At 34.2% G+C, this 72089-nt stretch overlaps 3 protein-coding genes and 2 long non-coding RNA genes across 6 annotated transcripts; 3 read left to right on the plus strand and 2 right to left on the minus strand.

Moving 5' to 3' along the window:
* Window positions 1-7248: 7248 nt before the first annotated feature.
* LOC131647176 (uncharacterized) lies at window positions 7249-9830 on the minus strand. 2 transcript variants are annotated; one of them, XR_009297754.1, is made up of 4 exons: window positions 9405-9830; window positions 9119-9192; window positions 7892-8209; window positions 7249-7680 (listed from the first exon to the last, which is right to left on the minus strand). It is a non-coding gene; the product is annotated as an uncharacterized LOC131647176 (long non-coding RNA). The 2 variants fall into 2 exon arrangements; XR_009297753.1 differs by having other exon boundaries at window positions 7892-9192.
* A 7200-nt stretch (window positions 9831-17030) lies between these two features.
* LOC131647178 (mitotic checkpoint protein BUB3.1-like) lies at window positions 17031-21319 on the plus strand. Its single transcript, XM_058917090.1, has 8 exons — window positions 17031-17345; window positions 17439-17569; window positions 17653-17735; window positions 19178-19444; window positions 19755-19830; window positions 19941-20021; window positions 20656-20835; window positions 20918-21319. Exons 1-8 carry the CDS (start codon window positions 17229-17231, stop codon window positions 21003-21005), a joined length of 1023 nt encoding a protein of 340 aa, XP_058773073.1. The 5' UTR covers window positions 17031-17228; the 3' UTR covers window positions 21006-21319.
* Window positions 21320-29323: 8004 nt separating this feature from the next.
* Window positions 29324-30562, minus strand: LOC131647179 (small ribosomal subunit protein uS14z/uS14y/uS14x). Its single transcript, XM_058917091.1, has 3 exons — window positions 30403-30562; window positions 29675-29774; window positions 29324-29559 (listed from the first exon to the last, which is right to left on the minus strand). Exons 1-3 carry the CDS (start codon window positions 30462-30464, stop codon window positions 29551-29553), a joined length of 171 nt encoding a protein of 56 aa, XP_058773074.1. The 5' UTR covers window positions 30465-30562; the 3' UTR covers window positions 29324-29550.
* A 4831-nt stretch (window positions 30563-35393) lies between these two features.
* LOC131647180 (uncharacterized) lies at window positions 35394-36412 on the plus strand. Its single transcript, XM_058917092.1, has 4 exons — window positions 35394-35499; window positions 35615-35754; window positions 35915-36040; window positions 36143-36412. The coding sequence occupies exons 1-4, from the start codon at window positions 35476-35478 to the stop codon at window positions 36270-36272; spliced, it is 420 nt and encodes a 139-aa protein (XP_058773075.1). The 5' UTR covers window positions 35394-35475; the 3' UTR covers window positions 36273-36412.
* A 26352-nt stretch (window positions 36413-62764) lies between these two features.
* Window positions 62765-63764, plus strand: LOC131647181 (uncharacterized). Its single transcript, XR_009297755.1, has 2 exons — window positions 62765-63252; window positions 63361-63764. It is a non-coding gene; the product is annotated as an uncharacterized LOC131647181 (long non-coding RNA).
* Window positions 63765-72089: the final 8325 nt, after the last annotated feature.

The following is a 72089-nucleotide window of genomic DNA, read 5'->3' on the forward strand; positions in this document are numbered from 1 at the left end:
TCATTTTTTCTTTATGGAAGATCTTTGACTTGATAAGATCAGGGCAAGCTTCTTTTTCCCTTGGGTAAACTCACATATGGTTTCACGTAAATCAGTTACTTCTTTTATAAGGGGACATATCACTTACATTCTTATCTTGAGTTTATAATTTTGGTTATTTCTATCTAGAACTAGAATGATTCAATGATTCCTTTAAGATATCTTAGTGATTCATTAAAACCTGGGATACTTTCTCTCAATTAATCATTTTCTTCCACTTATTGATTACTCATTCTAAATAGTTATGCATAAAATGGTTTAGAACCTGGAATAGTATCTGTCTCATAGGATGCCTTTAAGCATATTTCATCTTCTTCCTTGGAAAAAGAATATTTCATGTATGTTCCTCAGGTTGATGTCTTCCTTCCTAACAACGGATCGAAGCGGTTAGTCTCCTTTTTACAAGAATCTTGGAGCGGTTAGTCATCAAGCTTCTAAATCAACATTGTGAACTTTTAACACGGTTTGAGCTCACGAACCTTAAATATTGGTTTTTCCATGGGCTAACCAATATCCTAAGAGATTTTAATACCAGGCTAATCTCAAACCTAAACAAGGGCTTGATCACACAATCCCTTAACCAAAACTTTTGCGAGTTTAGCTTCAAACCCAAACAAACAATCCCTAAATGAAAAGATTCAACCAAGGTGTAAATAAAATTTATTTAATAAACTTACAAATCTACCCTTCTAAAATTACAGCTTATCCTCACTCACAAAAGAATTTACTCGAAAAATAACTTCGGCTAAAATATTAGTGAAAGAAAGTAAAAGAAAAATTTTAAAGAGAGAAGCAGTGAGAGTGAGAAGTGTGAAACACGATTCTAAATGATTTGAAATGAGGGAATGAACCTCTATTTATTTACTAGAGGTTTGGCTCCAAAAGAAAATTGATTTTAATGCATTTTAATACTTGCTAATCGATTGAGTTAATGTGACAATCATTGACAAAGACAAAACTTTACCTAGAGATATTCTCACAGCTTCCAATTCATATGCCACAATTTCGAGATATTTTTGAAAAAAAAAATCGCTTAAATAACACTCTATCAAGAGTAGAGATGTTTCGTAAACAAATTTTTAGTTTTACTTATTTATTGTTTATTTCACTTTTACTCTTTCTTTACATAATTAAGTCTATATTCTTCCCATTTATAACTTATAATTTTTAGTTTTTTTTTTCATATATATAAAAATAGAAAAAAAATCAAAGTATTATTGAAGTTTTGTAATTACTTTTAATGTATGTTGATAAGAAAAGGTAATGCTAGTAGTTAAAGAAAATATATGCATTGAAACATCTAGATTGTATAGATATCTCCATACCATAAAGGCCCCGCATAAGGCACCTGAGGCCTCGCAGAAGGCACCCGAGCCCCTACAAGTATTAGGAGGAGGCCTGTCCGACTTATCACTGTTGGCTCTATACCCGGACCATAATGCCATACATGTTTGGGACGGAGATGTTGATCGGAAAATAGCAAGTGTACTACTTTCTACCGATGTAGTTATTAAAGTGGAGATTATCCAAGTATCGATCTCGAGGACTGCTGTGGCGATATAAGTGAGAATTATAATTCAAGTGAATAAAAGATCATCAGGTGTGGGTTTTGTTGGTTTGATTTAGTTAAAAAGACTATCTTTAAAAGTAATAATAAATAAAAGTTGACTTGGTACAAATATGAGAAGATATGCTAAGGTAGATGTATGAACCGCCTTGTAATTCACGTAACCGCTATCTTACGAAAGAGTTGTCTATATGATTTAGTATCAATTCTCAATGTTAATTTTCCCTAATTCCTTAGCGTAAAATCTATTTGGCACTAAAATTCAGTTTCAATTCCTTAACAATTAAATTGTTGCACCAAGAACCTTGTAAAAAAACCAAGAATAGATGATCAATACCGTCAAATCCTTATTCCTAAGCGGTTTACCGGTAGTGTTATTATTCAAAAAGCGTTAAGGTGGTTTTTCCGACCTAACCTTAACCGTAAATCAACATAATATTTTCCAATAAAATGAAGCATGAGATACTTTGAAAATAAACTAAATTCATAGAAACTTCAAATTCGTAAAACAACGGTACTCAATTCATTACATAAAAGCGATTCAGGGACATCCCCTTAACATAAATATATTTAGATACTCATAGTAATTAAGAAATTAACAAAGGTAATTGTAAACATTACAAGAGATGAGGATTGCTTCAATCTTCAATTGCTTCCGCTCTTGAAGATCTCCCTTTTCCAAACCCTTGATTGCTCTTCTCTCCTTCGTAGAAATCTCCAATATGATCCAAGATAATCCTAATGCTTTCCAAAAACTAGGTCTAAATAGTGTTAGGTTGTTCTTTTGTGATGCAGAATGTCAAAAACGCCCTTAATGAATCAAAAATTGCAAAAACTGCAAAAGCTGAAAATCTGTCCGGAACTGGTGACACGGCCGTGTCAATTGACACGGGCGCCCGTGTCAGCTTCTGCCTCACACGCCCTTTCATCTCTTTTTGCCCAGCCAGATTGACACGGGCGTGTCAATTAACACGGGTGCCCGTGTCAGCTTCTGTCCATTCTTTTTGTTTCCATTTTTCCATCAGCAACATTGACACGGCCGTGTCAATTGGGCGCCCGTGTCATTTATTTTTTCTTCTTTTTCTTCATTTTTTCATCTCTTCTTGACACGGGATGACTTGGAAAACCACGGCTATATGGAATTTTTCCGTCGACTTCTTTTGTTGCGCCTCAATTGCATCTGAAATCACAAACAACTACCAAACCAATGTATCAAAAGCATCTAATTATAAATAAAAATCAAACAAGTACGAATTTGCAAAAACGAAATAACTAAGTTAAAACGATAAAAACTAAACTAAAGTGTTACCAAAATGAGAGGTTTTTCATCAAATAATTAACGGAAAGTATGTAGAATTGGTGACCGATCAGATGTAAACTATGAAAATAAAATGAAAAAGATCTATTCTTCATCTTACTTTGAAAATACATGTCTAACGATGATTTATTTTTGTTTCATGATTGTGATGCTTTAAAATTCATTAACCATTACCGGAAGAATACGAATCTACAGGTGCCTAATCATCAATGCTTTATGGATGCATTGCAGTAATACGGGATAAGAAATTTGAGCAAGACCTGTTATGCTACGGTTAACCATAGTATGTTGTCTGCGTTTGTAGAGAGATTACATTCGAAGACTTTGTCATTTCATCTCTCACATGTTGATATTTCTATCACACTAGAAGATGTTTCGTGCCTTCTACATATGCCACATGTTATGGCATTCACCCCACTCTGGTAGTAGAGGATACACAATTCAACGCGTATGTCCTTCACCTTGAGACACATACCTTGGATGGAATTGCCTTCTACTCTAGTTGGTGGGCTTGCGGTTCCCGTTTAATGTATCCCCATATGCCTGAGCGCGTCATGAGGTAGTTCGACTACATGCAACTTGTTTCCAAAGACCCTTCATAGTCTGCTCCTTCGGTTATGAGACGCCGAGATATGGATACCATATTTCATGATTATATTTTTCATATGGTACCAAATGAAACACGAATACCCAATCTTCAAGTGTCATGAGTGTTGTATACGACTATATTCTAATGTACTTTAGGGTGTCACATCTTTATATGGCACCAGATGTCTTGGGTGATCTACCTAGGCCAGCTCATTAGGAGATACTAGAGGAGGAGCAGGCTATTGTTGATCATGTTGTTGATGTCCTGCCTATATGTCGTCGTATCTTCCAGATTGGGCATGTGGGTATAAACATCAGACTATTTCTGGATGGCTTTGCAGTGAGGGACGTTATTGATGCCATGATGGGGGAGGCAATGCAGTACATGAGGCAATGTAGAAATAAGGGATCACAGTCGGTCATACGCAATAGTTTATAGTTTTTGTATTACAAGCACTATTTTGTTATATTGGAGTATTATGTATTATGGATTTTGACTTTATTGTGTACTATGAATTTATTAACTTTTATATATATATATATATATATATATATATATATATATATATATATATATATATATATATATATATATATATATATATATATATGTCTGTCATTTCATACTATTCCAAAAGTGTCTGGTTTAAATTATACAAAATGTCATATATCATCAAAAGTCATCAAATCATCTATAAATCAAATACAAAAAATGCTATCTAGTGTGGTTACGGAGATGCGTCTCTAGAATTTGTTTAGTATGATCACAAAGATGCATCTCCGAATCAAATATTGTCAACATAAGACGTTTTAGTGGGGAATGTATGTGGTGTACATTGAATTGTTATGGACATGCATCTCCGCAACAAATTTTAAAAAACATTGGGGTGCTACTGAATTTGACTACGTTTGAAAAATACATATGATGCATCTGGAGATGCATCTCCAATTTTTAGAGGATATTTTTCCAACATATAGGATGAGGTTAGCGATTCCCAAATAACTTTTTATATAAATGATCTACGAGAAAAAACTGATTACATAATACTTGGTCTAGGATAAAAACAATTTCGTAAACATAGATTTTTACTTTTACTTATTTATGTTTTATTATACTTTTATTGCTTCTCTTTTAGATTAAGCTTACATCCTTTCAACTTAAAATTTATAATTTTTTAATATTTTTTAGTTTCAAAATATTAAATATTTATACTTAAAAGTTAAATTTAAAAAATTGTTTTTGGGAATTTCTCACAAATATATAAAAATAGAAAAGAAATTTAAAACATTATTGAAGTTTTGTAATTATTTTTAACAATATTATATAAGAAATAAAAATTTGTAAACTATACTTAGTTTCTAAAAGGTAATAATACTTCAAATGAGAGAGACTATAGAGAATAATACTAGTGGGTAAAGAAAATATTTGCATTGAAATAGTAGTGATTGTTTTAGTTTGGACACAAGTCTATTGTCTTCTATGGCGTCGTCTATGCTGCGCGGCCATCATAGGTCTCTCATGTGAGAGACTTTTTTTTCTTTTTTTTTTTGGTTTTAAGTCAGTCACAGCCATTGGATATAAGATGCACCATTATTATCCTGAATCTCTCCACATCTAATAAATCAATCATTAATATTTATCAATTTCTTCTCATTTATTTCATTTATCATTTATTTCATTTATTTATTATTTAATTCATTTATTATTTTCCCTTTTAATTTCTTCCTCCTTTCTTCTCCTTCTTCTTTAATCTTCTTCCTTACGGTGATCTCTGGAAAAAAAATCTGAATCCAAATAAATCACTTATTAATATTTATCACAATTATTAATTTTTGTTTCATCTTCCCCAGTTTCTTTCGTATATGCCTAGTTTCCTTTGTATATGCGAGAGTAATTATCGACAATCCTCTCAATTTCTCTTTGACAATCTTCTCAATTTCTCAAAACAATCTTCCCTGGTTCTTCATTCCTTTTCTTTTCTTACCAATTCCTCATTTTCCATTTTTATTTTTTTAGCTTATCATTTAGGGTTGTTTAGCTTTTGATATCTTTCCAATTCATTTTTCGAAGCTCGATTCGAAGATGGATGGCGGTGATGTTGATGGACATGGAGTAATGCGAGTTTATCATGTAAGTGAATTTTTTAGCATTCTTATTTTGTGGTTGTAACCCATTTGGTTGATACTTTGTTGATTTAGTTATTTATATCTTTTTCCAGGAAGCTCTCTTGATGTTGGTGCTATTTTGGAGATGTTAAGGAGAAAAAGGGTTGTTTTTGTTGGGGATTCTATGAGTAGGACTCAATGGGAGTTTCGAGACTTAAGTTGATGGAAAATGCAAAGTTGATATCAAATGCTATAACTACGATATATGTCGATAGTTTTATAGGTTCTGAGGAGGATCATATTGGTGACAATATGGACGATGAATTTGGTGTTTCGGCAGTCGCACCACCTTTGCGTGGGAGAGAAAGAGAAATTCTTTTGTTGAATATGATATCTCAAGCTAGAGTTGAACTTTTAGTCCCAGAATTTGATGAGGATGAATCGTTGTCATTAGAAGGAGATCTGATTATTTACAGCACTCTACGGATAGCCAAAAGAATAGCAGTGTTTGTGGAGATGAGTTCTTCAACTCGGAAGATAACTCAGATTTTAGGACAAGGACTCGATGGACTCGATGGACATAGATAATAATATATTTTCTGTCGAAGTTATTGTTAGGGTTGCTGTTTTGACGATTCAAATGTGGAGGCAAGATATTATGAGTGAACCCATTGTTGTCCCAATACCTGCTACAACTATTCTTCATACAGTTAGCGGATTGGAATACTACACCGATGATTATGGGATAGTTTCGGGGGAAAGTTCATCAACACAGTCACATTCATGCAGATTAGCCAAACTCAAGGGATGAATTTCTCAACAGGATGTAAATTTCATACAACTTTGTTTGCAAAGGAAGTGAAATCAACATTTACTACATTATAGAATAGAAATCTTGAGAAATATTGATTTCAGTGAGGTTTTGTGCAATATCATACTTTATGTTCTTCATGTCCAAGTCCTATACTACATAGGAATGACTAGTTGGGTGTATAATGTTGTAGCTTGGATTAAAGATTTTTATAAACAAAGGTCTTGTTTACAATAATTGAATCTACAAGTAGTGAAAGTTTTGTATTCAAAAAAAGATTTCAACATTTTCCTTTTCTTTTATTCTTTCTGAGGAGTGTATCAATGATTACTAATCAATACAAATACATTAGACCTACAAAATTTCATTTATAAATGATTAAGGATTTCATTTATAAATGATTAAGGAAAAATGCTAAGATGATTACATTACAGACTAGTATAAAAGTGTGATGTGTTTGCATATACTACTCGATTCATATATTTGTGCATGTGTATAGCAAAAAGTCCCTTGTTTGTGCTGCGACACATTTATGAAAAATGAAAATATGGAGCTAAAAATCATCAAATTTAATCCATTAAAAACAAAGTTAACCCTAAGTCTTTCTATTTGTACCATTTCATGTCAGGCCTAAGGTAGGAAAACATAAAACTAAAAGTTCTTTTCATGAAGAAATTGTCAATAATTTCACAGAAATATGCATGTCAAAACTCTTGTATCAATTTTTTGCATTCCTGGAGGTTAAATTCTTCAGTTCACCGCAACCGTAGATGAAAGTAAATTCGATCAGTAAAGCACCAACACCAAGTAACAAAAGGCTAAACATAAGATTAAACCCATAATTCAATAGTTTTCCAGATTCATAATCAATTAAAAAGTACAAATGAATACTATAAACTACAATAGATAGGAGCTCTTGTGGCAAAGACATAATGAAATTAAACCCACCACAAAATTGAGAAGATTACAATGCTATAGGGATCATCAACTTGACAAGTAATAACACAAGCGGAACAGTCAAAGTGGGTAATGGTTTCACCAATGGGCATGCGGCAGAAGCACCAGAAGATATTCCACTAACAGGGCCATTAGCCAGGGACGGGGTAAATCCGTTTGAAGGCACCACAGAGGGTTTGGGTGATTTCCCATCAGTTCCATTGAACAACGATGATAGCGACGGTGCTGGAGCAAATAGTGATTCTCTTGCAACAATTGTAGGCAGGGCGATAAGAGGAGGAAATTCCTGTGTCCCTGCAGCATCATTTAAAATATATTTAGCACTTCAAGCGCGTCTCAGAAAATACATATATTTAGCATCATTTTAAAATATATTTAGCACTTCGCCTACATTTTCAAGCTTTTGCCACAAACCAAACGATCCTACAAAAGTATCTAAATTTATCTACAAGAAGAGCAAGGTATGAATTGCAAACAGAAAAAAGAAAAGATGCTTAGTAATTACTTTAAGTTTCAGGGTCCACAGCTACATTGCTCACAATGGCCTACTGTAATGGCATAACTTCCATTAGGGACAAGCAAGCCAAAATCAGAAGCATATTTCAGAAAATTTGAAGCACGTGTTGTAAAATGAATAACAATAGTCAGCAATCAAAAGGCAGTTTATATACACCATACACCGTAAACAGAGCCAGCAATGGTGGAGAGAGTATCAGAGGGACGGATTTTGTAGTTTGTGGAAACAGATTTGTGAATCCCGTCGACACATGAGTATGCACCATCAGAAGACAACTTCAGGTCCATGATGTCCTTGTTATGATATCTAATTCACACAAAAATATCAATCATAACCAGTATATTGAATCAATAAAAGGATAAAGAATATAGACCATTTTTTGAAGTATCATGAAGCAAACTCATGAAAGCACCCATTGCAATGTTGAACAGATATACTAAATCACTATTATAAATCCTGCTATCATACTATCATCAATAAATACAAAACTTCCAATTGCAAGTTACGTTGGAACAGAGAATATCCAAATGCAAAACACCAATTTTATGTAATTGGAGTTTTCTCTCTTTTTCCTTTTCGTATCTCAATCCTCAGCGTGTTCTATTACTTTGTGATTCTCCTATTCAATCAATTAAGTAACCAATTGGCATAAAGTATGGTTGTCCTGACTGTTGAGAGAATTCTGTTTGTCTTCTTCACATCATACTTTCTATATTTTTTCAACCACTGCATAGCTATATATACTGTTTACTATAGTTGTTAAACAGCTTGAGATCACTTATGGTAGCGCCAACATTCCAAGCCTTAACTTTAGTAGTATTGAAACTAATTTCTGCAAATTTGATACCTGATTAGAAAGAAAAAAGTGGCAATTGACAACCAATAAATATGATAAATTACAAAAATAATACCTCTAAATAGCTCAAATAAACTGCAGTGCCAACAGAAGACATCACATAAGAAACAGAACATGAACAAAAGGTCAATGGCAGTTTATACAAAATGCCAAAATGTGACAAAATCAAGTGCTATGTACAACTATGACCTCACATGACTATTAAGTGTTTTAAATTATTGTGGTCCACAACCACAATAGTAGATTTGTATCTTCAATATTGAAGTTTGAGAGATCACCATAATTTCACAACAGTCACAATTACACTTGGAGTTTTGGTATTTGCAAGCAACATATTGAAGTTTGAGAGTGAGACTTACTAGAGCAGCAGCCCCCATATCCAGGCCGATTTTTTCCAAGGAATTGGTTAGTTCTCCCATCACATCTCACCAACCTACAAGAAAGCCATAAGGGAGCAACTAATCAATGAGGGAATATCTAAAAACAAAGAGAAAACTAGTAGACGAAAATTCTTTCTTTGAACAGAGTTTATTTGTGATTTAAACAGTTATTATGAGGTTGACACCATGATATATGACAATAAGAGTCACAAAATAATCAAGATATATGACCATAAGAAAGAACTATCCGGGTAAAAAGAATTACCATATCATCAATACTGAAACCCTTAGTCCACTTTATTAGAGTCTCATATGAAATGGATGTTTCCTTCACTGGGAACTAGAACGTAAGACTGAATTCTCTTTGTCTTCCAGGTGGAGGAACTCTCCAATTGCTAAAAATGTTAAGCCGTAGTCCATGAGAAACAGCTGTTGGGACACCTTCGCGAAGACTAAATGGATATCTGTGGTGAATGCATACCAAGGTGAATCGGAGTCGCAGGTGAATCGCAGAAAGAGTAAAGTAGAAGGGTGAAAACCCTTAATCGCAGAAAGAGTAAAGTAGAAGGGTGAAAACCCTTAATCGCAGATGCGGGTAAACAAAGAAAAGGAATCATTGAACTTGACGGTTTTTTAAGAACAAGGTAGATGAATTGTTGAACTTGTAGGAAGCGGGAGAATTTCACAGAAAATGAATTGGGAGGGAAACGAAATGATTTACGAGGGAAAGAAAATTTTCCAAATTTGTTCTTGATGAAATGTGCTCAAAGTATATTTACAAAAATAAAAGTTTGAATAAAAAATAGAATAATAAAAGGGAATTTACTAATAAAGGTTCTAAAAAATAAATATAATAAATGAGAATTTATTATTAAAAGTTGAGTTAAAAAATAATGAAATTAGATCCATGTCCTCATTGTATTATGTGGTATCTGAATACTCATAGGAGTTCGTCATCTTAGTATGTAAGCTCTGAATATTCTCAGGAGTTCATAATCTTAGTCTTTAGTATCTAAATACTCATATGAGTTCCTCTTCTTAGTGTGTGGTGTTTGAATATTCATAGAAGTTCCTCACCTTAGTTTGTGGCATCTGAATTCTCATAAGAGTTCTCATCTTAGTCTAAGGTATCTGAATACTTTCGAGAGTTCCTCGTATTAAAAGATGATCAACTATTAAAAAACTGTGGAAGAGATGCTAAGAAGATATAGTCAATTATGTGTAAACTATGTAGGAGATGCATATAAGATGGTCAACAATGTGTAAACTATGTAGTTCACACATAGTTTACCATCGTCCTATGGATCTATGACACAGTTCACACATAGTTAACCATCTTCAATGCATCTTTGACATAGTTCACACATAGTTGATTATCTTCACCAAATCTCTAACATAGTTCATCTGTCACATGGTTTACACATAGTTGACCATCATTTGTTGGATGCCTGACATGGTTCACACATAGTCGGACATCAGCAGTCAATTGTTTGACATGGTTCACACATAGTTGACCATCATAAGTGCATCACGAACATGGTTCACACATAGTATGACATCATCAGTTGACTGTCTGACATGTTCCACACATAGTTTACCATCATCAGTTGAATCCTTGACATGTTCCACACATAGTTCACCATCATCAGTTGAATCCCTGACATGTTCCACACATAGTTTACCATCATCAGTTGAATCCATGACATGGTAGACACATAGTTTACCATCATCAGTTAAATCCATGACATGTTCCACACATAGTTCGACATCATCAGTTGAATCCCTGACATGGTAGACACATAGTTTACCATCATCAGTTGAATCCCTGACATGTTCCACACATAGTTTATCATCATCAGTTGAATCCCTAACATGGTAGACACATAGTTTACCATCATCAGTTGAATCCCTGACATCTTCCACGCATAGTTTACCATCATCAGTTGAATCCCTGACATGTTCCACACATAGTTCAACATCATCAGTTGAATCCCTGACATGGTAGACACATAGTTTACCATCATTAGTTGAATCCCTGACATGTTCCACACATAGTTTACTATCATCAGTTGAATCCCTGACATGTTCCACACATAGTTTACCATCATCAGTTGAATCCCTGACATGTTCCACACACAGTTTACCATCATCAGTTGAATCGCTGACATGGTAGACACATAGTTTACCATCATCAGTTGAATCCCTGACATGTTCCACACATAGTTTACCATCATCAGTTGAATCCCTGACATGGTAGACACATAGTTTACCATCATCAGTTGAATCCCTGACATGTTCCACACATAGTTCAACATCATCAGTTGAATCCCTGACATGGTAGACACATAGTTTACCATCATTAGTTGAATCCCTGACATGTTCCACACATAGTTTACCATCATCAGTTGAATCCCTGACATGTTCCACACATAGTTTACCATCATCAGTTGAATCCCTGACATGTTCCACACATAGTTTACCACCATCAGTTGAATCGCTGACATGGTAGACACATAGTTTACCATCATCAGTTGAATCCCTGACATGGTAGACACATAGTTTACCATCATCAGTTGAATCCCTGACATGGTAGACACATAGTTTACCATCATCAGTTGAATCCCTGACATGTTCCACACATAGTTTACCATCATCAGTTGAATCCTTGACATGGTACCATCATCAGTTGAATCCCTGACATGGATCACTAGTTTACCATCATCAGTTGAATCACTGACATGGTAGACACATAGTTTACCATCATCAGTTGAATCGCTGACATGGTAGACACATAGTTTACCATCATCAGTTGAATCCCTGACATGGTAGACACATAGTTTACCATCATCAGTTGAATCCCTGACATGGTAGACACATAGTTTACCATCATCAGTTGAATCCCTGACATGTTCCACACATAGTTTACCATCATCAGTTGAATCCTTGACATGGTAGACACATAGTTTACCATCATCAGTTGAATCCCTGACATGAATTACTAGGTTACCATCATCAGTTGAATCACTGACATGGTAGACACATAGTTTACCATCATCAGTTGAATACCTGACATGGTAGACACATAGTTTACCATCATCAGTTGAATCCCTGGCATGTTCCGCACATAGTTTACCATCATCAGTTGAATCCCTGACATACTTCACACATAGTTCGACATCATCAGTTGAATCCCTGACATGGTAGACACATAGTTCGACATCATCAGTTGAATCCCTGACATGGTAGTCACGTAGTTTACCATCATCAGTTGAATCTCTGACATGTTCCACACATAGTTTACCATCATCAGTGCATCCCTGACATGGTTCACACATAGTTTGACATCATCAGTTGAATCACTGTCATGGTTAACACATTATTATGGTTATTATAACTATGTGTTGTTATCATTATTACTATTATTACAATTATTTTGGTAATTATTATTATTCTTATTATTATTATGGTTACTATAGTTGACCATCATCAGTTGACTCCCTAACATGGTTCACACATAGTCGACCATCATCAGTGCATCACTGACATGGTTCACACATAGTCGACCATAATCACTGCATCCCTGACATGGTTCACACATAGTCGACCATCATCAGTTCATCTCTGACATTGTTCACACATAGTCGACCATCATCAGTGCATCCCGGACATGGTTCACACATAATCAACCATCACCAGTGCATCCTTGACATAGTTCAAACATAGTCGACTATCATCAGTTAACTATCTTTCATGGTTCACACATAGTTGACCATCTTCAATGCATCCCTGACATGTATCACACATAGTTGACCATCATCAGTTGTCTATTTTTCGTGGTTCACACATAGTTAACCATCATCGGTTGACTGTCTCACATTATTCACACACAGTCGACCGTCATCGGTTGACTCCCTGACATGGTTCACATATAGTTGACCATCATCAGTGTATCTCTGACATGGTTCACACATAGTCGAACATCGTTAGTTAACTCCCTAACATGGTTCACACACATTTGATTTTCTTCAATGCATCCTTGACATAGTTCACACATAGTTAACCATCATCATATGCATCTCTAACATGATTCACACATAGTTTATCCTCATTTTATTCATCTCTTACATGGTTTACACATAGTTGACTATCATCCTATGGATCTTTGACATAGTTCACAAATAGTCAACTATCTTAAATTCATTCCTGATATGGATCAAACATAGTTGACCATCATCAATTGATTCATTCCTGATATGGATCACACTTAGTCGAACATCAGCAGTTGTCAGCCTAACATGGTTCACACGTAGCCGACCCTCTTCAATGCATCCATGACATGGTTCACACATAGTCGGACATCATCAGTTAACTGTCTGACATGGTTCACACATAGTTGACCATGTTCAGTGGATCCCTAACATGTTTCACACATAGTCGACCATATTCAATTTATCCCTGACATGGATCACACATAGTTGACCATCATCAATTGATTATATTTCAAGGTTAACACATAGTCGGACATCTTCAATGCATCCCTGACATGATTCACACATAAGTTACCATCATCCGTTGACTATCTTCTAAGGTTAACACATAATCGACCATCTTCAATGCATCCTTGAAATAGTTCAAACATAGTTGACCATCATCAATTGATTATCCTTCCAAGGTTAACACATAGTTGAACATCTTCAATGCATACCTGACATGGTACACACATAGTTGACCATCATTAGTTGACTATCTTCCAAGGTTAACACATAGTCGACCATCTTCAATGTATCCTTGACATAGTTTAAACATAGTCGACTATCATCACCTGACTGTCTTTCATGGTTCACACATAGTTGGCCATCTTCAATGTATCCCTGCCATATATCACACATATTTGACCATCATTAGTTGAATATCTTCTAAGGTTAACACATAGTCGACCATCTTGAATGCATCCCTAACATGGTTCACACATAGTTGACAATCATCTATCGACTATCTTCCATGCTTCACACATAGTTGACCATATTTAACGTATCCCTGACATTGTTCACATATAGTCGACCATCATCAATGCATCCTTGACATGGTTCAACATAGTCGACCATCGTCAGTGGATTATCTAACATGGTTCGCACATAGTTGACCATCTACAATGCATCCCTGACATGGTTCACACGTAGTCGCACATCGTCAGTGCGTATCTGACATGGTTCACACATAGTCTGATGATGTTTAATGCATCCCTGAAATGGTTCACACATAGTCGGACATCATCTGTTGAAAATTTGACATGGTTCACATATAGTTTACTATCATCAGTGCATCCCTGACATGATTCACACATAGTTGACCATCATCAGTGCATCCATGACATGGTTCACTCATAGTCGAGCATCATCAATTAACTGTATGAAATAGTTCACACATAGTTGACCGTCATCAGTGCATTCCTGACATGGTTCACACATAGTTGACCATCATCAGTGCATTATTGACATGGTTCACACATAGTCGGACATCATCAATTGACAATTTGACATGGTTCACACATAATCGACCATCATTAAAACATCCCTGACATTGTTCACACATAGTAGAACATCATCAGTTGACTGTCTGACATTGTTCACACGTAGTTTGACATCATCAGTTGACTGTCTGACATGGTTCACACATAGTTGGACAAAATTAGATGACTGTCTAACATGGTTCACACTTAGTTGACCATCATCAGTGCATCCCTGACTTGGTTCGCACATAGTTGACCATCACCAGTGCATCCTTGACATGGTTCACCCATAGTCGGACATCTTCAGTTGACTGTCTGACATGATTCACACATAGTCGACCATCATTAAAGCATCCCTGATATTGTTCACACATAGTTGGACATCATTAGTTGACTGTCTGACATGGTTCACACATAGTTGGGCATAATCAGTTGACTGCCTGACATGGTTAACACATAGTTAAACCATCATCAATGCATCCCTAACATGGTTCACACATAGTCGGACATCATCAGTCGACTGTCTGACATGGTTCACACATAGTTGGACATAATCAGTTGACTGCCTGACATGGTTCACACATAGTTAAATCATCATGAATGCATCCCTAACATGGTTCACACATAGTCGGACATCATCAGTCGACTATCTGACATGGTTCACAAATAGTTGACCATCATCAGTGTATCTCTGATGTAGTTCACACATAATCGAACATCATCAGTCGGCTGTCTGACACGGTTCACACATAGTTGACCATCATCAGTGCATCCCTAATATTTGTTTTTAAAACATTTTTTTAAAATTAAAAAAAAGTGACATTTTTAATTTAATTAATAAATTACGTAAAATTTTAATTTTTTTATTGTAAAACAAACTGCATAATTAAGAGAAAGTAAAAATAAATAATTATTATTTTAAAAATAAATAAATGTTATTTTTTAAATTTTAGAAAATTATTTTTTAAATTAAAAAAATATGTGATATTAATATTATTCAAAATAAATGTTAATTTTTAAATTTCAATTATTTTTAATGTAGCATTTAAAAATTGTTTTTCAATTTCACGTTAAAATGTCCTTAATATTACATATTTTGTTAATGAAAATGCAGTATATGTCATTGACATTAATATTATTACTGTAGCAAACACATATCATTGTTTTAATGAAAAAGCAGTATATATGTCATATTAAATTGAAATAGATTATGTGTGTGTGATGCATGATACTATGGTGTACTTGATATTAAATCCAATGGCTCTTATAGATTTTGGACCAAAAATTAAATAAAAAATGAGGTCTCTCACGGTGAGAGACCTAAACAGGTCTCTCACCCTAGCCTGAGCCGTCTTTTATTATGGCTTGTGAAACCCTTAGTTGACTGGATCATCAATGAAAAAAAGGATGTAGTTTGAGTTATTGAGTGTAAAATATTTAAAACGGAGAGTACGAATAAGAAAAGGTGAGTGAGTATAGTAGATCGGCCCCAAAAATAAGCCTCACTAAGTTATTACTTTTCAGAAAATTTTACTTTATACCCCTACAATTATACCAATACCCCTACACGAAAAAAATTTGGACCAAAACACCCTCTTATAAATAATATATATTTTAAAAATTTTCACTTTTTTCTTACATTTAAAAAAAAAATCAAAACATCCAAAAATATATAAACCGGAACACTTTTTCAAAGTCTTCCGGTTTAAAAAAAACATACCGGAACACTTAGAAAAAGAGTTCCGGTAGTTGTTTAAAATGGTGGTTGTAGCTACATTCCGGAACACTTATTTAAAGTGTTCCAGTGGTTTAATTTTTTTTAAAAAAATTCTGGTCTTCAGACCACGGTTATAAAGTGTTGCCTAATGCTACTTGCCAATAGAGAGAAAATGTTGCCTAAAGTGATTTTTAAATCCTAACGCTACACTTTTTAAAAACTATACTTTAGGCAACGGTTTTACTTATTTTCCATTCATTTTAGGCAACGGTTTTAAACTGTTGCGTAAAGTCTAGAATTATTTTTAAAAAAAACCACCGGAACACTTTAAATAAGTGTTCCGGTATGCAACTTGAAAACTACCGGAACTCTTTTTCCAAGTGTTCCGGTATGTTTTTTTCTAAACCAGAAGACTTTGGAAAAGTGTTCCGGTTTATATATTTTTGGGTGTTTCAAATTTTTTTCTGAAATGTGAGGAAAAAATAAATATTTTTAAAATATGTATTATTTATACAAGGGTATTTCGGTCCAAATTTTTTTCATGTAGGGGTATGGGTATAGTTGTAGGGGTACAGAGTAAAATTTTATACTTTTCACCAAAACGGGCCGGGTTGGTCCTCGAGGGTTGTGTTCATTTTGAATTTGAAATGACATTAATTAGCAAAGCAAGAAAATGAATGAAAAACCGAAGAATGCATCATCATCAAGTTCAATTGTAGCGTCCCTCGCGTGAATTTTGAAATTTCGAATCCAAACAGAAAAATAACAAAAAAACAAACGAACTACCTCACCTCTTTATTCAAAATTAAATAAAAGGAAATTCAAAAAGAAAGTTCCGTTTGGAAACCCTAGCTAGCAGAACCATGGCCACAACACCAGTAGTGTCCGGTCGAGAGTTGACCAACCCTCCCTCAGACGGAATCTCCAACATTCGTTTCTCTAATCACAGTGATCATCTTCTCGTTTCCTCATGGGACAAGGTAACCATCTTCGTCTTCATCTTCCTTTTTCGAATCATTCTTCACTTTCGCATTTGAATTTCATTTTGAATTTGAATTTGAATTTGGTTGTAGACTGTGCGTTTGTATGACGCAAGCGCAAATGTGCTTAGAGGAGAGTTTCTCCACGGCGGACCCGTTCTTGACTGTTGCTTCCATGATGACTCTTCTGGATTTAGTGCCTCCTCCGATAACACTGTCAGACGGTCAGTTCGTTATTCCGTTCACGTTTTTAATTGTCAGATCCATTTTTAGTTTCACTCATTTCCTCTTTTGGATTTCTTTACAGGCTCGTTTTCGCCACAGGGAAAGAGGATATTCTCGGAAAGCATGATGCTCCGGTTCGTTGTGTTGAGTATTCTTATGCCGCAGGTTTCAGTTTATCCTTTTTAATCTTCTTTTTTTGTTATGCATTATACATTTATTTAGAACATGTAACCAGTATGGAAATTCCGGAAACAATTTCAGTTATGCAATTAATCTAGATGTTTTAAAACATATCCAGATTTGTTTGCACTCGCATTAGTGTAGACGAACATATGTGTTGTATTAGTTTACTTGATAGTATGTGTTTTTCCGATTCTATCAAAGAATGCTTTAGGCTCTCAAGTTGATTATCCACTCGCGTGCAGCTTTGTTTGAGGCCATGTTGTTAATCCCATAAACCGTCAAGTAGTACCTATCTCCTTAGATTTTATAGCTGAGAGGGGTAGCCACTATTACAAAGACTACAAACCAATTTACAAAGTAAACATAAATACTAAAAAATAGAAAATAATCAAGATTAAAGAGATCATCATACTTAATAATTAAATAGCCTAAAGTACAAAGCAATAAAACTATTGATTGTGTGACCATTGACCAAGAACATATCAGAATGAATTACAGAACATTATCCCTCAGATGGTTTGAGCTGACATTTATATACCCATATAAAAAAGACAACGGTTTCTAAATTAAGTATTTGAAGAATTTTGCCCTAAAATCCATATAACAGATGCAGTAGTGGTTTGGTGCTGCAATTAGCAGACGCAGTAACCACTATTGCTTACAGCGGGCTGCAGGCCGAAAGCATCACACCCGATCCTACCTCCTCTGTAATATTCCGCTATGGCAGTTCTATTGAAAGCATAGGTTTGGGCTACCCTTGTCTTTCTACATTATGCCTTTTGTAAACATGTTTGTGTATTACTTTCTAGGTAGCAAAAACTGATTTCACTTTTGTAATGAAAACTCAATTGTGTTTGCTTCTAGTTACTATACGTTCATCCTTTTAAAAGAAATAGGGAAGGAGGGAAATATTATTAATTTAAGTGACACCAACCAATGATCATTTTAGAATCATTTTGGGAGGGAAATTGAACTTTGTTCCTTGAGGTCACTAGTCAACTATTACCATGGGGTTAGCATAGATAGATTTTGTTCTTACAGTGAAAATTCCAATGGGTTGACTTCTAGTAACTATATGTTCATTTCATGACATAAACATTGCAATTACAAAAATACATGTCTCAGATATATGAAATGGTAAGTAAGGATTGTAGATGTAGTGTACTAGATGCAGTTTGTGATGTGTCTTTTTCGTAAAATGTGCCTTGAGAATAAAATTTAAAACCAAGAATAGTAACTTATCTGGTTTTATATGTTGATTATCATTCTCTATTAACATAAATTTCTGTTGAATAATGTTATTTTCATTCAAAGGAGTCATCATTCATTCTTAACTTATCCATGACAAGGACAAGGCTTTCCCTTGTTTGGTCAAAGTTTGATTATTTGCAATCAGCTTCCTTTTAACTTATCCATCATTATAGGGCAATTGATCACTGGTAGTTGGGACAAAACCCTAAAATGTTGGGACCCTAGAGGTGCAGGCGGACAGGAGCGTACTCTTGTTGGGACATATCCACAGCCTGAGCGTGTTTACTCTCTATCTCTTGTTGGACATCGGCTTGTTGTAGCAACAGCTGGAAGACATGTTAATGTTTATGACTTGAGGAACATGTCTCTGCCTGAACAACGGAGGGAATCTTCATTGAAATATCAAACCAGATGTGTACGCAGCTACCCAAATGGAACAGGTAAACTTTAGTGTATGTGTAACTGGAATAATTTGCTAAAGTTTCGGTTTGAACTTTGTTTTGTTTCATAAATCTCATTAACAGTCTTTATCAAATGCGGGTTTGCGTTTGCTTATACCCCATTCGTTAATTTATGTTTATGTATGAGTACTGGTATTGATTAGAAGAGGATACTAATGTGTAAATTCTTGAATACTATTAATTCATATCTTTTTCATGTTGCGTAATAGATTCTAGTGATTGAACTGATTTTTGTGATGTGTTTCTTTGCCTTGATGTTCATATTCCACGTACTTTTGGCTTTATGCAGGATATGCACTTAGTTCTGTTGAAGGGCGGGTTGCAATGGAATTCTTTGACCTCTCTGAAGCTAGCCAGGCAAAGAAGTATTGATTTTTAACTTAATGCTTATCATTTCTACCACTTCAAATCTGTTATTTTCTACTTCATTTTTATTGTCTTTATAATACCTCATTTGCTTCTAAACTATATACAGGTATGCTTTCAAGTGTCACAGAAAATCTGAAGCTGGAAGGGATATCGTCTATCCTGTAAATGCCATGGCATTCCATCCCATGTAAGTATTTTGAAGTTCATTCTCTAGCAAATTTTCTTGTCTCTTTAATTAACAAGCATGCTAAAGAAGGTTAAAGTATAAAACGGGTGGTGGTTTTACTTTTAGTAGGTTAAATAAATAAACTAATCTCTTGATATCAGCTTTTTATATTCTGAGTGTAAATGATGAATACTGGTAATTACATCAATGGCTTAAGTCACGAAACAAAAATCTCTTAGCTTGTACCAATTATTGTGTAACTCGGTACCGTAATAATCAAAGCTAGAAAATGACTGGGGATGCTTTGAATGTCATATGCAAGTGATGTGTTTGAAATGAGATGCATCTTGAAAATGCTTGCTTATTTGTTTAACTTGTTTCTCTCATCAGTATTCAGTATGATTATATGATTTGTACCATTCAATGCACCAAAGATGACGTTGGTGATATTATACTTTACACTCGAATCGGAAACCAGATGGGGTTTGATTTAAAATATGAAAAAGTTGCCAGCATATACAATAATATAACTAATTTACAGCTGTCAACCCAACTGTCTCTAACTAATTTATTACGAACGGTAACAACAGACTAACGGCCCCATACAGTTCTGTTAATATTATGTCGAACCACTGATGAGAAAATCTTCATGCAGATATGGTACATTCGCCACAGGAGGTTGTGATGGTTTTGTTAATGTATGGGACGGAAACAACAAAAAGAGGCTGTATCAGTATTCAAAGTATCCAACTAGCATTGCTGCACTCTCATTTAGCAGAGATGGCCGTCTCCTGGCTGTTGCATCAAGTTACACATTCGAGGAGGGACCCAAACCGTAAGTATTTATCCTCCCATTTTCCCCAAACACACACTCTATCTGGTTATAACTTATAACCTGTGTTTATTTCTTTTTGCAGACAAGAACAGGATGCTATCTATGTTCGCAGTGTGAATGAGATTGAGGTGAAGCCAAAACCCAAAGCCTTTCCCAATCCTACAGCTTGATTCACTGGTTTCTGATAGTAATTTTGAAAAATAGGAATTTGTTTTAGCATATTTTTACTGTGTACTTTGTTCATATATTTCGTGTGAACATCATGGTAACAAATTTCTAGACACGTGTTGGTTAACATTTTGGCATTTATGTTTTATTTGTCTGAGTTTTCCTTCATTGTAAATAGTTGCAATGTTGTAAAGACCGGGGTGACTATTGCTGTTATTGTTATGCTTCTCATAGTATCGTATCAGCTCTAACTAAAAACTTGTTCTTCGAGACTACTCTGGTTTATTTCAAGTATTATTACATTAGGAAAATAAGATATCAGAATAAGTGCAGTTTTATGTTTATAATAATACTATCTATTATTCATTCAAGAAAAAAATGCTATCTATATTATTTCCAACTTTATTATACTCTGTTTTGTATTTATCATAATTGATAACACTCAATGAACAATAATAGATTTGTTAAATTGTTATAGCTATCGCTGTATTGACTCTCAATAATGTTGAGATAATCAATTTGAATGTGTATGACTCTCAATATCAATTTGGACGTGTGTTGTTTAACTCCTAGATCTTTTGGGTGCATGTGCTTATTAACATCAATCATTGTTATAACATATAAAAAATATAAAAAATAAATAACATTGAGTAGATAGCCGTTTGCGTAAATCTAACATTACATCTTTGGTCGTTCTTGCAACTACCTCACCCACTTCGATCGGACATTTTGTTTCATAACGGTAAATTGTGCTCCACATCTTGTTAAATTTGCATTCGTCTTCAGCACAAACTTGTTGAACTATATCTTTCATTCGTTGTCAATCGAGGGTGAATGATAATAGAACTTTACAATTTTTCGATATGTGGATTGCAACAGATTCTCTTGTGTGGATTTCAGATTAACAAATATGAGAAGTGACATCTTGTTGTTGAAGTGACATCTTGTTGTTGAAGTAGACAAATATGAGATACGAATATTGACACATTATGTGGTGATTTTGCTAATAATATATTTAAACAAGTTTTAAATCAATATGTACTTTAGAAACTCAATGTTATAAAATGGATTAATGTAATTTTGAATTAATGTTTAGTAAATCACATAAAAAGGGGTTTCTATAGAAATACAATTTCGAATTAACCCCTCTTAGTATTTTTTTTTTCAATAAAATGGGTGAGTCTGAAAATATAGTTTCTAATCAACTCTCACAACAATTATTCATACAGAACTTGTTATGGGACCGTGTTTTTACTTGAAAAACAAAATTGGAAAAATAGGACAACTAATATTTATACAATTAAGATTGAATATAAGTTTAATAATTATGCACTGACAGTGTAAAAAAGTTTTACACTGTATCCAATTAAAATATAACGTTCTGTCATGTTATACAAGTTTTTTTTAAAATTTCCAGTCTGACTTGTCGTGATTCATGATCGTCATTGGATATCCTTTTTTTTCCATTGAATATACTCTAAAATATATCAAAATGTATCCAAATTACATATTTGACAATATCAATCTAACATTACATACAAAAATGAATCACCACCTAAATAGATTGTTAGATAAAACTAAAACACGTGTCATCATCTACATCTATTTATGCATCAAAGCAAGTGCCACCACATAAATCCATATCTATAGCCAATCTTTCTCAATTTCTCTTTGATGTGAAGTATCATGTTGTCATATGATTTTAAAAATCTCTCTTGAATCACTTCTTATTTGGTGATGATAGATATATATGATTCGTCATCCTTCATCATACTATCATCATCAAACTAGAGTTTTTTTTCCAGAGAGCACCATAGACACAATAGATTTTGGGACAATGTCAAGGAGCACCATATCTAAAGTCAATCATAAAAAAATAAAAGAAAAAGTTAAAAATTCAAATTTAATATTACAATAATTTGGAAATACACTTTGGTAATGTGATTCATCAATAATATGGAATTACACTTTTGGACAACGTTTATTTTTTCATAGCAAAATCAAATTCTAGCAAGCAAAAAGGAAGAAAATAAATGTATATTACCTTAAATTCTATTTTTTTTTACTCATTTTCATGTGAAAAAATAGAAGTTTATTTTAAAGTACAAAACTTGATTGAGTGTGGAAATAAATTTTGGTAGGTTTTAAAGAAGAATAGTGGTACGATAATGAATGAAGAATACATATAAAGTGGTGTTTTATTCAATTTCCCACTTGACAAATTTAGAACTGCACTTCCGAATTATTCATTGGGTTATGAAATATACAGATTCAGTATAGGGTTTAGTTTGAAGATACTCTTCTGGACTTTTTTTGGAAAAATGGGAGATGTCTCGTTTACAATATATATCTTTGTGTGCATTAGGGGCATCAAAAAGTGTACTTCTGACATGTTGGGAGGGTAATTTCAAAATTTATTAGAGTGACTCTTCACCACTATAGATGGAAAGAACAACCCTTCAAATTTTTGCTAGTTGGGTGATTAATTCAACCTTTATAACAGATCAATTCATAATTGACCTTAACACATTTAAGTTTAAATTTAACTCGGATCAAATTTAAAGTGATTTAATTTGAGTAACAAATTTTAAAGTACAAGTTGGTAAATCTGCAAATTCAATCCGATGATAAAATATGATTTTTGAAATAGTTGTTGAAATATTTTAAGATTATACTAATCATCATCACCTTCTACTAAGAAGAGTGGGTAATAAATACATTATTGAGTGATTGATTCTAGTAGGGGTGCTCGCGGTGTGATTTGAGCGGTTTTGACGAAAAAATTATTCGAACCGCAAGAGAAAAAATAGTGCGGTTTGGTTTGGTTCAGTTGACTTTTAAAAAAAATCCGAACCAAACCAAACCAAACTAATGCGGGTTGGTTCGGTTCGGTTGGTTCGGTTTTTTACAAATATTTTATTAAGCCATACATACACACACACACATATATATATATATATATATATATATATATATATATATATATATATATATATATATATATATATATATATATATATATATATATATATATATATATATATATATATATATATATATATATATATATATATATATATATGACAACATAATTTTATATTTAGACATTCATACACTAACAAATAACAATAAAACTCGTCATATTTTGACAACAATTTGTCATGTAATATGTAAAAATTAAATTAGGCAAAAGTGAAATATTAAACATAAAATAATAGCATAAAACAATATAAAAATTATTATAATGAAAAAAAATAGAAGAGACGAAAGATTAGTGAAGGTGAAAAAGAAAAAGAAAAAGTGTTGAGAGATTAGAGAAGAAGATATGCGATAAAAATGAAACTGAAATACGGAACATTTACATAAAAATGAGAAGGTGAAAAATAAAGAATATAGGAGAGTAAAAATTATAGAAGAAGAGGGAAGATGTATGTGGCAAAGAAGGTGAAATAATGTTATTAGAGATTTGAGAAGATCAGGACTGAAATTATATGTGTAAGGATGAGAAAATTGTTCGTAATCATAAGGCTAATGTATAATAGGTTTAATTTTGGGTTGGATGTGAGTTAAGTAAAATTTATGTTGTAACATAATGCGGTTTGATTCGGTTTGGTTCGGTTTACAAAATACAAACCGCAAACCGAACCGTGCGGTTTTGTTAAAAAATGACCCAAACTAATCCGAACCAAATGCGATTTTTTGCGGTTTCGGTTTGGTTTGGTTTGGTTTGCGGTTTTCTATTGGGTTGGTTTGGTTTTGAGCACCCCTAGATCCTAGTAACTATAGAAAAGAGAAACTCCTTACAATATTCTTCTATTGTCTAAGCTAGCTATATTATATTTGAAGTTACTCATTGCACCCTATGTGTTACTCAAACACTCTACCAAAATTTAAAAAATAACTCTAGATTCTGAATTTGCACCCTATGTGTTACTCAAACACTCTACCGAAATTTAAAAAATAACTCTAGATTCTGAATTTTAAAATCAAGATGAGCCTGAAATACACAACATTCCCATGAAACACTCCATAGTTAACGTTAAAGACAAATTTGAATTTTAAAACTCGAAATATTCCTTAATGCCACTACTTAAATACACAACAAACTCATCCAAGAGTAATTTCAAATTTTGAAATTATGAATATACCATGTTATCAAAAAACCTGAAGCAATTTCAAACACTAACAAAAACGCATCTCAAGAGTATATCCATATTTGAAAATCAAGATTATACTCTGTTATCATAAAATCATAAGAAATATTAGACAAGAGATTAAGGAAAGACAAATTAACATAAATATTTGTTTTCACATGCATAAAATATGTAACATTACATCAATCTCTCTTAATATAAAATTTAATATCACATTTGATGATCTAGAGATGGTTGGGGATGTTTCAACATCTTTTAAATAGATTTTGTTCATCTTTCCAATTTAGGATCCACTTCGATTGAAACCTTTGTTTCGTAACAGTGAAATGTACATCACATAACTCTTAAATCTTCATCTCTCTTCAACTCAAAATTGCTGAAATTCACTTTTCCTTCGTTATCAATCGAGGGTGGACAATATTCAATCTTAAACACTCTTCAATTGTCTGGGTAGCGCAAGAGATAATCCAGTTTGGATTTCAAAACATCAAGATAGATGTTCTCTGTGACGCTAAATTCAAGAGGATGACTCACGGCGTTGAAGTAAACAGATGTGAGATACGAATATTGAGACATTATGATAGTTTTGGATAAATAAGGACCATACAAAAGCTATCCAAATTCAGGTGTAATTCTAGATTGTGAAAACCGAAGTCAGCTTGGTGTGCAAATAAGTATTATTTTTTTCCGGATGATGAACTCTAGAGTGACAATTACAGAAGTTGATTTTGAGGTAGACAGTTTTACATACAAACTTCTCAATGTGTATACAAGTAATGTTAGATATATATTAAAACACATAAAATGTATCTCAATTACATTATTGAATATGACAATCGAACATTACTTAAAAAAAATGTGTCACAATCTAAAATGCATATTAAAATAACATTAAAATGCATCAAAAAATATGTCACCATTTAAATATAAATTTATAGATTAATCCACCTTTGACTTTTCATAGTTTGATTCTCAGCTTGAAAAAAAATTTCATCCTATTCAAAAAATTATTTGACCAACTTTCAGCTTCTTTTGTTCAATGAGATGTCCACTTCATAGATGTTAGTGATATAGGACATCCTCATTTTAAATAAACTTGAACAAAATGTTATGATTTTGAAAGTCACCCAATACATATAATGTAACCGGATTTTGAGATGGGCAATTTCTAAGTAGGAAAAATATTTCCGAGAAACCATATCTTGTTAGATCAATACATACCATATTATATGCATTTGATTATAGATTACTCATTTCATGGAAACACACATATTTCCCCTCTAGTGTTGGACCTCTAACACAAGGAATAAGAGATGCATGAATTTTATCGAAATGCTCTTTTCACATAGTGTATTGTTTATGATTTCTTGTGTGCATTCAACTCTTTGATTAGGTGTTCGCGGAAAAGTGTATGATTCTCCCCTCCATTACCCAACAAAGTTGAAATAGTGCGATAATCGATGTTACCGTCACTCTTGACTTCTACAATTCATTCAATATATTTGTGTATAACAACCAACGTCTTTTTAATGTGCATCATTTATGGTAAAGGTGATGATTGTGGTATTGGTGGTGAAGGTGATGGTTTACTAATGCAATCACCTTTGAAAGAAATTCTTTTGGATTGTGAAATTGGATAGTCCAGATTAAATGTATCATGTTTGAAATAGGACAGGGATCATTTGCTTGAACTATAACTCGGTGTTAGTTTGACTTTATTAGGAGCACCGTTTGTTTTTACTAGTTTCGTGGGTGGTTTCAAACGTGTTGTTTATTAATAGGAAATCTTCTTCATTTTCTGTTTGATATGTAGTTTTAAGTTATCATCATATTTCAAAAATCTCTCTTGAATGGTCTATCATTTTGTCATGATAGATATATTTTACTTGTTCTCATTGACCATACCATCATCACCAAAACTGAGCATTTGCCAACGCGAGTAAACCTCATCCATACGTATGGGCCTATCGAGTTTCACCCTTTTAGAAATTAAACAAACACATGAAAGACCACCGTTTGTTTTTACTAGTTTCGTGGGTGGTTTCAATTGTGTTGTTTATTAATAAGAAATCTTCTTCATTTTCTGTTTGATATGTAGTTTTAAGTTATCATCATATTTCAAAAATCTCTCTTGAATGGTCTATCATTTTGTCATGATAGATATATTTTACTTGTTCTCATTGACCATACCATCATCACCAAAACTGAGCATTTACCAACGCGAGTAAACCCCATCCATACGTATGGGCCTATCGAGTTTCACCCTTTTAGAAATTAAACAAACACATGAAAGACCACCGTTTGTTTTTACTAGTTTCGTGGGTGGTTTCAATTGTGTTGTTTATTAATAGGAAATCTTCTTCATTTTCTGTTTGATATGTAGTTTTAAGTTATCATCATATTTCAAAAATCTCTCTTGAATGGTCTATCATTTTGTCATGATAGATATATTTTACTTGTTCTCATTGACCATACCATCATCACCAAAACTGAGCATTTGCCAACGCGAGTAAACCCCATCCATACGTATGGGCCTATCGAGTTTCACCCTTTTAGAAATTAAACAAACACATGAAAGACCACCGTTTGTTTTTACTAGTTTCGTGGGTGGTTTCAATTGTGTTGTTTATTAATAGGAAATCTTCTTCATTTTCTGTTTGATATGTAGTTTTAAGTTATCATCATATTTCAAAAATCTCTCTTGAATGGTCTATCATTTTGTCATGATAGATATATTTTACTTGTTCTCATTGACCATACCATCATCACCAAAACTGAGCATTTGCCAACGCGAGTAAACCCCATCCATACGTATGGGCCTATCGAGTTTCACCCTTTTAGAAATTAAACAAACACATGAAAGACCATATGTCTTCATAAGTGTACAACCAAACTTTGAGCTATTTGAACCTGTTTTTTGCTCACTTAGCTTCATGATAAATATAATTCAATCCAGCTCGAGATACATTATCGACCAACTATGAATAAAATTCTAATCTTTGAATATGTGTTCTAGTATTGCGATGCTTCGACCAAATGATGTTTGGATCTTATTGTGTTGATTTTGAATCATTTTTTTCACTGATTCCCAACCCGTACACAAATCCCTTTTACTATTTTCCAATCAATTCTTCAATGTGTCATGACCAAATTCAACTCTTTTGGTTGTAGTATTTCCAAATTGTCGAACCTAATCGGTCCAAACACAAACAATCTTCTCTTTTAACTGGTCTAGACTTGTGCTTTCAACATATTTTAAGAAATATGAATACGTCACATACACACTTGTTCATGAAATTACTTGGTCTAAACCATTTATGAATATAAATGAGATACCTCGGTCATGAAATTACTTGGTGTAGAATGGACGCGTCCCAATTTTATAGGAGTGACATTTTGAGGTTTTCATAAGATGTGTGATCATTACCTGAGATGTAATGAAGTAATGAACACCACCATCATATTTCTATCTTTTCTTATAGTTTTATCTAATGTGTACAATTAAAATTTATTTATCCATTTGTGATAGCTAATGTGTAACAACATGTTGAGAAGTACATATCCCCACCATTCCCATTTTAACTTCTTAATTTATTAAATAATTGTTGTATTGTCTTCCACATGATTGAATTGGATCCTCAATCTGATAAGAAAAAACCAAAAGGTAATAAAGATTGGGAATGACTCATTTCCCCTTCAGGGTGTGGCTCGGCACCTCTAAAAATTTTAAAATATTTTTATTAATTTTTGGAGATGCATATATATTCGAATAGATCCAAGACATATAAATAATGACATTGCAAGTAAAACACCATTATTTTATTATTTTATTTAAAAATTTGTCCGAAGATGCACAAGACACTTATTTTGTAATACTGTAGCTTATTTTGTAATATTGTAGCTTATTTTGTAATATTGTCTACTTGAGAATATTGTCTACTTGAGGGGAAGCATTTTGGACGCATTGTCGACTCGAGTATTTATAAGTGAGAGAATCCACTCACCTATCACTTTAAGCTTTATATCAAAATCAATGGCATTTGCAGTGTAATCTCGTATTCTCATATTACGTAAGTACATCTAGGGAATCAGAGATGTATTTTCAATTTCCATTCACATGATAAAAAAAGACAGACACACAAAAGTTGCCAAGATTCAATTTATAATTATGAAAGGAAAATGAAAGCAATTCCACAACAAAGTTGTAAAGTAAATATAATATTCTCAGAACTCAAGTTTGATAACAGACATAATTAACTAAAAAACATAAAATAAGTTCTTCAAAAATTAAAATCATCCTGGCATGATTAACATGACAATGTAAAATCTAAAACATTGGAACATGTGAATGCTGATACATCAGCAATACTGCAACACCATAGATGGACAATCTTCAACGATACTGCAACACAAAAAGAAGAGTGCAAAGTGATGAGAACTTATGCTAAAACAAGCACAAATAATTAGAAATTCCGAAATCTACACTAGAAAGAAGAAAAGCATATCAGAATATTCACCTTAATGAAACCGATTTCCTTGGCATTGCTGTGGAAGCACTGCCTGCAGCACATGAGTCCGTACTTCCTGATCAATCCATGAGAGTTTCCACACACACGGCTGCAAAACAGGGGACAACAGTAAACATTCACAATCAAACAACAAAGTATGTACAAGTAACTAAGAAATCTCCACGGAAATACGACAAAACTAAACCCTTCTAATATTATCAGTTATTTACCTAACACTTGGAATCTTATCAGTTATTTACCGACACTTGGAAACAATATTCATAGAAAGGCACTTCTTACCAAAACCAAGCCGCAACAATTTCATCTTAAAATACAATTATTTCCAAAGTTGAAAGGGTTTTTATACTGGCTGAAGGAACATGTTTAAGTTTAACAATAGAGAAAGCTTTGATTAACAAAATAGAGCTGCATCTAGGCCCTAAAATGATAGTTTTAAATTACTTGAGTTACGAGTCAGCATACTCCGATAACAATTAAAAACATTAATTTCATAAATCAATTCGAATCTGGTCAATATACGAACTAATTCCAAACGCTAGAACAGACACAGGGTATGTAGTTGTAATCAGAAATACAGATCGAAAACCTAGGGTTTAATACAAGGGGCTGATAAAAACAGTATCATGAAAGAAATACTGAAATCGAAAAGCAAAAAAGCTAAACAATCGATTAAACATGAATATGAAGAGAGGTGGAGAAGTGGAAGATGATTATACCAGGTGCGGGAACCAGGTCCGTAGGTTTTGGGGTGAGAATTCCAGACATTGGAGTGACCCATGGCTTCGATTTGAGATTGGGGGAAATGCAAGAGCAGCAGCGATCTCAAAAATAAAAACCCTAGTCACGCACGCAGAATGGACAAGTATGTATTTCTTAACTTATATAGGAGGGTCAAAACTCAAAACCCTATGCTTTCAATTCTCAATATCACTTCTTTTTTCTTTTTTTTTTAGCTTTGATATTTTCTTAATGAGAGATATATGGGAATTACATATTTTTCAAATAATATAAGCCATGCTTTGATTACATCTCCGTACTCACAAAATTAATAAATTTTATAACAAACATATTATTATAATATTATAAATTAGTATTAAAAAATTGAATTTAATTAAAATAAACGGACAGTATAATTTTTTTTTACACGGATAGTGAATTACAACCGATAATAAGTATAAAATGTATAACTTTTATTTTAACTTATTTTAAAGTAATACAATTGAATGTTCATGATATAATGATAGTGTAAATTTTTTCATTAATAATGTATATCAATTAAACTCAATTCTATTATGATATTATTTTAATATATTAATATTAAATACATGATAAATATTAAGTAAGTGTAGGATTAAAACGAGTTATATATATATATATATATATATATATATATATATATATATATATATATATATATATATATATATATATATATAGGGGACGACTCAGGTGAGAACACTTGGTTATTATGAGAAATGAGAACAATGAATCACGACTGTTAAATTTTGATTTTTTGATTTTAATGAACTGGATTGGTTTCTCTTTCTATATTGATTTAAAATAAATATTAAAGATTTTAGAAAGAGAAACCAATCCAGTTCATTAAAATCAAAAAATCAAAATTTAACGGTCGTGATTCATTGTTCTCATTTCTCATAATAACCAAGTGTTCTCACCTGAGTCGTCCCCTATATATATATATATATATATATATATATATATATATAAAAGAAAACTATTCTAAAACTCATGATAAAATAATTGTATCATATATTTAAAAATACGATGATGATATCAAGTGAAGAGAGACGCGATGAAGAGATGAAAGAGAGAAGAGAACACACCAAAAAAATGATATATATCATCATATAATTACTATCGCCATGTGTTCACTCTCTTTTGTCAAGTATATGATCACTCTCTTATGTCATCACTTTTACTCTCTGACAACTATATTTCACTCCTCAGCATCTTATCTTTTTCAACCAACATTGTTAGTTTTTTTTTTAGTTTGCATGTTTAGTTTTGTATTTTGTATAATTCTATGTTGATAGATTATATGTTTTTAATAATTCTAATCATTTGGATATTCTTTCTTACGATTATGGTTGTATGAACTTTTGTTATTAGATTGACCATTAGATTATTGATTCAATTGAAATTTGTTTGAATATTAAATTATGATAATTATTGATTTGTCTGTTTAAGCAAATTTATCTTTCTTAGTTGATGTGATTTATGATAATCAGAGTTAAATGTAATATCCATTTAATCATGTGTTATAAATTTCAGTTATCTTTCGATTTTGTTTGTAATTTACATATATATTTGTAAAATTCTGATTTTTGAAAATAAATAAATTCTAATTAGTCTTAATACGCTTTCGCCATCCTTAAAACTAATGTTCTATGTCTATTATCCAGTTAAAGATCTCAAACTCTCGCTCTATTGACCTTAACCTTTATTAGTTCTAAAACCTCAAACTCTCGCTCTGTTGATTTTATAACTTTATCAAATTAAATTAGACACAAAACCAGAAATGAGTGATTTTTAATAAAGCATATGTAAATCAATTTATTTCGGATCCCTACGGTTAAATTACTTTACATACCGATATCTTAAATAAATTAGCCAGACATACTTATTAAATTAAACATGCATAAAAAATCGTAATTAATATATTTAGACATATTCAATAATTTATAAGCAAGGAATATAAAATTATAAATTAAATAAACAATAAAAATAAAAACCTGAAAGTATAACTTGAATTAATTCTTGAATCTTGAAATAGAGAACACTCCACCACAAGTCGGTTGGATCTGTTCTTAGAATTATTCGATCAAATAATAAAAACAAGGAATTAAAATACTATGATCTAACGTAAGGTTAGATTCAGTTAAAAGTTCACAACAATTTCCGGTGTAGAAATTGTTGTGAGAAAAGATGAATGGAATAGAAAATAATTGCTGGAAATAAAATGCTGGAATAAAAATGCTGAAGAAAAACTATGGCTGGGACAAAGCATGGTCTAACCCCTCTTCACTTCGTAGAAGCCTCTTTTTATAATGTAAAAAATATGGTAACTGCTTCTTCACGTGTTCCTCTTTCTTCCCCGAAAATTTAGGAACAGTATGACTTCGAAAGTGTTGGAGACGTGCGCCTTGTGTTAGAAAGAAGTGGAGAAAATAGTGGAGTAAATGGGGACGGGCGTCCCAAGTGCTTGACGTGGCTCTCTTTCACCCTTGGGCCTAGGAGACGGACGTCTCCTCCTTGTAGTGGGGCTAGAGACGGGCGTCTCCCACTTGGAGACGTGGCTTGGATGATGGGGACGTGCGTCCCTTGTTTTGGGGAGGGTGAGACGACCGTCTCCCACTTGGAGACGTGGGGGCTTCAACTTCACGTGGGCTGGGCCTCGCGTGTTCCACTTTGGATTCCTCTATTTGCACCTCACTTCACTACAATACCTCGAACTTGATTCTTTTGCCCTTTTTAATACGATTTTTTCTCGATTTCTTCTTCTTTTGCCAAATGCTTCTTGCATAAACATAATACCTAAAACAAAGGAAAATACCAGCATAATACTGTGATAAAATATAATTATAGTAAAATAACGAAACAATTTATGTTATAATCAAGCCTAATATACTATATAATCACGTGTTATCAAACATCCCCACACTTAAACCATTGCTTGTCCTCAAGCAATCAACCAACACGGTGAAAAGAAATAATTAAGCTCGATTCGAAACAAGGGCATGACACGACTCCTAAACATATTTGTGTTAGGAAAATGTTACATTGATAGGTACTAGATATCAACACCAAGGATACCGTAATGACACAATGTTTCAGAGACTCCCTCTTTATGCATAATCATGAAAAAAGAGGAAAATACAATACTCCTCTAAGGAAGTTTAAAAGAAACAACACGGGCAGTAGAAAATGCGAGTGTCTATTTAAAATTCGTGGTTATATGTTTGCATAATCATGAATTGTGCTCAAAGTTGCAAGGTTATCCTAGTGTATGTCGCCTCAAACCGGAAGAGAAGACATGTATTACTTACATGTCCATGAATCCTATCCAGCCGAAAAATATACTTGCCACATTAAAATGGAAGGAACCCGACAATGTGTCAAATATAAGGCAAGTGTATAACATTTGGTACCGCAATAACATGGCGATCAGGGGAGATAGAAGTGAGATGCAACAATTGTTGAAATTATTGGATGATAACAGTTACGTGTCCCCGTACAAAACTTGCAACGATGGAGTTACGACCCGAGATATTTTTTGGACTCATCCGGATTTGATAAAGTTGTTCAACACGTTCTCGAAAGTGCTCATTCTCGATTCTACCTACAAGACCATAAAGTATAGATTTCCATTATTTGAGATGGTTGGTGTTACATCTACCGAGAAGACATACACCATTGGTTTTGCTTTTTTGGAATGTGAAAAAGATGATAATTTTAAATGGGTATTAGAGGTGTGTCGCTTACTTTTGAAGGAACAAGTCGAGATGCCTAAGGCGATTGTTACGGAGCGCGATATCGCGTTGATGAATATGGTGGCAAAGATAGACATCACATAACATGTAGTGTGAGAAGTAAGGTTAAACTCGCGGTAGGGAAGAAACAAGTGGAGACCGGAGGTGGAAAATGGTGAAACCCGCTGAGATTGTTGAACAAATAATGGATGCATGGAATCAGATTATAAATTCTTCGACAAAAGAATTATATGCCGATTTCCTCATTCAATTTTAGAAAGTGTGTGAAAAGTATCTTGATTTATTGAAATATGTTAAAAGCACCATTCTTGATAAGGTGAAGGAGAAGTTTGTTTGTGCGTGGACTGATAATGTCCGACATCTTGGGAATACAACCACCAACAAAGTTGAAAGCACCATATTCACCTAGTTTTTCTATAAATTTGGGATTTCTTATGTTGTATTTCACATAAACACAAAAATGTCTCAATATGATATCAACATCCGTTGGTATGTCGCAAGTGTCTCCTAATTCGACGACAGAACACTCGGGCGTATATTCAAACTCATTGATTACACCTCGCTCGACGATATGATTGACGAAATCCATTACCGCCTACCTTACGGAGACAAATGAAAGGTTGTGAAACTCGAGTATCGTTCACCTTCAGTTTACAATAGAGGGAACGTTGTTTACAACAACTTTGAGCTCAAGAATCGAGAGGATATTTTGGCGATGTGGCAAATGTATTTCAATTTCGAAGAGAAAATCCCGCTCAAGTTCGTAGCGACGGTACAAAGAACGGTCGAACAAATCTTAGAGATTTACAAGCGTGCGTTGGGCTATTGAAATGTAATATTTAAATTTTTGTTGAAATCATCAGTGTAATGCCGATTTTAATCTATGAGTGTTATTTTTATCGTTGCAATGTTGATTTTTTAGTTTTCTGTATCTGATTTATTCCGTAGATATACATACAGACAGATTTCGTAGATGCATCTACGAAATATTTTCACGCTAAATAAAAAAACGGTGCGTCCGAAAGCATAAGGCTAATTTTAGAAAAACACATAATGCCTAAAAACTCTAAATGGTGTAATAAGAGAAGCTTTTAAAAAAAATTAAGAGGAAATTCAAAATTTTAAGAATTATTTTTAAAATAAATTAATATAAAAAAGTATTAAATAAACCAAACATAATGCTCACCTTTTAAATTTGATTTTTCCAACAATTCTCCAAACTTGGAACGCTAAGCCTGTGAGTGCGCATTGGAAAGTTAGCGAAGCTTCGTATACTTCATGGCTTCATCATCTTCTCAACCGGTATTAACCTGCTTCTCTCACTCAAACCTTCTCACTTTGTTTCTTCTTCTTCCTCTCTTGTTCTGAATTTCCACTCACACAAATATCTACCTATATACTTATATGCCATGATCAGGAAGGTTTATCGGAAGAGGATTATGATTTGATCCATGGCTCTGAATCTGGTTGGGTCGATGCTCGAACTTCATGCCCCCATCTCGATTCCCTATCCACTGATCTCACCCACATTCCAACCCCTAATACTCCCTGCAACAGGTTCGCTTCTTTTCCTATTACTTCATTATTATTCCCCCAATTTCATCTTTTTTGCCCTAACTTTACGAATTTCTGCTTAATTGATTCTGGTTGGTAGTGGTTTTTTTGTTGATGATCGGATGAATCAAAATGTTATTTTGAACTTTTTTTTTTCTTTCAGGTGCCAACATCCTAATGAAAACTGGCTGTGTTTGTCGTGTAAAGACGTGCTCTGTGGCCGTTTTATGAACAGGCATATGCTCCAGCATTTTCGGGAAACTAATCATAGTGTGGCCCTCAGTTTCAGGTACTCATGAATCCTGATGCTTCTTTTTACTGTGTGCCCTCTGAGTTTGACTTCCCAAATTTTTTTGTGCTGCTTTTTTCATTCAGTCATTTTGTCAAACAGTGATCTGTCAGTATGGTGCTTCTCGTGCGACGCGTACTTGGATGCTAATGTTATTCAGCAATTGCGCCCTGTTCATGAAGTGGCCTATGTGTTGAAATTCGGCGAGCTTCCACCCGTTGGAGCAAGCTAAAGCGTGAAGGTTCGTCTAGGAGTTGACCATGGTTTATTATTTCCATATCTTGTAGTTTTGGAGAGGATCGATAATTTTATACAATGACTTTGGATCTTTTGGATTTCTACGTTACATTTGGATTAGCTGTTTTTTTTTTTTGGGTATTCGAAGTAGTGCTTCATGAAATACTTTGTTTGGTGTTTGAATATCATACTACGCTGGAGAGTCAAAGGTCTTTTATTGGTAATAGAGTGTATTAGGATTCTGATTGAGCATGTGCTGCCTAAAATAAGGAATTCGAAATTACAACTTTTAGAAAATGGAACCTTAGGCCTAATTTAGCCTGAATGCCCAATTGGAACTACCTGTTTGTCTCCCTCCTTCCCTAATGAACAAGAAAAAATAAGAAGCGGACATAAGTGATTGTCATGGGTTATGGCCAAAACTTCAATAAATTCAACAAAGATAAAAAGGCACTGAACATAAAACTATATATGAAAGAGGATGGGTGTAGCACTAAAGATGGAAGATGAAACACGGAATGAATTGCTTAATTAAAGTTGTGAGGGGAAGGAACAACTCCACTACCAAGAGTTGCTTGAAATCTACAACTAATAACAAACTGGTATATATCAATATTATGCATAAGACTCCTCCCTCTTCAATGATATCTGTAATACCTCTGATTCAGTTTTTTTTCCTCTCTCTTATGTTAAGAACCCAATATTTGAGTTCTAAAGAAAGAAGGCTTTATGCTTTATTTAAGAAATACAATAGATTTCCAAAGAATTGGAGAGAATCTCTCATCCAAAAGTTTCCATGTTCAAATACTACATTATCTAAAAGCCACCCTAACTAACTCCTAAATTCAAATACTAACAAACTCTTATTTAATCTTCATTCTAAAATTTTAGAAAGTCTGGATCTAAACATATATTTATTTATCCTGCAGAATCACTGCTCCTAAGTTGAGGTGTTTTTTTTATGATCGTTCTGCAGATGAATATTTGATTCAAAATGTCCCCTTTACTGATTTGCATATTAATCCATGATTCTTCAATTGCTACTTCTTTTTGACTGATTTGTGTCATTTAGGGTGTTATGTATCACTGCCTTCCTCTGCTGCTTTGTTTATTTTTGCCTTTCTCTGGTGCTTTGTTTTTTCAGATATTTGTTCTTTTAGTATTCTTTACGATACATGGTATTTTTAAGTTTGTAATCTTATTTATTTTTCCAATCATACAATTGTTGAGAGTATTTGTTCTTCCTGAACGATAATGAGAACACATGTGATGATTTACATTTTGCCTATTAATATGGTATAAATATTGTTTCTGGTTTGCCCTGTGCCTGATTGAATAATGTATGTGCGATGCATGCAGTGTTTGTTATATGCGCTAATTCCATGTTTCTTGTCTTTACTTATTTATCATTCTTTGTGATATCTTTAGCAACCGTCAGTTGTATGCCGTTTGTGGATTAATTTTATACTTTTGTATATGCATTGATTAATTTGAAGTGGTTGGCTTAAGATGTTTGGTTATGCGATGACGAAAGTTGATTTTGAGGGAATTGGTTTTGTAAAATTGATTCCGACTAAAAGTAAATTGAAGGTTATGTGATTTATGTTTGGACACATTCATGCGAAAGTGAGATGAATGGTAAATTTCAGTGTTAAAATCACAATATAGAGTCAAAAGCTATAAATCCTAACTTAAAGTAGAATCAATTTTTTGAGGCAAAATCAATTTCACTTTAGAAAAACCAATAAATCCTAACTTAAAGTATTATGATATTAAGCTTACAGTTGTTTTGGAGGGTTTTATTTTGTTCTTATTTTTTTCATCCTTCATTCAAAGACTCAATGGATGTCTTATTTTGTCCTATGCTATGTGCTTGTTTATTTCTCTGCAAACGGATATTTTTCTTCTATTTTTCATTCAAATGTTGTTAACATGTGAAGTATCTTTTCTTCTGGGGTTCTTTACCAAAATACAGCTGCACATGTTGAGACTTGAGACCCGGTTGTTTCAACTGAATGCGGCTTATGATATGTGGCAGCTAACATGAATGAATACCATTGTTTTTACTCAATTATAGCTCAGAGGTTTATTTCGCTTTAGCTTAGTTAGTTTGAATTATTTTTTTGACAGAGGACCCTTGGTTCATTGTTTTTCCTTTGATTATATTGTGAACCTACTTTGCTTTTTGAAACTACAGGCTGTTACTCCAAAGAAGTTGAATGTTTGATAGATGTATAACGGGGGAGAGCGTTAGCGTTGTATGATATATGTATAAGGGTAATGCTAACTAACAAGTGTTCTAGAGAAATTCTTAAAGGATTCCAAACAAAAAAAAAATCTTTAAAAAATCAATTATTTGAATTTCCAATGCATTGAATATACTTATTTTTAAAAAACTTACCCTTGTTAGTTCATAAAGAGTGTCGTTAGCATTTTTCTATAAATAATATAAGACTCTAGTTTAACAATTAGTGTGTGTTTGGATCGATAGTAGACATAAGGTCTGTATGTTTCAGCTTTAAAAAATGTTATTTTTTGTATTTTTGAAAATAGGTTTTACAAAACCGTTTTTTATAATTTAAAAAAAATAAAATTAAAACATTACTTTAGTTATATTCTATAACATAAACAAACACTATTGAAGACTAAAATATAGTCAAAATCGTAATTTTAAAAAAATAATATTTTAAAAATGATTTTTTTATAAGAATCTATTTAAAATAATTTTAAAATTAAGTGATTTTTTAAAATTTTGATATCAAAAAAAAAAAATTTAATAAAAAATTAAAATACCTAAAATAACATTTTAAGAATAAGTATTTTAACTGAATATTTGAAGTTTTTATGAAAAAAATTATAATTTTTTTTTACATAAAATTATATAATACTATAAAAATTATTTTTAAAAAAAGTCAAAACAAACGGGTTAATAATTGAGTTTATTTGATTTTAGCAAATTGAGTTTGAGAGAATTAATTTATGTTGAATACATTTATGTAAAAGTGAGTTAAACAATAAATTTTAATATAAAAATTATATTTAAATTTTTAGAAATTATAAATTTTAGCTTTTAGCATAATCAAATTTAAAGTCAGAATTAATTCTACTTGAAAAAATAAAAAAATAAACATACATTAAATTTATAAATGTTTTTTTTTTTAATTTTCCATATAATCTACCTATAAAAGTCTAATCACTTGAGCTAGAGTTAACTCTTTTGATAGGTTATAAAATTTATTTTAAAAAATGTAAGTATGTTGGCAATAAGACTGGAAATAATTTGAGTCGGTCGAATTCGCCTCAATTCAGTTTGACTCGTTAAGAATTGACCGAGTACGAGTTTATCACAAATTTTTTTCAGCTCAAACTCGACTCGTTAAGAATTGATCAAGTTTGAGTTCGAGTTCGAACTCATCACGAATTTTTTTTCCAGCTTAAACTTGACTTGTTAGAAGTTCAAGAACATCTCGGTTCAACTTGTTAGGTTTTATAAAATTGAAATTTATACGATGTTGAATCTATTTGTATAATTTTTTTAGAAATAATTTGCTCTCTAGAGAATATAAATTATCAATTAAAACAGTTAGATTAAAAAAATGGTAGGGTTAAGATTTGGAGAAAATATTTAAACTCACTCTTAAAGACAATATAATTCACCTCATATATAATCGAGTTGACTCATGAACCTAACGAGTTAAACTATATATAGTTCAAGTTTGGCTCATTTAGCTAACGAACTTCGTTTTTAACTCATATTCGGCTCATTTGGTTCATGAACCTAGTTTAACGATTTAATTGTCGAACCAAATTCTGAACTATTTTCGAGTTGGTTTGGTTCATTGCCAGCCCTAATTGGCGACACATTCCTCCCTCTTTACAGAGCTATTGTTAATGAAAGAATTTTGATTTTTTTACCAATATGCCACATTATTGAAAATAATACACCAAAATAACCTAGTTTGAAAAAAAAAATTTTAAATGCCACACTTTGAAAAAAAATTCAAATTGCTATTTTTCCTTCATAGGTTCGTCTATTTATTGGGTGAACCAATAATACATTTTTTTCCTTCATAAGTTCACCCATGCATTGGATGAACGGTTGAGAAATTGTAAAAAATTTGTTAAGTCGATTAATCGGATACCTGACTTAACAAGTGAAATTATCGTTAATATCTTTCTGATTCCATCAACCAGTTGTAATTTAGTTAGACAATATGAAACTTCAAGCATTATAATTCTCTCTCTCTCTCTCTCTCTCTCTCTCTCTCTCTCTCTTATGAAGTCGAATCTAGTCTTTATGTCCTTGCTTTTCCTATGTGAATTTGGAAGTATTATTCTGGGAAATTATCGTCTCCACAGGGATTAGTGCATTGAACTATCGTTCAACAGCTTCCATATTTATGAGTTTGGTTTTTAATGAATTTAAATATGAAAATGGAAAAATAAATATCAACACAAAAGAATTCATTCTTCGAAAATATAAGACTTATCAAGCATGGTATATAATCTACTTCTCACAAACTTAAACTTATCGACCAGTTACACTCTACCTACAATAATCGTCAATATCATCTGGCATCGCTCACTCCCTAAGTCATTTTTAACCCAAAGTAGAGAGAACTACTATATTATCTCGAAGACGATCTCTTAGCACACCTCAATAACACATCAGACATCCATATCAATCGTATCGACGATCTCTCAACCGACACAACTAACACGAAAGCATTAAGCTTCGACACCCATAGAGATTGTTAGCTCTAAATCTATCTCTAAAATCCAAAAACTAACAGATAATCATCCTAGATAAGGATTCAAGAAGTCCATCTCTACAACAACCCAAATCCCTAACACAGTGCAAAAATCTAAGACAACAATCAACAAAGATTTGTAAAGCAAGCTTTATATAACGCCATGGGCGACAAATATACATGAGTTCAAAGTAAATATATATACAAAACCCAAAAAAAGATAAATACATAGAGAGAAAATATATAAACCAAACTTCTCCCGATTTTTCAACACCGATTGAAGAGAAATCCACCCCGAATCCCCAAGATGCAAGACCCTAATGTTGTTATCTAAGCTAATCCTAAAGAAAAACGAGGTTGATGGAGTTGAGACAAAAAAACCCTTTCACAAAACCATAACCCTGACAAATAAAATGAAATGAAAAGAAATTGAAATAAATACAAAAATGTTCGCCTGACGCGTGTGCACGGCGAACAATTGCTCCGCCCGACGAACGACTTTATTCTGTCCATACAGCCTGCGCCACATCAACAAGTGGGCACAAATATCTTCTTTCGCCTGGCGAAGGGAAGCTTCGCCCGACGACTCCTTATTCTTTTGCCCGGCGAACAAGAGGCGAGCCAAGGCAGAAACGTGACCATTTATTTTCCACGCTCGCCCGACGAACGAATTGCCTCGCCGGGAGACTCACACCTGAAGCAGGAGGCTCACCCAGTGAACCACAATAGTCTGCACTTCTTTATTTCTTCAATTGCTTCTCCTTTATTGATCCAAAATTGCAACCTTGAAGCTTTATTAGTCAATGCTCCATACATGCTCAAATACCTACAAAATGAATAAAACTATTAGTCGGTACATAAATGAATCAAAAACTTGATTAAACGCTAAATCTACATATTTATGTAATATACACTAAAACTCTTCTAAATTGAGGAAAAAGAGAAGATAAGTGCCACAAAACTATACACTAAAATAACTATAATTAGGCACTTATCAAACTCTCCCCAACTTAAACTTGTTTGTCCCTAAACAAGAATCAACTAACTCAAGGAAACAAATTCAAAAATTCAAAAATCACGAATCGAAAAGTTTTGAAAAACGGACAAATATATGGCTCAAATGAAAAACAATACACACAAAGAAACATACTTACCACTAACTACGGAGAAAACATAAACATGACACAAATGATGAATACAAAGAATATGTCAAACATTCTAAAACAACACTAGTTCCAAATGAATCACACCTAGCACATAATCATCGATAGATGAAAAACACACAAAAGTGAGGTAATTTTCACTCATCCAACAATCTTGCAAACAAAATACTAAATTATGCCGTCATCCAAAAATCCTATTGAAGATACAAAAGCAAGAATCACAAGGGCTTTTCAAGGTTGTAGCGTGGTCGCGTGAACAAACAAGGGATAATTCCTAAGGCTAATCGAAACAAAAACTTGCTCAAACCTAAGGGAGTGATAAACTCACAAAAGTTCAAACACAAAATTTCAATCAAACTTCTTCATAATCCCAAATTTCTCAAACCAATCACATACTTATTAACACAACATTATTCCATACTCTTTTTGTTTTTCTTTTTCAAAACTTTTTTTTTCTTTTTTTTCTTTTTACTTCTTTTTCACATTTTTTTCTTTTTCTTTTCTCTTTCAACCTCATAGCCATCAACCACAAATGCACAATCATTTCTCCCCAAATTGAATTCAACCATCATCATAGCATGAATACTCCATACTTTCTAAGGCAAGGTAAAAATTCAAACCAAAAATCATGGTTGAGGGTTCAAGAAAACAAAGAAATCAACATCCATACAAAAAAGTGATATCAATACTCATAGACAAGTATCAATCTAAAACAATACGAATAATGACAAAAGACACAAAAGGGATACTAATGATCACACATTCACAAAGTAAAATGACTATTCGACTAGGTAGTTGTGCTCAAAATGAAACAAAAATGCCTTGATCCTTTTCATGATTTCATTTAGTAACACAAACAAAGATTAAGCATAATAAAATCCAATTAGAAGAAGAATTGTGGTCTTCAACATATGTGAATAATGGAAATCTTCCTCACAAAAAGGGTAGGAACTAAAGTGATTCACAAACGAACAAGTATACGAAAGAATGAATGACATAAAAGTTGTAAAAATCCTAAGTATCATGAATATGCTAAAGTCAAGAAAGCGATAAACACATACCTTGTACGTGTACAAACGTTAACAAAATCATTACCATACACTCGCAAGTCGAAACAATCAAACTTGGAAAATCACCTCAAATTCCTCAACCCTAAAACAAGCTCAAAGGCAAACACACAACTATTAATATACACAAACTAAAAAACCAGATGAAATTATCTAAACGAATTTAAAAGTGAAGATTTGAAATTTAAGAACTGGTCTGATCAAAATTTGTTTAGACAATTGCATCACAATACCTAAACTAAACAAAAACTAAAAAGAATAAACATGCTTGTTTGACGTCATAAGCTCGACGCCTGTTATTTAAGAACGTTCCTTCAAGTTACTTCTGTCGGCTATTCCTAACCAGACATAAACAAACGTGAAAGGAAACAAACAATGATATAACAAATTTACAAGTATAGAAAACATGTGCAAGTATAGTAAACATACACAAGTATCAATATAAACAAGTGGGAGTGTACAATATGTGCGATATGTACAAAACTCAAAACTTTAGAAACTATTGCAATGCAAGTTCAATAAAACACCAATCCTCGATAACAGTTCCATTTTATTGGAGCGGTATTGCGGCAAGCAACAAAATTTTGGAAGTATTACTCAGGGAAATTATCTTCTCCACAGGGACTAGTGCATTGAACTGCCGTTCAACAGTTTCCTTAGTTATGAGTTTGGTTTTGAACGAATTTAAATATGTAAACGGAAAAGCAAAATATCAACATAAAAGAATTCATTCTTCGGAAAGATAAGACTTATCAAGCATGGTATATAATCTACTTCTCACAAACTTAAAATTAGCGACTAATTACACTCAACCTACTATTAGAAAAGGATTTGTTCTGATCAATATTATATGTTTTGATGATAACATTATATATTAATTTTGTATAAGACAATATGGTACTCTAATCCTTTGCATTTTCCATTTCAGGAAATATATAAAGAGTATGCACAAATCAGCGCTCAGAAGCTATAACTCAAAAGGTTCTGGATGGCTACATCAGAACATGCTCTGGCAAGACATCAGAAGGTGGTCAAGCAGAATCAGAACATGAACTATGAAGCATCAGAAGAACATGAAGTCAGAAGCAGAAGCACTGAAGTTTTGAATGGTATCATGCTCAAGCTCTTCAAAGTCAGAAGACAAGAATATGCTCTGCACCAAGCTGTTTGACTCTGATATTCAAACGTTGTTATCTACAATCTGAGTTCAGAAGCAAGTACAAGATGACAGGCTATTAAGTCTAATCTCTGACTGACAAAAGGAACGTTAGAAGCTACAAAAGGCAAAGTCAGTAAAAGCAGTAAAATCATGGCTCGAGGTAGTTGACAAAAGTGTGAAACATTAAATGCAACGTTGTACTATTCATGCAAAGCATTAAATGCAACCCAACGGTCATCTTCTCAAACGCCTATATATAGAAGTTATGATCAGAAGCAGCAAAGAGAGCACTTGCGCAAAATACCAAAACGCTGTCAAAATCAAAGCTCACAAACTTCATCTTCAACCTCACAAACTCTTGTAATATTTTAGTGAGTGTTAAGCTTAGAACTTAAGAGAAATATCACAGTTGTGATTATAGATTTATAAGAAGCAATCTTACTCTTGTAAGCGTTATTTTACATTGATTGTAAAAGGTTCCTAGAGTGATCAAGTTGTGATCAGTAGACTCTAGAAGACTTAGAAGTTTTCTAAGTGGTGAATTCCTAGAGTGATCAAGTTGTGATCAGTATACTCTAGAAGACTTAGAAGTTTTCTAAGTGGATAACCATTGTAATCAATTGGATTAGTGGATTAAATCCTCAGTTGAGGTAAATCACTCTAAGGGGGAGGACTGGAGTAGTTTCGTTAACAACGAACCAGGATAAAAATAATTGTGTTCATTGTTTTTATCTTACAAGTTTTTAAAGTCACACTTATTCAACCCCCCCCCCCCCCCCCCTTTCTAAGTGTTTTTCTATCCTTCACCTACAACACTCCTCAATGTCATCCGACATCGCTCACACCCTAAGTCATTTCTAACCCAAAGTAGAGAGAACTACTATATCCTCTCGGCGACGATCTCTCAGCACACCTCAACAACACAGCAGACATCCATATCAATCGTATCGACAATCTCTCAACCGACACAACTAACACGAAAACATTAAACTTTGACACCCATAGATATTGTTAGCTCTAAATCTATCTCTAAAATCCCGAAACTAACAGATAATCATCTAGATAAGGATTCAAGAAGTCTACCTCTACAACAACCCAAATCCCTAGCATAGAGCAAAAATCTAAGACAACAATAAAAAAAGATTTGTAAAGCAAGCTTTATATAACGCCATGGGCGACAAATATACATGAGATCAAAGTAAATATATATACAAAACCCAACAAAAGAGAAATACATAGAGAGAAAAGAGATAAACCAAACTTCTCCCGGTTTGTCAACGCCGATTAAAGAGGAATCCACCCCGAATCCCCAAGGTGCAAGACACCAATGTTGTTATCTAAGCTAATCCTAAAAAAAAAGAGGCTGATGGAGTTGAGAGAACAAAATCCCTTTCCCAAAACCATAACCCTAACAAATGAAATGAAATTGAAATATATACAAAAATGTTGTCCCGACGCGTTCGTCGGGCGAACAATTGCTCCTCCTGGCAAACGACTTTATTCTGGCCTGTAGCAACCTGCCCTAAAAGTTAAGATTTTAGAGTCGCCACCTATTCTACCAGGGCGAATAGGAACCCCTACGCAGTTAAGAGATTCGGGGTAAATTATTATATTCGGGTAAATGGAAGGTGTTAGGCACTCTTAAACCTTTCCTAAGGTTTTGAGTTTAAGGCAAAGGTTCATGGCTAAAAGTGTTAGGGTTAATAGCTAAGGAAATGAATAGGGTGAATGGAAAAATTCAAACCTAATTAGAATTTTGGGGAAGGGGATTCGCCTTGTTGCCAAGTGGCTACGTACCTCCTTATGGAGGATCAGAGTCTACGTAGTTCGGGGGGGGGTTGTACGCCTTAGAATTAATATGAGGTTGTTTGAAGGTATTTTGAATTACCTTATCGCAGTTTTGAAAATCCGTAGTTTCGTAGAAATGTGTTTTTATGTGGCGTACAACCCTGATTTTAATATGTTCTATTAATCGCGATGATTAATAGAATTAATCACCATAATTATCAGATTAATAGGAATTGCTAACTATTTTAATCGATTGATTCGATTATCACCGTTAGCAAATTGATGTGCTTTAATTTAAATTATTAATCATCGTTACTCCTCGTAATCAATAGATTTGATTAAAATAAATAACAAATTGATAAAAATATGCTAATCATCGTAACCAATAGAATCGGTTAAAACCCTTTAGCAAAATAAGTTTTATTTGAATTTATTATTTAATTAATTAAATAATTGATTATTACCCACCGCGATCAATTAATTTAATCGAAGCGAATAATAAATAAAATTTTAATATTAATTTTATTATTAATTTAATTCAAAAATCAAATTATAATATAGTAAAATATATTAAGTTAATTATAATTATATTAACAATATAAACAAAATAATAAAAAACCAGGCTTTTATTGAATGTGGCTAGGCTGGGGGTTCATAATATGCAAACAAAATTCAATGGAGATGCATGAATTATCGTAATCGAGTTCAAGTTTAAAGAGAATTACCTTGGCCTATATGGAGATGATTCTGGGGGTGTTGGTGTAGTGCAACAATCCAGATAGCTTTCAGGATGATCAAGGAACGTTTTGCAAGCTTCAAATCCCTTTGAAACACCTTAATTCTTCAAAACCGATTTCAAGTTCTTGATGAATTTTTGCTTCTTGAATATGGCTCATTTTCTAAAAATTTCTCCCCTAATGCATTTCCCTAACTTCTATACTTATAGTGGAGCATATTAGGTTAAAGAATCGAATCAAATATCCATGATTTATGAAATTGAATATTTGATTGAAACTTGAATTTAATCTTTCCAAATTTGATCAATATTTCTCCTTCTCTTTCCAATATCCTTATGGACGAAAATTATATTGAAATATATGGTAATTTCTGATTGGAATTGATCATTATGAGGCCTCTAATCAAATATTTGATTTTCACTTGATTTATTTGACTTTTAATCACCATTTAAATGAATAAAAAACCATATAAAATCAAATAAAAGCTAATAATTCGTGGAAAATGAATTTGGTGACTTGGATAACTTGTGGATCAAGATTAAAGCTTAAAAAGTTAGGCCCATTTTCAAGAAACTCCAATTTGAACCACTTTTATTTCACATTTTGCCTTCAAAATTGCCCAACTTTGACAAGGCATATCTCCCTCAATTTTTAAGATATGGACAAGTTATAGAACTTTTTTGAAACCTCAAGATGTTCTCTACAAGCCCCTTTGGAACATAATTTTCATTTGGAGATTTTATGGTGATGATATGCCCTTTGACAAAAAATGCTTTTTGTTGACTTTTGAAATGGACCTATAATCCTTTGTACCATATCTCCTAAATGAGGCATTTATGGCCTTGGAATGTGAGAGACAAAGTTGTAGAGAATTCAATTTCCTTCAAAATAGGCTTTGAGTGATAAATTTATGATGTTCCATGTGAAAGTTATGCCTGGTCAAAGTACAGTTGACTTTTTAGACCAAAAACCCTAATTTAGTAACTATCCCCTTTGTTGATTTTGAAGATTTTCCTTGATGAATCATGATAAACCTTTGATCAAATGATGAATGATACTTCATAATATTGATGTTAACCAAAAATCAGGAGTTTTGACTATACTTTGACCATAGTTGACTTTTAGGTCAAACTAGTCGACTGTGGATCATTTGAGCCATTGAATGAGCAATCCTTGAAATTGAAGCTTGACTTTTGACATTGAGATACCTTGATCCCTAATAAACCATATGAAATCCATTGGAACCCTTGATACATATTTTCTCCTTAGAAAATCCAAAACCCTAATTTGAAAACCCTTGGACGAGGAGATAGTGACTTGAGTTTAACCATTGAACCTTGGACCCTTGAAGATGAAATGAGAGGGGCAAATTTTGGGGTATGACATGGCCACACAGCCCTCGCCACATCAACAAGTGGGCAAAAATATCTTCTTTCGCCCGACAAAGGGAAGCTTCGCCCGACGACTCCTTATTCTTCCGCCCGACAACAAAGAGGCGAGCCAAGACAGAAACATGACCATTTATTTTCCACGCTCGCCCGACAAACGAATTGCCTCGTCGAGCGACTAACACCAGAAGCATCAGGCTCACCCGACAAACCACACCAATATGAACTTCTTTATTTCTTCAATTGCTTCTCTTTTATTGATCCAAAATTGCATCCTTGAAGCTTTATTACTCAATGCTCCATACATGCTCAAATACCTACGAAATGAATGAAAAACTATTAGTGGGAACATAAATGAATCAAAAACTTGATTAAACACAAAATATACATATTTATGTAATATACACTAAAACTTGTCTAAATTAAGGAAGAAGAGAAGATAAGTGCCACAAAACTATTTACAAAAATAACTACAATTAGGCACTTAACACTCACTCATGAAAATTCTAATTATACTTATTGAATAACAGATGTCAAGGTTCACAAATATATAAGTACCTCAATGATCCCACAATGTGCTTGTACAATGTTGCTTCTACATTATCTTCATCATAACATCTATCAAACTTTGCATTTATTTCAAATATGTTTTTGATTGTGTTGCAGTTAGTCATTTCAAACCCAGCTATCTAGCAACTCTTTCACATGCTTTTTCTTGATGTATTACTATGCATTTCTTGACTTTTACTAATTCCATCATAAAAAAGTATGAGAAATTATCTAAGTCAATCATCTCAAACTCAACTTTCATTTTGTTCTTTAAATTCTAAATCTCATTTGAATGACTACAAGTGATGAACAAATCATCTACATATAAATATATCGTCATGATGCTTGAATTTCTAGAATTTTGCATATAAACTCCATATTCAACTTTGCACTTTTTGAAACCTAGCTTAATAAAAAATTAGTCAACTCTCGTGTTCTAGGATCTACTGGCTTGTTTCAATCCATACAAGACTTTGTGAAACTTGTATACCATATTATCATATATTCTTTGTGTTTTATCTTAAAACCTAGTGGTTCATAGACAAAAAATGTTTCTTCCAATAGACCATTTGTGAATGTAGACAAGAAAAAAACATTAAGCACAAAAAATTGAATAACTATAACAAGTGGTTCATTACAGAGAGAAAATCTACATAAATCACATGTTTTACATTATAGGAGACAAAATCATCTAAGGGAACTAGTCACTCATTCTTAAGAGATTCATGGTCAATACAATAAAAGGAGAGAAATTAAACCTTACAAGTGATTAAGGATGATCCCCTAATGATGTATTGCCTTCCTCCATTCTCTAATTATTTAGAATATGCATTCTTGATCATAAAATTCAAAACCTTAATGACTAAACGTGTTTTACAATATATTGAAAAATTAAGAGATCGCATAATCGCGTCATTATGCTCTATAGGAGTGTTACGATTTTTGCAACTTATCTAGCGTGGTAGTTTGTGATTGTATTGAACGTGCCACTCTTGCTTTATGGTAGTGGAATGTTATTCCAAAGGCTCAAAACCACGCCATTATGGTATATGTGCAGCGCTATTTCTTCTTAAGCCAATTTTCTTCTTTCCATGTTCCAATCCTGCCGCACTGTTGGATGAGAGCTTTTTGCAATTTCTCTTTATTTTCATCTATTTCTTGTATGCGAGTCTTCTATTTGCTTTGTCATTATAACTTATACAGTAAAATACTATAAAATTTACATGGTGAGGATGATACTATCTTGAACTTGTCTTTTCCATGTTTCTTCAAAATATTAAATACTACAAAACATAAACAAATTAAAAGTAAAAAACATCTAAGTAGACTAGAAATTAGACTAAAAACATGGTATGACAAACTTCATCACAATGAATTACCATTCATGGTAACTGAAAAAATCATTCTTTAATAGTTAGTGTATATTCACTAGATTGCACACCATCCCAGGTACATAGAGTACATTTTCAATAAGTGCATTCTTCTGATTACAATGTCACATATGCCTTATGTTGTAAGATAATTATTAATTGCAAGTCTAACATTGATTTTCTTTCTTGTATCTAAGTTTATAAGTCATTCTTTGTGTCCAATCATGTGATTTGAACTTCTTGATTCAAGAAACCATAACCCACAAATAGCATTTTTTTTCCCATAAGTTGTGGGCATTAGAAAACTGCTTATGAATCATAGTCATCATTATGCTCTATGTGTGCATCTTCACCATTATTTGATTCTTCTTCCCTTATTTCTTGTTCCAAACATTCATCAAGAAAATGTTCAGACTTCTCACAATTGTGGCGCTGCACTTTGCTTTTATCAAATTATTTATTTTTAATTGGTTTGTGTCAAAGCCTCATATCTCTTGGAGGATTCATCTTTGTCACGGACCTTGATTTTTCCTTGCTAGACTATTTTTCACTCTTGAAGCTTCCATTATCTTTCTTCTTGAAATCCCTTTCATGGCCATCTTTTTTCATCACATGAGCCTACAAAGCTTGATGGAATAACCTCTTAATTCCTATATCAATCACCATGATTTTACGAGCCTCCAAAGAACTATGCAATTCCTCGATTTTCATGGTCTTCAAATTTTTAGATTCTTGAATTGCCACCACTATGAAATCAAATTTTAAAATAGGATATCTCATCATCTTTTCAAACACTTGTTGATTAGCAATTACTTCACCGCAGGTCTTCGTTTGATCCACTACTGTAATCGATTTAGAGAAGTAATAACCTAACTTTTGGTCCTTTTCCATCTGGATCGACTCATACTTTCTCCTTAAAGAAAGTTTCACTTGCGTCACATTTTCTTCACCATCACGGTATATCTCTATAATGTTTCATGCCTCATTTGATATTGTCACTTTTGAAATATTTTCAAAATGATGAGCATTCACATTTTATTAAATCTACAACAGAGCCCTGCAATTTTTCTTCTCTGACTCTTTTAACATTCTTGGGTTCTGCACCTAGTTCTTCATATAAACATTTTGCATCTTCTCATGCACTTTTTGAGCTCCAAACAACGATTTCAACAAAACACTCCATCTTTCTTAATTACTTCAATCAAGAATCAAGAGGCTTGATATAAAGTCACCATTTATGTCATTTTTGCTGCTCAAGAACATTGAAAAACCAGTTTCCACTTTGTGTTTTTGAATGATATGACCTCTCACAATTCTCTAGTGTTTCCTTTGTAACTGCACTAACTTAAGTATCCAAAATCAAATCTATCATTGGTATCAAAATAAATTTGCTCTAGTATTAAAATTAAACTATGATACTAATTGTTAGCAAAACACTTTGTTTCTTGTGAAGCAGACAAAAATACATATACAACGGAGAAAATGAAATACTTATACAGGATTGAAAGTAAAATTAATTACTCTGTGTCCCACAATAAGTTTAATGTTTAGCAAAATTATTGTTCTCAAAATACTTGTCACTTTAATTTTTCAATGCAATTTTATTTTTAATCTTTCAAATATGTCCTCTAATTAATATTCTTAATTTATTATTTCATCTCTTAATATTAATGCTAATTCGAATACATAAATAATTAAAAATAATAATTTGCTAAAGTCACTATTATCTATGTTACATTTATTATATTTTTTAATATGTGTTAAAGTATCAACCGTAACACTTATTTTAAGACATAGAGAATATATCATATCAAATTAAAATTAAAAGAATACATATAGCTTCTTAGTCAAATAATTAAGTGTCTGATTGAAAAGAAAGAAAAAAAATAGCTTTTAGCTTTTATCTTGTAATTTTTTATTAGCTTTTAGTTTTTTTTTTCAAAAGCTATTTGAAGTAGGTTTTGAGCTTTTAGCTTGTGCTTTTTTCTCTTCCATTTATACTCTTATTATTTTAACAAAATAATATTATTTTTATCAATTAAAATAATTTTTTATATTATTTTATATGTATGAGCTAATGAAACAGCTATTTTATCAAACATTCATGTTAGCTTATGAGCCTAAAACAACTAACTAACTTAGTTAATTAATTGTTAAGAAAATAATCAAAATTACTTAACCATTTAAGACACATCGTTATGGATTACTCACAGAACATCTATGACCGTAGTTCAGGGCTCAGGCTAGGGTGAGAGACCTGTTTAGGTCTCTTACCGTGAGAGACTTCATTTTTTTTTTTTTGGTTTTAAATGTTTTTCAGCCATTGGATTAAATTATGGTACCATTAGATTAAATTGGGGTTGCTGATAGGTGTACCCAATACACACAATAATACTCCATAATATTGTTGCATGTGTTATGCTATTTCCAATGTCTGACCCAAACAGTAAAAGTACAAAATTCTGCATTAAATGATTATAGCATCAATTAATTGCTGAAGAAATAAATAAAAAATGAAAAAATTGACGTTGGAGCAAATTGATTCTTACATTATTTCAACATATATGGATACCATATATGGATACCAAAGAAGAAAAATATATATTTTTTCACATGCATTCCTCATTAACATTATATAAAACGTTACTAAATTAAAATTAATTAGAGAAAAATTGTATAATTAATATTATAATTAATATTGTTTTTTATTTAAAATTTTGATGTTTTTTTAAATTTTAAAAAATAAATAAAGTTTAAATAAATAAATCTAACGTTAAATTTATTTTGTAAAATTTAAAATTTGATTTTTTTTTAAAAATAAATTTTGTTTAAGTTATAAAATCTCACGTTAACTTTAAATTTGTTTTTTTTAATTTAAAAAATAAATTATGTATAAATTTTAAAATTTAACGTTAATTTAAATTTAATTTTTTTTTTAATTAAAACAATTATTTTGACGTTTAAATAAATTATTTTAACCTATAATAATAATAATAGTAATAATAATAGAGTTAAAATGTAGTGCACTGACAGTGTAAAATAGTTTTACACTGTCATCCAATAGAAAATCATAAATGTGCCATGTTATTAAATTTTTTTAAAATAAAAAATTGATTTAATTGGATAGATGGGTGGTGATTGGTTGACAATGTAAAAATATTTTACACTGTCAGTGCATCACCCCTTTTCTCATAATAATAATAATTATTATTATTATAAACTACAATAATAGTAATAATAATAATAATAATAATATTAACAACACATATTTATAATTTTATAACAACCATAATAATAATAATATTAAAATAATAACCAAAATAATAATAATAATAATAGTAATAATAATAACAACCATATTACACATGAACTAATGATGTCCGACTATGTGTGGACCATGTCAGGGAGTCAACTGATGATGGTCAACTATGCCTGAACCATGTCACAAATGAACTGATGATGTCCGACTATGTCTGAACCATGTCAGGGAGTAAACTGATGATGGTCAACTATGCTTGAACCATGTTACAGATGAACTGATGATGTCTGACTATGCCTGGACCATGTTAGGGAGTCAACAGATGATGGTCAACTATGGGTGAACCATGTTACAGATGAACTGATGATGTCTAACTATGTGGGAACCATGTCAAGGAGTCAACTAATGATGGTCATCAATGCTTGAAACATGTTACAGATGAACTGATGATGTTCGACTATGCCTGAACCATGTCAAGGAGTCTACTGATGATAGTCAACTATGGATGAACCATGTTACAGATGAACTGATGATGTCCGACTATGTGGGAACCATGTCAGGGAGTCAATTAATGATGGTCAACTATGTTTGAACCATGTTACAAATGAACTGATGATGTCCGACTATGTGTGAACTATGTCAGGGAGTCAACTGATGATGGTCAACTATGTGTGAACCATGTTACAAGTGAACTGATTATATATGACTATGTGTGAACCATGTCAGAGAGTCAATAGATAATGATCAACTATGTATGTACCATGTTACAGATGAACTAACGATGTCCGACTATGTGTGAACCATGTCAGGGAGTCAACTGATAATGTCGACTATGTGTGTATCATGTTATAGATGAACTAATGATGTCCGACTATGTGTGAACCATGTTAGGGAGTCAACTGATGATGGTCAATTATGTGTGTACCATGTTACAGATGAACTGATGATATCCGACAATGTGTGAACTGTAACACCCGTATAATTTTAATTTTTAATTTAATTTGAATATTAGATTAATAATTATTATTATTATGGATTTTATGAAAATAAGAGGAAAATGATGGTTAATGGCATTTGGGCCATGTGTGAGATTAGTAAGAAGAGGGGGGGGGGTGCAGTAAAGCCCTTACTAATTTAATATTATTTTTCATAAAATAATTAGAATTGGAGAATAGGAAAAGAAAGAACGTGAGAGAACAGAAGTTGGAACAAGGAACGTGAAGGAGAACCGTAGAGGGAGAGACCAAGAACCAAGATTCTATCTGAGGTAAGGGGAGACTCTCCGTTTAATCTCTTTTATCGTATTATAGGTGATAGTATGGATTAGGAGTATGATTTGATCCATTGATTCTATATTCTGAATATTCATCTGTGTTCATCATTAAAATTGAACTGTTAATCTCTAATAACTGATAGATTTAGGGTATGATGAATAGAATTGGTAGGGAATCATATACTATGGTTATGGATGAATTCGTATGTTGTTTAGATGTGCTTTTCTCTGGTTTTTGGACTCAAAATCGTGGACTGGTATGAGTAAAAACGAATGGGTTTTGGACTGTTACGAATTCTGCAGGTTCTGGGCATTTTCTGGTGTTTCGCGTATGAAACAATGCCATACGCGTATGGGATGGGGTCATACGCGTATGGGGGACACTCCCAATGGGCTATACGCGTATGATACACAGTTGCCCTGTCCCAAACACCATGTACTGGTGTTTTGCGTATGAGAGCGTATGAGGATGCTCATACGCGTATGGGAATTTGGAAAGAGGAAAATTATTCTGGTGATACGCGTATGGCTATACTGATACGCGTATGAGGTTGATTGTAGGCAAAATTTGGTTATGTTGAGATGCGTATGATACGCGTATGAGGCAAGGGGATACGCGTATGGACGCGTATGGACCCTATGATACGCGTATGGCTTCCTGTATGTGAAATTTTTGTTTTGTGATTTTTCTGGAAAGTTCGATGATGTGTAACTTTCAATTTGTAGGCCTGTTTGTATGCTGTTTTAGACTGTGTAAACCTTGTGATGTGATTCTGTGGTTTACTGATGATTGATTGTATTGAATGATGTAATGTATATATGAACATGCTTAGTATTGATGATGATGATGATGATGAAATGAGTATAGATGATGCTACTCATAGAATGGTGATGATGAAAGTATGTTATATATATGTTGCATGCATTCATAAACATGGGCTGAATCCTATATGATGAGAGGATTCAGCGAGGGGCAGAATTCCCATTGTGTGGAATTTGTGCTGGCAGGGCCGTATCTGGATGATGATAGATCGGTCGGTGGATGATTTCCACTGGTGATGATTGGTACCACATGCATAGTGTCAGTTTCATACATGTGCATGATTTGTTTATAGCATGATGATAGATGTTACATGTTGACTGTTTGTTTATCTGTGGATGTATGAATGACTAAATTGTCTGAGTATGAAACAATTGGGTGAATGATATAACTATGATATGTTATTATTTATGATGCAATAACATTGGTTAAATGTGATGAGACTCACCCTTACTTGTTGTCATTTTCAGATTGAGGATAGCGGCGTGACTTGGTGAGGATTAGCTCATAAGTCGGTTTTAGTATTGTGTCGGTGTCATGCTCTGGTAGATGTAACACTGGGAACACTTTGTTTTGTTTTAGAGTTTTGTTTATAACTCTATTTATTTAAGATGTTTGAAGTCTGATACATTGTTGATGAATGTTGACTTGATGAAGTATTTCCGCTGTGTAAAACATGAATTGATTAATGAGTTATGATCTCAGGTGTTTTCAGTGAATGCATGACTTATACTGACGCGTGTTTTATTATTTATGAAATTATGATGCCTCTCTACATGTTACTCTGATTTAATAATTGTCTATTTGCCGCGGGTTATTAGAGGGGTGTTACAATAGTGGTATCAGAGCATAGTCGGTCGTTGTGACCAGAGTCTTAGTGTCAGTCTTCTGTGTATGCGACTAATACGAGTTATTTGTCGATACTTTTGTTCTGACCGGATTTTTCGTGTTAAGCAGAACAATGGCTGGAAGAGGAGGAAGAAACGATGATGCTATCGCTGAGGCTCTGGGCATGATAGCTGGTGTGCTGGGAGGGAATGCCAATGGAGCTGCGATTGGTGCTGACAGACAACTGAACAGTTTCCAGAGGAACAATCCTCCATTGTTCAAGGGCACGCATGATCCTGAGGGTGCTCAGAAATGGCTTAAGGAGATCGAGAGGATTTTCAGAGTCATTGACTGTGCTGAGGATCTCAAAGTGAGATATGGCACTCACATGTTATCAGAGGAAGCTGATGATTGGTGGATGTCAACCAGAACTGAGCTGGATGCTAGTGGTACAGCAATTACCTGGACTGTATTCAGGAGGGAATTTCTGAGGAGGTATTTTCCCGAAGATGTCAGGGGAAGAAAGGAAGTTGAATTTCTGGCGCTGGTTCAAGGTAATATGTCAGTACCGGAGTATGCTGCTAAGTTTGTGGAACTAGCAAGGTACTATGTGCATTACAATGATGATGAAGCCAGTGAGTTCTCAAAATGTGTCAAATTTGAGAATGGTCTTCGTGATGAGATCAAGCAGGGTATCAGGTACCAGAGAATCCGGAGGTTTGTTGATATGGTAGATTGTAGCAGGATTTTTGAGGAAGATAACACCAAGCTGAGGTCATCTCACTCTCGCGAGTTGGTTGACAGAAAAGGAAAGAAACATATGGATCGAGGTAAGCCATATGGTAGAGGTAAACCTGTTGATTGGAAGAAACCCAGTGGGGGAGATTCCAGTGCTCGTATCAGATGTTACAATTGTGGTGAGATGCGACATCGTAGGAATGAATGCAAGGTTGATCAGAAGAAGTGTTACAAGTGTGACCAAGTGGGTCATATTGCTGCTGACTGCAAGAAGAGGGTTGTGACTTGCTACAACTGTGGTGAAGAGGGTCACATCAGTCCTAATTGTCCTCAGCCAAAGAAGAACCAATCGGGAGGAAAGGTTTTTGCTTTGACTGGGTCTGAGACTACTCTAGAAGACAGATTGATTAAAGGTACGTGTTTCATTCTTGGCACACCTTTAGTTGCAATTATTGATACTGGAGCAACTCACTCTTTTATTTCTTTGGATTGTGCTGAGAGGTTAAATATTGAGATATCTGATATAAATGGAAGTATGGTTATTGACACTCCTGCGTCGGGTTCAGTAACTACTTCGTCTGCATGCTTGAATTGTCCGGTTGACATTTTTGGTAGAGAATTTAGGATGGACTTAGTGTGCCTTCCGTTGAAACAACTTGATGTAATCCTGGGAATGAACTGGTTGGAATTCAACCGTGTTCATATCAACTGTTTTGCGAAGACGGTGATTTTTCCTGAAGAGGTTAGTTCTGATAGTCTGGAAATGACAGCTAGACAGGTGAATGAAGCTATCGGAGATGGTGCAACAGTGTTTATGTTGTTCGCATTGATGAATATGAAGGAGAAAGTGGAGAGTGGCGAATTGCCTGTGGTGTGTGAATTTCCAGAAGTTTTTCCAGAAGATGTGAATGAATTGCCACCGGAAAGAGAAGTGGAGTTTTCTATTGATTTGGTTCCGGGAACTAGTCCAGTGTCAATGGCGCCGTATCGTATGTCGCCGTCTGAATTGGCTGAACTGAAGAAGCAGTTAGAGGAATTGCTTGAGAAGAAGTTTATTCGTCCTAGTGTTTCGCCGTGGGGTGCGCCTGTGTTGCTGGTAAAGAAGAAAGAGGGTTCAATGAGGCTGTGTGTAGATTACAGACAATTGAACAAGGTCACTATCAAGAATCGGTATCCATTGCCGAGGATTGATGATTTGATGGATCAGTTGGTTGGAGCACGTGTGTTTAGTAAAATTGATCTGAGGTCTGGGTATCACCAGATACGTGTGAAGGATGACGATATTCAGAAGACTGCTTTTAGAACGAGGTATGGACATTATGAGTATTCTGTGATGCCGTTTGGAGTTACTAATGCACCTGGTGTTTTTATGGAATATATGAACATGATTTTTCATCCGTATCTCGACAAGTTTGTGGTGGTATTTATAGATGATATCCTGATATATTCTAAGAATGAAGAAGAACATGTGGAACATCTCAGAACTGTGTTAGAGCTGTTGAAAGAGAAGCAACTTTTTGCCAAACTGTCAAAGTGTGAATTCTGGTTAGAGGAAGTCAGTTTTCTTGGACATGTGATTTCTAAGAATGGTATTGCTGTTGATCCTACAAAGATAGAAGCTGTGTCTCAGTGGGAAGCTCCGAAGTCAGTGTCAGAGATTCGTAGTTTTCTTGGTCTTGCAGGTTACTACCGAAAGTTCATTGAAGGATTTTCAAAGTTAGCATTGCCGTTAACTAAACTAACCAGGAAGGGACAAACCTTTATTTGGGATGCAAAGTGTGAAGAAGGATTCCAAGAGCTGAAGAGGAGATTGACTAGTACTCCTATTTTGATTTTGCCGAATCCGACAGAATCATTTGTGGTTTATTGTGACGCATCACTGATGGGTTTAGGTGGTGTATTGATGCAGAATCAACAAGTGGTCGCTTATGCGTCGAGACAACTCAAAATGCATGAGAGGAATTATCCGACTCATGATTTGGAATTGGCAGTTGTGGTGTTTGTCTTGAAGTTGTGGCGACACTATTTGTATGGTTCGAGATTTGAGGTATTCAGTGATCATAAAAGCCTGAAGTATCTCTTTGATCAGAAAGAGTTGAACATGAGGCAGAGAAGGTGGTTAGAATTTCTGAAGGATTATGATTTTGGTTTGAATTACCATCCGAGTAAGGCAAACGTTGTTGCTGATGCATTGAGTAGGAAGACCTTGCATATGTCTATGCTAATGGTGAAGGAATTGGATATGATTGAGCAATTCAGAGACTTGAGTTTAGTGTGTGAAGGTACTCCTACTAGTGTTAAGTTGAGTATGCTGAAGCTGACTAGTGGTATTCTTGAAGAGATCAGAGAAGGTCAGAAAGCCGATGTTGAATTGATTGATAAGTTGACTTTGATTAATCAAGGCAAGAGTAGTGAATTCAGAGTCGACGAGAATGGTATACTGAGGTTTTGTGACCGAGTTTGTGTTCCTGATATTGATGAACTCCGAAAGCGTATTTTGGAAGAAGGACACCGTAGTGGATTGAGTATTCATCCTGGTGCTACCAAGATGTATCATGATTTGAAAAAGTTGTTTTGGTGGCCTGGAATGAAGAAGGAAATTGCTGAGTTTGTGTATTCTTGTTTGACTTGCCAGAAGTCAAAGATCGAGCATCAGAAACCGTCTGGGTTGATGCAACCGATGTTTATTCCTGAGTGGAAGTGGGACAGCATCTCAATGGATTTTGTGTCGAGTTTGCCGAGAACTGTCAGAAATTGTGAAGCTATCTGGGTCGTGGTAGACAGGTTGACGAAGTCTGCACATTTTATACCGGTGAGAATGGATTATCCGATGGAGAAGCTGGCTCAATTGTATATTGAGAAGATAGTGAGTCTGCATGGTATTCCTTCAAGTATCGTGTCAGACAGAGATCCGAGGTTTACATCTAAGTTCTGGGAAGGTTTGCAGAAAGCTTTGGGTACTAAGCTGAGATTGAGTTCTGCTTATCATCCGCAGACGGATGGACAGACTGAGAGGACGATTTAGTCGCTAGAGGATTTGTTGCGTGCTTGTGTGTTAGAAAAAGGAGGTACTTGGGATAGTTATTTGTCTTTGATTGAGTTTACCTACAACAACAGTTATCATTCGAGTATCGGTATGGCTCCATTTGAGGCTTTGTATGGTAGGAGGTGTAGGACGCCGTTGTGTTGCTACGAATTTGGTGAGAGTGCTGTGATTGGTCCAGAGATTGTACAATAGACTACAGAGAAGATTAAAATGATTCAGGAGAAGATGAAGGCTTCTCAGAGTCGTCAGAAGAGTTATCACGACAAAAGGAGGAAAACACTTGAGTTTCAAGAGGGAGATCATGTGTTTATGAGAGTTACTCCTATGACATGGATTGGTCGGGCATTGAAGTCGAAAAAGTTGACTCCGCGTTTTATCGGACCATTCCAAATTTCTGAAAGAGTGGGAGAAGTGGCTTATCGTATCGCTTTACCGCCGATGCTTGCAAATTTACATGATGTATTTCATGTGTCTCAGTTGAGGAAATACATTTCAGATCCGTCCCATGTGATCCAAGTAGATGATATACAAGTGAAAGATAACTTGACGATTGAGACTTTACCTGTGAGGATTGAGGATCGAAGGCTGAAGCAATTGCGAGGCAAGGAAATAGCTTTGGTCAAAGTAGCTTGGGGAGGACCTGCTGAGGGAAATGTTACCTGGGAGCTAGAGAGTCAGATGAAGGATTCTTATCCAGAACTTTTTACCTGAGGTATGTTTTCGAGGACGAAAACTCTTTTAGTGGGGGAGAGTTGTAACACCCGTATAATTTTAATTTTTAATTTAATTTGAATATTAGATTAATAATTATTATTATTATGGATTTTATGAAAATAAGAGGAAAATGATGGTTAATGGCATTTGGGCCATGTGTGAGATTAATAAGAAGAGGGGGTGTGGTGCAGTAAAGCCCTTACTAATTTAATATTATTTTTCATAAAATAATTAGAATTGGAGAATTGGAAAAGAAAGAACGTGAGAGAACATAAGTTGGAACAAGGAACGTGAAGGAGAACCGTAGAGGGAGAGACCAAGAACCAAGATTCTATCTGAGGTAAGGGGAGACTCTCCGTTTAATCTCTTTTATCGTATTATAGGTGATAGTATGGATTAGGAGTATGATTTGATCCATTGATTCTATATTCTGAATATTCATCTGTGTTCATCATTAAAATTGAACTGTTAATCCCTAATAACTGATAGATTTAGGGTATGATGAATAGAATTGGTAGGGAATCATATACTATGGTTATGGATGAATTCATATGTTGTTTAGATGTGCTTTTCTCTGGTTTTTGGACTCAAAATCGTGGACTGGTATGAGTAAAAACGAATGGGTTTTGGACTGTTACGAATTCTGCAGGTTCTGGGCATTTTCTGGTGTTTCGCATATGAAACAGTGCCATACGCATATGGGATGGGGTCATACGCGTATGGGGGACACTCCCAATGGGCTATACGCGTATGATACGCAGTTGCCCTGTCCCAAACACCATGTACTGGTGTTTTGCGTATGAGAGCGTATGAGGATGCTCATACGCGTATGGGAATTTGGAAAGAGGAAAATTATTCTGGTGATACGCGTATGGCTATACTGATACGCGTATGAGGTTGATTGTAGGCAAAATTTGGTTCTGTTGAGATGCGTATGATACGTGTATGAGGCAAGGGGATACGCGTATGGACGCGTATGGACCCTATGATACGCGTATGGCTTCCTGTATGTGAAATTTCTGTTTTGTGATTTTTCTGGAAAGTTCGATGATGTGTAACTTTCGATTTGTAGGCCTGTTTGTATGCTGTTTTAGACTGTGTAAACCTTGTGATGTGATTCTGTGGTTTACTGATGATTGATTGTATTAAATGATGTAATGTATATATGAACATGCTTAGTATTGATGATGATGATGATGAAATGAGTATAAATGATGCTACTCATAGAATGGTGATGATGAAAGTATGTTATATATATGTTGCATGCATTCATAAACATGGGCTGAATCCTATATGATGAGAGGATTCAGCGAGGGGCAGAATTCCCATTGTGTGGAATTTGTGCTGGCAGGGCCGTATCTGGATGATGATAGATCGGTCGGTGGATGATTTCCACTGGTGATGATTGGTACCACATGCATAGTGTCAGTTTCATACATGTGCATGATTTGTTTATAGCATAATGATAGATGTTACATGTTGACTGTTTGTTTATCTGTGGATGTATGAATGACTAAATTGTCTGAGTATGAAACAATTGGGTGAATGATATAACTATGATATTGTCATACCCCAAAATTTGCCCTCATATATTTACAAACGCCATTTTATTTCGAATAAATGAATTGGCACAGTTGGTAAGAATTTGAGCGTGAATGGTACAATAGCGCGAGGTCCCGTGTTCGAGTCCCACTACTAACAGTTTATTTTATTTTATTTGTTACCAACTTAATTTCTGTTTTAAATTACTTTTTTTTGAAAAAATCACAAAAAAAAATTGTTTTATATTATTTACAATTTATTTTCATAGATTTTTCACTTTTTCCATAAAAAAGGGAAGATTTTAAAATTCTACACCTTTTTTACATTTTAGGTTAGTTTTTTTAATTAGTTAAATATAATAATAAAACTCAATTAAGTAATTCTATTTTTTTTTGTTGGGCTTTAGGTTATTTTTAATTTATTTTGGTCCACTAGATCTTAACCTAATTTTGTATCCTATAAAAAGGAACTAACGTTAACCTTTTTTTTTAAGAGAAAAAACGCTGAACAAATCCTAACCTACATTCCACCTCCCTCACGGTATAAACAATTTTTCAACTCTACCTTTCAAAACCTCATTCACGTGTAAATTCACAAACTACAGATCTCCACCACATGCTAACACTATACATACTACTGTACACCAAAGCCTTCTAATCGTTCATCATCATCTTACTATAACACCGCAAACGGTTCGCCGGAAGTCGCAACCATCACCGATCTCCGATAACAGCCACTACAAAGCACGCCGATTCAGCACCAGCCAACGGTTTCAACAGCAAAGTCTTCACGCATCACCGATTCAGAACCAACAACGGTGTCGCTATAATTTCTTGTTCAGAGTTTGTTTTTTTTTCTTTACGTTTTTTTGTTGTTCGTTTTTTTTTGCAGATTCGTTTTGAAGTGGGAAGAACAATCCTAAGAAGTGGCAGCCGTGGGAAACAAAACCTTGAACCCACGTTCATCCACATCCGATTCAACACCGTGATTTCGAACTCGAAGCTTCAAAATATTCAATTCCACAACAACTGTCAAGCGGATCAGAAAACTTACGAGTCTGCGTCACTGGTTCAAGCCCTCCGTTCATCTTCGAATTCACGTTGCACTTTAGATTCAGGTTAATTCTTTCTAATCTCTGTTCTTGCATTTGTGTTGGTTTTCCATTTGAAATTGATTTGAATTTATGGATGAATCATAGAAATTAAGGAGTAGATTTTAGAACAAAAACTTGAGAGGGATAGAGAAACAGAGAATGGTGATTAAAGAAGCAGAATTTATGAATTAGAAGAGTTTAGGTTATTGTTGTTGAACCGTGTTTGAGAGAAACAGAGGAGAAGTTTTGAAATTAAAGCTTAAGAAAAAACAAAGAGATGTTTTGAGAGGATAGGATTTATAGGAAACGTGTGGTTCAGGTTCTGCTACTTACTGGTATCACATTTTGGTTACTATGTTTTGTTTTATTTTATTATTATTAATAATGCTTTTATTTTTTAATTAAAAAAGAGAGAGAAATGGTTAGAGATATAAAAGAGGCCACCCCTATATTGCTACGATCAGTTATTTTTCCTTGTTTTTATCTTAGTTTTTAATTTTTCTTAATTCTACTTTTATTTAGTTAGTAATTAGTAATTTAATTTATGTTATTCAAATTTGTTTGGTTAATTAGTAAACATAAAAAATAAATCAAAATATGTTCTTATTTTGTTTAAGTTAATTAGTTTATTAGGCTAAATCCTTTATTTAGTTATATAATCATTATTAAAATTATAATAACAAAAATATGTAGTTTAATTTCTTTTTAGTTTAATATGTTTAGTTCTTTTTATTTTGGTTTATCTATTTAATTGAACATTTGGTTTCATTAACCCTTTTAGGTTTTGTTTAATATCATTTTATATTTTGTTCGCCTTTTGGGCTAAAATACGGTATGAATCTGTAATACACTAAAAAGATTCTTTTGTGCAATGTTTCAGGGTTACCATCAGGGTTCCTTCGATCACGCGCCATGCCAATCAAGAAGCTAAGTTTCTAAACTTTTTCTTTTGTTTTCTTTCTTATTATTTATTTTGATTAAATATTATTTTTGTTATTTTGCCTCGAATTGTCATACACTCACTACATCCTTTTTCTTTATGCCCAACTTTTCAAGGTTATCGTCGGAAGCCTCCGCCCACGCGCTCCACTAATCAAAAGCTAAGTTTTTTTTTATTCTTTTCTTGTTTAATTTGACATTTATTTTATTTCATTATTTTTTGCCTTTTTGCCCAAAATAAAGGTTTGGCTCGAACAATCAATGCACTCACTGCTTTCTTTTTCTTTGTCAATTCTCCGATGGTCAGGGTCAATGCTTCATGCTTCAAGGCAAATCTCTGCCCTATCAACCTTCATCAATCAAAGCCAAAGGTTTGTCAAACTGTCAACGCTACGGACATTGGTAACCCTAAACCTCACTTTTTATTACTTGTGTCAAACCCTATTAAGGGATCCGCTGGTTTCATTGTCCCCTTCCCCTATTATTATGTAACTGTTTACTGGTTGTATTAATTGGCCTTGAAGGCACTTAAATTGTGATATTATATTACTGCGTGGTTAGTAATATAGGGAGTGACAAGACTAATTAATCAAACGTTAGATCACTAACTATAAGATAAATATTATCTGAACATAACCACATGATTGGTACACACACTCACCTTTAGGGTAACCTCTTCTGTTGCCTTGTTGCCTGTTGCCTCTAATTGTACTAAATAGTCAAAGTCCCTCAATTCCGAGGATACCTAAAGCAAAACAACTGTTGCCCTAAGTTCATTATCATCAATCTTGTCCCTCGAAGTTGCCTCGGTAAAAACATGATAATTGTCCCAATTGCTAAGGTATCCTCGCATGATGCCTAAAAAGATTAATGACTATTAATGACTATTATATCCTTCCCTTAGACTACCCGCCCTCTTTATGGCATGGGACAGTCTTATGGCGAACGATTACTCGATGACCCTTACACATCCAATTGAAAGACTTCCTACCCTTTATGGTATGGATAGATCCTTTCGCCCGAAAAGCTAAAAGAACAAATTTCTAAACTTAGGGTAGTTGCTACTAAATTGCTTGCTCTAATTCGAATTACTTTTTACACCTCTTTTCCAAATCAAACTCAAAGAGACTACGCTTATTTACAAGCTAAAGTTCTTATTCGAAAATCTTTTCAAACATTTCAAACAAACAAACAAAGTGAGCTAAGCAATTAAGAGCCCATGGATAACCATGGATGCAAAGGGTGCCTTACACCTTCCCTTTGCATAACTTACCCCCCGAACTCAAAATCTTTTAAAAGGTCTTTTTCTGTTCTTTTAGCCTTTCCTTAAATTGGATAAAATAAAAGTCGGTGGCGACTCATGCTTAACCGCGACATTTCGATCAATAAAAAGTCAGTTCACCGTGTTACAGAACTGGCGACTCTGCTGGGGATGCTTTCGAATAAAAGAGGGGTTACCTTAGAGCTAGGATCACTTTAAATTTGTTTGACTTGTTTGCTTTATCTTTAAAGGATGTTTTGGGCATTCTACTGTGTGAAAGATCCTACACCCGGATCTAGTGTACCTTAGGTATGTGGCATGAGACCAGGGAGGCTGTACGACATGTATCGTTATGGTTGAACTGGTGGCCACCGTTAGTGCGATGCTTTGGTTTGTCCTGATGGCCCTTGAATATGATCGAGGAGACATTTGGCTACCGCGTGGTGTCACAAACACTAATTCGCCCTTAGAACCTTAGTTGAACTTGACTTTGGCCTATAGGAAGTAGCGAGATAGCTGGCTTTGGATTCCTGACTGAAGCTGGTTGATACTCGATGCTACACTCATTGAGATTGGACTCAAGGGATGCTTTTGGCTGGCCGATTGTGCGCTATGTTGAGACAATGCCCACGAGAAAGATCAGGGATATGAGCACCATAGAACCCGGTTACTATTCTAGGACAGGGTGAACCAACTTAACTTCAGTGGGGAGGGTACTTACCTACGAACTTCACGCAAGCCTTTAAACCTAAGGGCACTTGTGTGACTTGTTTGTGCTGGCTACTAACCCGTTGGTTTTCTTGCAGGTTTTGTTAAAGACTTGTTTGCCCTCACTATTCCATGTTGTTCCTAATAAGTTGCATAACATACTAACCTTTGTTTCCTTGCAGGATTCGCTTGTAGGACATTTCATCCTCATTACCTTATGCTCTAACCCTTTTATTTCCTTGCAGGGATTGTCTGTAGGACACCTAGTCCTTATGACCTTATGCTTTACTTAATGCATTGCATCTACATCACATCATGACATCATAACATAGCATGTTAGCTAACCCTTTCAAGGATCTTAGGGATTTAGGACACACAATTTCAGGTACTCTTATCAAGGACTAAATTCCTTTCAAGGGGCAAGAGGATTTATTTTCCTCTAGCCACATACCTTCCGATTCAAAGGTTTAGCACCTGACAAGGGGCAAGAGGATTTACTTTCCTCTGGCCATGTATCTTCAAATTCAGAAGTATCCCGAATCAGAGGCGATGACCCACTCGATATGATGAGCTCGATTCTCAAAGAAGGATGTTCAAAAACGGAATTCAGAATTCTTCAGACGAAAATGCAACCAATCTAAATTTCCTATAGATCCTTGAAAACATTACATTTGCATTCATAACATCGCATAACAGGTCTCTCGTCCTTCCTCGCTGTTTATTTCAACACAAATGGATCTCGAGCAATCAGTCATAAATCTTCGGGCTCAGAATAACCAGTTCCGAGGGATGATCCTTAACCCGGCCAAGGGGAAAAGAATTAAAGGCGCCCCTATTCTTAGGGTACGATTACAAGGCGAGATGTGCTTACTATTCGAACAATCCTGAGCATGATGTAAAGGATGGTAAACCGTTGAATTGTGCCATTAAAGACTTAACCATGACACTCAAATCAGAAAAGACCACGACAACCGAGTCACGACAACCGAGTCACGACAACCGAGTCACGACAACTGAGCCACGACAATTGAGTCATGACAACCGAGTCACGACAACTGAGTCACGACAACCGAGTCACGACAACTGAGTCACGACAACTGAGTCACGACAACTGAGTCACGACAACCGAATCACGACAACTGAGTCACGACAACTGAGTCACGACAACCGAGTCACGACAACTGAGTCACGACAACTGAGCCACGACAATTGAGACATGACAACCGAGTCACGACAACTGAGTCACGACAACCGAGTCACGACAACTGAGTCACGACAACTGAGTCACGACAACTGAGTCACGACAACCGAATCACGACAACTGAGTCACGACAACTGAGTCACGACAACCGAGTCACGACAACTGAGTCACGACAACTGAGCCACGATAATGGAATCACGACAATTGAGTCACGATAATGGAATCATGACAATTGAGTCACGATAATGGAATCATGACAATTGGGTCACGACAAACAATTCACTCATATGATCCATACGCTCAGGGCAATCGAGCCAACAAATTCTACTCCTACTATAAATCTCAATACAAGGTGCGCGTACCATTCCAACATTCCTGGACATTACACAAACAATTGCTGGACATTAAAGAATAAGATTTAAGATCTGATCAATAACGGAGAAATCAAGTTCAACCCTCCTGGAACTCTAGTGGTGATCACCGCTCTTATGCCTAGTCATGACAAGACTGATTGATGTCTAGACGGACGAACTTTGGATCATTAGATCTACTCTCATTTGCATGTTTCTTTTCTGTTTGTTTAAACATTCGAATTATGATAGACATTATCTGTTCTAATAATCATCATCAGTGCATTGTATATGTTTGTCTTGAATAAATTACTTCGCTATCACTCATCTAAACTGCATCTTTACTTTACATATGTTTTGTGATATTCAACTCCTGCCAAACTGTAAACCTTTTGAGGGAGGATGACGAAAGCGATACCGCAACCTCATATAGTATGCTTTTGAGCGGACTACGCTGACGATGTACAGGCATTGTTTCAATTCCCAAACAGTGGAGATATAAGGATGTTAATCCCTCGTCAACCCCCTTGAGCCAAAGAAGTAGAAGTTTCTTTTTCTTACTAAAATCCTTGATCATAACCTGGGGCAGGGTAGTTCTCAGTTTAATTTGGCTGTGCATTCTATTTTAAGAGAATCACTCAGTACACCTTTCAACAAAGGATTTAATCACAAGCGTTCATCCGCACACTTCAAAGAAGTGTTGAAGATGTCAATCAAAAGCCAATGATGGTTCATCAATCATTAAGCAAGGCAGTCAATATCTTTAAAAAAAAAATGAAAAACGTATATACAAAGAAAAGCCTGCTAAGTCCAAAATCAAAAGACGACTTAAGCGGAAAAAAAATCAAGGCATCCCGCTGACTGTAAACTCAAAATAGACAGTTCAGGCAAAAGTTAGGGATATCAAAAGATGAAAAAAAAGAGTCAATAAATTCTTGAACAACTCAAAGTTGTGACTACCGAAAGGAAGAAGTGACTGCCATCTCAAAAATTCTCTTTGCTTGCGGATCATCATCATTATCAAAGGTGCAAATCCAAAAGTCTCTTGGAACCTGAATGCATAAGCCGAATTTACTGAGTTTAGGACTGAAGATCATCACGAAGAGGGGTGGGGATAAATAAACTTTGAGCCTTTATCCTTTGTTTCTTAAACCGTGAACCAAGCCACGTTACAACCCTTGAAAGTCCTAATTGAAGCATGGTTAGTTCGAAAGCATACTGTCACAAAAAAAAAAAGGTATCCTGACTCCTTAAGGTTTACCAAAAACGAGGAGTCGGTATTCCATTCTTACAAACATTATTACAAATATCATTTTTTACAAGTGTCGTGTTTTTGCATCTCATGTTTTAAAGGTTTTTCAAAAAATTCAAGACAAACGTATGCATTGCATCCCATGAATTCATTATTAAACATATTCTGCTACATAATTTCAAATGTTAGCATCAGAATAAATTTGCACAGGGTATGGCTAATGACTGAAAGTTATCCCGACAAACAAAATCACTCCAAGAAGCCATGTCTCTTACGTATACAAGGGGCATGACATGTTTTGCCCAATCAATCTGAGGCAATCAAGTCAAGATTCCAAGAATCTCTCAAATGACAAACAGTCAAAGACATATATCCCAAGTGGGTTTCATACTATTTCTCGATCAATCTGGGGCAATCAAGTCAAGATTCCGAGAATCTCTCATGGATGCTCGAACAATCAGGGGCATACATCCAAGTATATCTAAAGCTACTCCCCAATCAACATGGGACACTGTCTTGAGCCTATGATTACTAGGGGCATGACACCTATAGTACGCATCTCATAAAGTCCTCGCAAGACGAATCTTTCCAGAGTCCCTACTAGCAGGGGCAAATCTGTGCAAGTCCAGTTTGACATCTTGATCAATACTCAATGGTGTGTCCTAATCAAATCCAGGAATGGTAGTTACTATAATACTGGGGGCAACTTTCACCCATGTATCCCCACAGAGTCGGATTCACGATATCATATCCCCACAGAGTAATCATTAAGAAGATATCTTCAAACGCTCCCGACAAAGACATGGCTCCCCAACAGAGTTTACATCTTCAACACTACCGGTTCTCCAACACTTTGCTCTTCTCCTATATGGTTTATTAATATCTTTAATCCCCAATCAGGGAACATCAAATTACTGATCATCCACAAGCAGAAATCATAAATCCCCCAGGTGAGCATCTTCAAAACAAGATCAGACATCAAAATCACAAAGGATACAGGTACCGACAAATGAACGAAAACTCCAACTTTCCAAGATCTAATTCATCTACCACGAACGGTAATGACACGATCATTTCCAAGATCTAATTCGGTCACCACGAACGGTACTGACACGATCATTTCCAAGATCTAATTCAGCTACTACGAATGGTACTGACACGATCAACGCTCGAAGATCTAATTCATTTACCACGAACGGTAATGACACGATCACTTTCAAAGTCTAATTCAGCTACTACGAACGGTACTGACACGACAGAAGATCTAATTCAGATACTACGAACGGTACTGACACGATCAAATTTCAGAGATCTAATTCTATCATCACGAACGGTGTAGACACGATCACTGACGTCCACGGTCTAATTCAGTTACTACGAACAGTGCTGACACGACAAGAGAGTCTAATTCTATCATCACGAACGATGTAGACACGATTATCTCTCCGAAAGATCTAAATCATTTACTACGAACGGTAATGACACGATCAACGCGCAAACGACATTTCTCAAACTTCAACTACCGGATGGCATCTTTAAAGCCCATCCCCGACAAAAGTCCCTACTTCAAATAGGGCAAATTTCTTGGTATTCTTATGTTCAATCATCTTCCACCTTCAGATACCGACTGGCGCGCAGACCACTCTACATCTTCAGGTTTAAGAAGATTGAACAGGGGCAGCTGTCATACCCCAAAATTTGCCCTCATATATTTACAAACGCCATTTTATTTCGAATAAATGAATTGGCACAGTTGGTAAGAATTTGAGCGTGAATGGTACAATAGCGCGAGGTCCCGTGTTCGAGTCCCACTACTAACAGTTTATTTTATTTTATTTGTTACCAACTTAATTTCTGTTTTAAATTACTTTTTTTTGAAAAAATCACAAAAAAAAAATTGTTTTATATTATTTACAATTTATTTTCATAGATTTTTCACTTTTTCCATAAAAAAGGGAAGATTTTAAAATTCTACACCTTTTTTACATTTTAGGTTAGTTTTTTTAATTAGTTAAATATAATAATAAAACTCAATTAAGTAATTCTATTTTTTTTTGTTGGGCTTTAGGTTATTTTTAATTTATTTTGGTCCACTAGATCTTAACCTAATTTTGTATCCTATAAAAAGGAACTAACGTTAACCTTTTTTTTTAAGAGAAAAAACGCTGAACAAATCCTAACCTACATTCCACCTCCCTCACGGTATAAACAATTTTTCAACTCTACCTTTCAAAACCTCATTCACGTGTAAATTCACAAACTACAGATCTCCACCACATGCTAACACTATACATACTACTGTACACCAAAGCCTTCTAATCGTTCATCATCATCTTACTATAACACCGCAAACGGTTCGCCGGAAGTCGCAACCATCACCGATCTCCGATAACAGCCACTACAAAGCACGCCGATTCAGCACCAGCCAACGGTTTCAACAGCAAAGTCTTCACGCATCACCGATTCAGAACCAACAACGGTGTCGCTATAATTTCTTGTTCAGAGTTTGTTTTTTTTTCTTTACGTTTTTTTGTTGTTCGTTTTTTTTTGCAGATTCGTTTTGAAGTGGGAAGAACAATCCTAAGAAGTGGCAGCCGTGGGAAACAAAACCTTGAACCCACGTTCATCCACATCCGATTCAACACCGTGATTTCGAACTCGAAGCTTCAAAATATTCAATTCCACAACAACTGTCAAGCGGATCAGAAAACTTACGAGTCTGCGTCACTGGTTCAAGCCCTCCGTTCATCTTCGAATTCACGTTGCACTTTAGATTCAGGTTAATTCTTTCTAATCTCTGTTCTTGCATTTGTGTT

Source organism: Vicia villosa, linkage group LG2 (genome assembly GCF_029867415.1).
Source record: "Vicia villosa cultivar HV-30 ecotype Madison, WI linkage group LG2, Vvil1.0, whole genome shotgun sequence".
In the NCBI taxonomy this organism is placed as follows: Eukaryota; Viridiplantae; Streptophyta; class Magnoliopsida; order Fabales; family Fabaceae; genus Vicia; species Vicia villosa.

Excerpts from the sequence above, each read along its gene's own strand:
- LOC131647178 (XM_058917090.1), top strand. The coding sequence starts at position 17,229 with ATGGCCACAACACCAGTAGTGTCCGGTCGAGAGTTGACCAACCCTCCC. Across the intron at positions 20,022-20,655 it reads GCCATGGCATTCCATCCCAT|ATATGGTACATTCGCCACAG; the intron begins GTAAGTATTTTG and ends ATCTTCATGCAG. Across the intron at positions 20,836-20,917 it reads TTCGAGGAGGGACCCAAACC|ACAAGAACAGGATGCTATCT; the intron begins GTAAGTATTTAT and ends TTCTTTTTGCAG.
- LOC131647179 (XM_058917091.1), bottom strand. The coding sequence starts at position 30,464 with ATGGGTCACTCCAATGTCTGGAATTCTCACCCCAAAACCTACGGACCT. Across the intron at positions 29,775-30,402 it reads GGACCTGGTTCCCGCACCTG|CCGTGTGTGTGGAAACTCTC; the intron begins GTATAATCATCT and ends CCTGTTTTGCAG.
- LOC131647180 (XM_058917092.1), top strand. The coding sequence starts at position 35,476 with ATGGCTTCATCATCTTCTCAACCG. Across the intron at positions 35,500-35,614 it reads CTTCATCATCTTCTCAACCG|GAAGGTTTATCGGAAGAGGA; the intron begins GTATTAACCTGC and ends TGCCATGATCAG. Across the intron at positions 35,755-35,914 it reads CCTAATACTCCCTGCAACAG|GTGCCAACATCCTAATGAAA; the intron begins GTTCGCTTCTTT and ends TTTTTCTTTCAG.